At 42.4% G+C, this 72089-nt stretch overlaps 2 protein-coding genes across 3 annotated transcripts in view; both read right to left on the reverse strand.

The window, feature by feature from the left end:
• Positions 1-9945: 9945 nt before the first annotated feature.
• Positions 9946-33686, reverse strand: PLEKHD1 (pleckstrin homology and coiled-coil domain containing D1). The gene is made up of 13 exons (XM_075283001.1): positions 33418-33686; positions 33204-33297; positions 31319-31408; positions 28527-28603; positions 24970-25061; positions 22602-22654; positions 21008-21102; positions 20002-20095; positions 16905-17077; positions 14221-14353; positions 13358-13502; positions 12385-12528; positions 9946-10262 (listed from the first exon to the last, which is right to left on the reverse strand). Exons 1-13 carry the CDS (start codon positions 33564-33566, stop codon positions 10105-10107), a joined length of 1497 nt encoding a protein of 498 aa, XP_075139102.1. The 5' UTR covers positions 33567-33686; the 3' UTR covers positions 9946-10104.
• Positions 33687-61438: 27752 nt separating this feature from the next.
• SLC39A9 (solute carrier family 39 member 9) overlaps positions 61439-72089 on the reverse strand; it is a 15948-nt gene continuing 5297 nt past the window's right edge. For both annotated transcript variants that reach the window (XM_075282937.1, XM_075282938.1), the window contains exons 3-8: positions 71032-71140; positions 68132-68314; positions 65130-65198; positions 64951-65036; positions 64110-64244; positions 61439-63561 (exon numbers count right to left, since the gene is read on the reverse strand). In XM_075282937.1, coding sequence (XP_075139038.1) covers positions 63331-63561; positions 64110-64244; positions 64951-65036; positions 65130-65198; positions 68132-68314; positions 71032-71140 — 813 coding nt within the window. In that variant the 3' untranslated portion in view covers positions 61439-63330. The remainder of the gene's footprint in view (positions 63562-64109; positions 64245-64950; positions 65037-65129; positions 65199-68131; positions 68315-71031; positions 71141-72089) is intronic.

Below are 72089 nucleotides of genomic sequence, written 5' to 3' on the forward strand. Positions count from 1 at the left end.
ACCTGTTTATCTGCTCATGTAAAAGGGCTTCAACCCGAAGAAACCTCTACACTGAATATCTACATAAACGATACCTCTTAGGGGTTCTGTACATTTCCATGTAGGTTACAGTCTGGGACAATAAGATGAGATATGGAAAGGCACACACATTTCTTTTCTTTTCTCATTTTCTTCTCTAAAATACAAGCCAATATGAAAAAAAAGATAAAAGGATTGAAACTCTCATTGAAACACAATCTAATTCAAGGATTGTCTTCTCAAGATAGTCTTTTGGGGATGTTTCATTGTATAGTATTTCATTGCATAGCTGACCTTGAAACTGGGAATATCCTTTTCAGGTTGGTGGAAATAGATACCACAGTCTCCAGGCCAATATTCATCCAAGACATCACTAGCCTTCCCCTTACATATCACCCACACTGTGAATAATCTTAAAACAGGACTTATATTGCGCTTTGCAAATAAAGCAACCATAATAAATAAGGATGCAATGGACAGCAGTAACACTGGCCTGGATCCTTAGTTTAGATCTTCAAAGGTGGATATTTTCTATTAATCCTATCATTGCCATGAGCTAAGCGTCTTAGCAAAATCCTAAATGTCAAATAAATGATTGGGAATATCTAATAAGATGCTCCAACTTGCCAAGTTATCTTTTTGCATGCCCATCAATTGGAAATTGCTCTATGGATGCACCATGATTAGGGTTGAGCAATCGGGATCGGAAAAGATCAGATTCCGATCGGCGATCGAATAAATTTCACGATCGTGATTGAATTCCGATCCCGATCTTTTCCAGCGGGATCGAGGTTGGAGTTATCTCAAGATCAGCTCAACCCTAAAAGTGACTTTTCCCATAGAAAAGCATTGATTAGGGTTGAGGATTGGGATCGGAAAAGATGGAATTCCGATTAGCAATCGAGTAAATTTCACGATCGCAATCGGCTGGAAAATGATTGGAAATCGGATTTTAAAATCAATCTTGAAATCTGAAGATTGGCTGAACCCTAACCATAATTCTTTGTTATCGGACCTTCCCCCTGTTCTCTGTTAAGTATACCCCATTGTGTATTTTGTACAGTCACTTTGCACCATTTGATTGTTATTGGTTTGTGAAATGTATTTTTGTACAATAAATTGACAACATTTTGGATTGTGCTGTCATCAGCTTCTGTACAATATTTCTGATCCAAATTGATTCATTCACTAGATTAAAGTTTTCTTATAATGGGGTTATGTCACAAAAAGTATTTATCTGATCAGTGACAGTCGCAACAGTCAGAAACGTAGAACATGTGGTGTGTCCCCATTGTGTGGTGGTGGGTGGTGCTGTCATTCAGGGGAAAACACTGTGTGGGGTTCACAGCGGATACAGGATATGTACAGGGTGGCCATAATATAACCTCAGGTGTTTGGAGTCGTGTGCAGTCTGACCCAATGGACGGAATTGCCTGAAAATTTGTATGTGTACTAATCAAGGCATGGGGAAACGGACGGCATGCAAAAAAAAATAATAATTAATACGAAAACTCCCCACCAAGGGAAAATGTGGCGCTGTACAGTGAACACGCAGCGCAAAACCCATCTGTCAATACTTGGGGATGTCCCATTTGTACCACCGACTAGCATGACTGTTCAATGTGGCTGCCATCATGCATGGTGAGCATGGTCATCCTATGCAGAACGTGCTCGACACTTGCGTGTAACGTCTCTGGTGAGATGCTGCGCACTTCCAACGTGATGCGGTCTTTGAGGTCAGGCAGGGTTTCGACATTCCCCCAATAAACACGCTCCTTCAAGTGTCCCCACAACCAGAAATCACAAGGAGTGAGATCCGGAGAGCGCGGTGGCCATGCTGTAGGGAATGAGCGGCTCAAAATCCTGTCATCGAGAAAATGTGCACGAAGAGCGTTCTTCACAGGATTTGCGATGTGAGGAGGGGCTCCATCCTGCATGAAGGTGATCGTCTGCAGACACTGCCGCTGTTGGAGTTGGGGAACGACCACTGTTTCCAGCATTGACCGGTACCTCGCTGCTGTGACGGAACAGGTGGCAACCCCAGTTGGGCCCAAATCTTTGAAAAAGAACGGTCCGATCATGAACGATGAGGTGAACCCACACCAAACGGTTACCTTGGGCGAATGCAGCAGAACCCCCTCGAGCGCACGCGGGTTTTCGGTGGCCCATATGGGACAGTTCTGTGTGTTGACCGTTCCATTCAGGTAAAAATGCGCTTCGTGGCTCCACAGGATACTCCATGGCCAATTGGTATCCACTTCCACTCTGGCCAGAAACATTCATGCAAATGTCATGTGGGTGTCATTGTTACGAGGAAGCAGTTGGTGATGATTTTTAGGTTTGTTTGTTTTTTTCATGCCGTCCGTTTCCCCATGCCTTGAATAGCACACACACAAATTTTCAGGCAATTCCGTCCATTGGGTCAGCCTGCACACAACTCCAAACACCTGAGGTTATATTATGGCCACCCTTGTACTTTTCATAGCATAACCCTTTTACAGGGAGTCTATCACCTTACCTCAACCTCTGTAAACTACTGCTATTGTGCTGTATAGGCTCTTAACAGAAGTCAAAACGTATCTTCAAAATATAGATAGGCCCCAAGAATGCATGCAAAAAGTGGTTTTAGCTAAGGAGCACAGGGGGCATTGTCTTCAACTCCTGAGCACAGTCTTGTCATCAGTAACCACTTACATCCTGGCTTATTGTTTGGCCCACTGGGAAGTGGAAGATCAACATCATTAAACCCATACAGTGTACTGTGCATGCGCTAAGATTTCAGCACAATGCTTAGTGGTGTAAGGGCTATATGACAGTGATCTTCCACTGTCCAGGAGGCTGAATAAGAAATCACGTTGGGAGTCCTTAATGATGGCACGGATGTGCTCAGAGAACTGCCACAGAAAGCTGTCCCAACAGTTGGACCCCTGAGATTAGACACATCCTCTATTCTGAAGATAGATTATTATTGTCCAGTACTGGGAAAACTTCGTTCAAGGGACATTTCCAGAATTATGATATTGACGATCCTCCACGATCCTGCCAGGCCTCCGTCCTACTTTGTCTGACATCTCTGACGTCACATGAACCCGGCATGCTTCCCGGGTCATGTGACGTCCGACGTCATTAAAGAAGAACGTGAGCGGCGGTCGACAGCCTAGGAGCCGGGTACAGGTAAGCAACAGTGGTTTTTTTTAAAATGTTTTTATTCCCCGGGTCTCTAATTATTATACTCTGGGGTCTGAAAAGACCCCAGAGTATAATAATTGTTTATGGGTGTCCACAGTGGGACATAATAGTGTGTGCAGGGGCCACTATGGGGGTTAATACTGTGTGCAGGGGCCACTATTGGGGTTAATACTGTGTGCAGGGGCCACTATTGGGGTTAATACTGTGTGCAGGGGCCACTATTGGGGTTAATACTGTGTGCAGGGGCCACTATTGGGGTTAATAGTGTGTGCAGGGGACACTATTGGGGTTAATACTGTGTGCAGGGGACACTATTGGGGTTAATACTGTGTGCAGGGGACACTATTGGGGATAATACTGTGTGCAGGGGCCACTATTGGGGTTAATACTGTGTGCAGGGGCCACTATTGGGGTTAATACTGTGTGCAGGGGCCACAATTGGGGTTAATACTGTGTGCAGGGGACACTATTTGGGTTAATACTGTGTGCAGGGGCCAGTAAGGGACATAATACTGTGTGCAGGGGCCAGTACGGGACATAATACTGCGTGCAGGGGACACTATTGGGGATAATACTGTGTGCAGGGGACACTATTGGGGTTAATACTGTGTGCAGGGGCCAGTAAGGGACATAATACTGTGTGCAGGGGCCACTATGGGGGATAATACTGTGTGCAGGGGCCACTATGGGGGATAATGCTGTGTGCAGGGTTCACTATGGGGGATAATACTGTGTGCAGGGGCCAGTAAGGGACATAATACTGTGTGCAGGGGCCAGTAAGGGACATAATACTGTGTGCAGGGGCCACTAAGGGACATAATACTGTGTGCAGGGCTTACTAAGGGACATAATAGAGTGCGGAGGAGGGGGTCAGTTGAGGTCTTCGGCGTCAGTTGGGATGGGGGGGGCCCCATGTCAAAAGTTCGCCACAGGACCCTGCCATTCTTAGTTACTCCCTCTATATAAAAGAGGGAGAGAAGCTGATCTCTGATTTATGTGACGGGGAGAAAAGCTGAACTCTGTGATATATGGTTTTATATGATAGCAGGGGAAAAGCTAAGCTCTGTGATATATAGATTTATATAATAGAGGAGAGAAGCTGAGCTCTGTGACATATAGGTTTATATTATAGTAGGAGAGAAGCTGAGCTCTGTGATATATAGGTTTACATAATAGAGGGAGAGAAGCTGAGCTCTGTTATATATAAATATATGGCAGGGGCCACATGGTGGCTCAGTGGTTAGCACTGCAGCCTTGCAGCATTGGAGCCCTGGTGCTCAAATCCCACCAAGGGCAAAAAACCATCTGCAAGGAGTTTGTGTGTTCTTCCCATGTTTGCATGGATTTCCATCCCATATTCCAAAGACAATACTGATAGGGAAAAAAATGTACATTGTGAGCCCTATGTGGGGCTCACAATCTATATTTTAAAAAAATTATATATATATATATATATATATATATATATATATATATATACATATATATATATACTAGCCTTTACCCGCGACCTCGTCTGCGGTGATTTGAGAATTGGGCGGACACAGACGTCTGAAACTGTAAAAGTGCTTTAAAAAGTTTGGTGGGCTAGCAAATGTGATGTGATGTGTTATATTGTGTATGTCGTGATACAGACAATGTGATGTGTTGTATTGTGTATGTCGTGATACAGACAATGTGATGTGTTGTATTGTGTGTGTCGTGATACAGACAATGTGATGTGTTGTATTGTGTCAGACAATGTGATGTGTTGTATTGTGTATGTAGTGATACAGACAATGTGATGTGTTGTATTGTGTATGTCGTGATACAGACAATGTGATGTGTTGTATTGTGTATGTCCTGATACAGACAATGTGATGTGTTATATAGTGGAAAGCTATATGTAAAATGTGAGTAAGTAGAGTGAGGGCTACTCCTGAGGTGACAGTAAGGAGTGTGCAGGCAGGTTGAGGCAGGAAATGCCAGGCAGTGTGTGTGAGTCTATAGCTGGGGCTAGGAGTCCTGCTTTTGTGAGTCTCCTGCTAGGAAGCCATGTTGTTTAGTGGCACCAAAAGTAGCCTGTGACTCAATCCTGAGGGAAAACTATGTTTGTGGAAAATTGCACGCAAATCCGTCCAGGCGTTTTAGCGTGATTGAGGAACAAACATCCAAACTCACAAACATCCAAACACACAAACTTTCACACTTATAATATTAGTAGGATATATATATATATATATATATATATATATATATATATATATATATGTGACAGAGGGAGAGAAGCTGAACTTTGTGATATGTAGGTTTATAGGATGGAAAGAAGCTGAGCTCTGTGATATATAGGGTTATAGGATGTAAAGGAGCTGAGCTCTGTGATATATAGGGTTGCATGATAGAAGGGAGAAGCTGAGCTCTGTGATATACAGCGTTATATGATAGAATGAGAGAAGCTGAGCTCTGTGATATATAGGGTTATATGATAGATGAGAGAAGCTGAGCTCTGTGATATATAGGGTTATATGATAGAGGAGAGAAGCTGAGCTCTGTGATATATAGGGTTATAGGATGGAAAGAAGCTGAGCTCTGTGATATATAGGGTTGCATGATAAAAGAGAGAAGCTGAGCTCTGTGATATACAGCGTTATATGATAGAATGAGAGAAGCTGAGCTCTGTAATATATAGGGTTATATGATAGAGGAGAGAAGCTGAGCTCTGTGATATATAGGGTTATAGGCTGGAGAGAAGCTGAGCTCTGTGATATATAGGGTTGCATGATAGAAGAGAGAAGCTGAGCTCTGTGATATATAGGGTTATATGATAGATGAGAGAAGCTGAGCTCTGTGATATATAGGGTTATATGATAGATGAGAGAAGCTGAGCTCTGTGATATATAGGGTTATATGATAGAGGAGAGAAGCTGAGCTCTGTAATATATAAGTTTATATGATAGAGGGAGAGAAGCTGAGCTCTGTGATATATAGGTTTGTATGACAGAGAGAAGCTGAGCTCTGTGATATAAAGGGTTATATGATGGAAAGAAATTGAGCTGTGTGATATATAAGGTTATATGATATAGGAGAGAAGCTGAGCTCTGTGATATATAGGGTTATATGACAGAGGAGAGAAGCTGAGCTGTGTGATATATAAGGTTATATGATAGAGGAGAGAAGCTGAGCTCTGTGATATATAGGGTTATATGACAGAGGAGAGAAGCTGAGCTGTGTGATATATAAGGTTATATGATAGAGGAGAGAAGCTGAGCTCTGTAATATATAAGTTTATATGATAGAGGGAGAGAAGCTGAGCTCTGTGATATATAGGTTTGTATGACAGAGAGAAGCTGAGCTCTGTGATATAAAGGGTTATATGATGGAAAGAAATTGAGCTGTGTGATATATAAGGTTATATGATATAGGAGAGAAGCTGAGCTCTGTGATATATAGGGTTATATGACAGAGGAGAGAAGCTGAGCTGTGTGATATATAAGGTTATATGATAGAGGAGAGAAGCTGAGCTCTGTGATATATAGGGTTATATGACAGAGGAGAGAAGCTGAGCTGTGTGATATATAAGGTTATATGATAGATGAGAGAAGCTGAGCTCTGTGATATATAGGGTTATATGATAGATGAGAGAAGCTGAGCTCTGTGATATATAGGGTTATATGATAGAGGAGAGAAGCTGAGCTCTGTAATATATAAGTTTATATGATAGAGGGAGAGAAGCTGAGCTCTGTGATATATAGGTTTGTATGACAGAGAGAAGCTGAGCTCTGTGATATAAAGGGTTATATGATGGAAAGAAATTGAGCTGTGTGATATATAAGGTTATATGATATAGGAGAGAAGCTGAGCTCTGTGATATATAGGGTTATATGACAGAGGAGAGAAGCTGAGCTGTGTGATATATAAGGTTATATGATAGAGGAGAGAAGCTGAGCTCTGTGATATATAGGGTTATATGACAGAGGAGAGAAGCTGAGCTGTGTGATATATAAGGTTATATGATAGAGGAGAGAAGCTGAGCTGTGTGATATATAAGGTTATATGATAGAGGAGAGAAGCTGAGCTCTGTGATATATAGGGTTATATGACAGAGGAGAGAAGCTGAGCTGTGTGATATATAAGGTTATATGATAGAGGAGAGAAGTTGAGCTGTGTGATATACACTCACCGGCCACTTTATTAGGTACACCATGCTAGTAACGGGTTGGAGCCCCTTTTGCCTTCAGAACTGCCTCAATTCTTCGTGGCATAGATTCAACAAGGTGCTGGAAGCATTCCTCAGAGATTTTGGTCCATATTGACATGATGGCATCACACAGTTGCCGCAGATTTGTCGGCTGCACATCCATGATGCGAATCTCCCGTTCCACCACATCCCAAAGATGCTCTATTGGATTGAGATCTGGTGACTGTGGAGGCCATTGGAGTACAGTGAACTCATTGTCATGTTCAAGAAACCAGTCTGAGATGATTCCAGCTTTATGACATGGCGCGTTATCCTGCTGAAAGTAGCCATCAGATGTTGGGTACATTGTGGTCATAAAGGGATGGACATGGTCAGCAACAATACTCAGGTAGGCTTTGGCGTTGCAACGATGCTCAATTGGTACCAAGGGGCCCAAAGAGTGCCAAGAAAATATTCCCCACACCATGACACCACCACCACCAGCCTGAACCGTTGATACAAGGCAGGATGGATCCATGCTTTCATGTTGTTGACGCCAAATTCTGACCCTACCATCCGAATGTCGCAGCAGAAATCGAGACTCATCAGACCAGGCAACGTTTTTCCAATCTTCAATTGTCCAATTTCGATGAGCTTGTGCAAATTGTAGCCTCAGTTTCCTGTTCTTAGCTCAAAGGAGTGGCACCCGGTGTGGTCTTCTGCTGCTGTAGCCCATCTGCCTCAAAGTTCGACGTACTGTGCGTTCAGAGATGCTCTTCTGGCTACCTTGGTTGTAACGGGTGGCTATTTGAGTCACTGTTGCCTTTCTATCAGCTCGAACCAGTCTGGCCATTCTCCTCTGACCTCTGGCATCAACAACGCATTTCCGCCCACAGAACTGCCGCTCACTGGATGTTTTTTCTTTTTCGGACCATTCTCTGTAAACCCTAGAGATGGTTGTGCGTGAAAATCCCAGTAGATCAGCAGTTTCTGAAATACTCAGACCAGCCCTTCTGGCACCAACAACCATGCCACGTTCAAAGGCACTCAAATCACCTTTCTTCCCCATACTGATGCTCGGTTTGAACTGCAGGAGATTGTCTTGACCATGTCTACATGCCTAAATGCACTGAGTTACCGCCATGTGATTGGCTGATTATAAATTAAGTGTTAACGAGCAGTTGGACAGGTGTACCTAATAAAGTGGCCGGTGAGTGTATATATAGGATTATATGATGGAAAGAAGATAAGCAAATAGATATTTAATACTATAAAGGACAGGGACAGATATAACCAGCCCCTATGGGTAGTGATGTCAAGAAATGCCCATCAGTAAAAGCAGTTACAAGGAATCTTCTTTCTTCTCTTTTATGTAGCAATGGGTATATTTCTTGACCTCGCAGCTATAAACACGTTGCTTTAATATATGTAAAACATCAAACGTTCTCTGACCCAGAAAATGTTCCATTTTTATTATACATGCAGCTATTAAAACAAGTCTACGGAAATTTCTGGTATGTATTGTACATTGTACAGTACAAAGCAAAATATGACAAAATAATGACAATATTTGGACACCATTTCATTGCTGGCAAGATTTTGCAGATATATTTATTTAGATGGATGTGGATGGGTCTGATGTGGACAGCCAAATATGACCGCCATTCCAGTCAATATCCTCATTACTGCAGTAATGTGGGGAAGAGGAATAGAAGACTTGGCAACCCTATACTAGAAGGAAACACACAAGAACATTGTCAGCTCATCGCATAGGTAAATGGATTGAAAGCAGATGCTCCTACATTCCAAGGAGACCCGCAGTAATAAGGAGGATCCAGAAACCAAAGAACCATCCAGTTTATTGAGAATAATGGAACATAGAGTGCAATAAAAACAGTATGGCAAATGGCACCAAGTGTCCAACCTTCTGACACATCTCTGCTTACACAAGTCTGTTTACACAGTGTGTTTTATAGTGCACGCTTACTGTACGTGCAGGGAAAGTTCCCTGTGCATATATTACTCATATCCATAGGCCCCCAATTTACCTGTCAGGCAGGTATACATTGGCATATGTTTTCTTTGGAAAAACACCTTTCCATATGAAGTAGCATACAGTGTTGCACTGCCCCATACAGAGGCATCTAGTTGCTAAAACTATATAATGTAGTATACGTTTCTTTACAATATGAGTCTATGGGCCATGGATGTTGCTGTAAACCTATATAGTGACCACTGTTGGAGGTATAGCTTAGGACACCGTCCTTGAATACACTTTGGACACACACTGCTGAAGTCTATGTTTTTTACAGTAGCCTAAAGCAACATTTTAGATTGCTGTTCAGTTGACAGCTATGTCACCCAACTTCCTCATGCACATGCATGCTTGGCTTGAATGAACAGTGTATGCCAGCTGAACAGGGATCCGGGAAGAAGTTGGTGACAGGCTCACCTGGAAACAGCTTATCTCCCTGAGAACAAAAGGATCTACCAGTTGCAACCTTATGTCCCCCCCTCATGTCCCTCTGGGTAGAGCTGTACATTGGCCTGTGTGCAGACACAGACGTACTACTGTACATGACAGCTCTGCAACAAAATCCTAAGTAGTGGCATAAAAACTGTACATTGTATATTTGTAGGGACATGCCATGGGCTTTATGTAGGGACAGAAGCGCTCCACCAACATACTCCATTATGTGACAAAAAAAACATGAAAATTGTTCATTAATCCTAAATGGATGTCACTTGTCATGTCCTGGTGAGGGCTCCTTCTGAGTGATGATCTGGTAGAGAGTTTCCCGGAAATGTTTGTCTCTGGTCAGGTTTCTGGCAGCTTCTTTGAGGCTCTGAATGTCGGCAGTCTCAGCCGGAGACATCAAGAAAGAGTGCGAGTGTCTTACTGCCAAAAGAGGAGGTGTGAGAGTAAAGTACAGTAAAAAGCAGTATAAAACACAAGTGGAAGAGATGCCTACAGTAGTCATAGAGGTTACTGCAGCCACAGTAATAATACCATTGCTTTATATTATGCTCAATGGACCAACTTCTTCTGTATAGATATGCAGCAAGTGCAGGTCAAGGGATTTTTCCACTATAAACACTTTCACTATCCACAGATCAGTGGATAAATGTCTATTTGCTAGTGGTCTATTTAACCACTGGAACCACTAGAGATCACAAGAAGGGGTCCCAAGTATCCCATGGGAGAGGAGCACTATTGTGCACAGATATGGCTGCTCCATTCACACGCTCAGGGGCCCTTATTCTCAGACACGTATCCCTTATCCTGTGAATAGGGGGTAAGTGTTGGTAGTAGGAAAACCTCTTTAAATGTACTTTATACCTGTTTTCTTTGGGACTTACTTTAATAACCTGTCTAGGTGAGACCAAGTCATCTCAGATACATTGGAGAAAGTTAAATAATTCACTTCCTAGAGAAGAGGGAGATGTTATACTTGGCATCAGGTATTTAGAAAAGTATATACTTTTTGTCTTAGATCTCACAATTACCTCGATCTGGGCCGTTCAGAACATGAATGCTGATCTGCGGATTCTACAGAGAAGTCTATCAGGTTTATCTCAGCAAGAGTGACTCCAATATGCCTCCAATGAATAGTATCAGCTGAAATCCCTCTATGACAGTCAGATTCTCCGTTGTAAAACAGCCAGCCAACATGTTAACATAAAAAGACACCCTCTCCTCCTCTCTCTGCCACGAAATCCAATTTGAGGACCCACATGTGGGTACCCCTCGCCTAGAATTATCCCCTACTATCCCTGACTACGCATTGATTTGGGAAAATGAACAAGAATAAGAAGTAACCTCACTGTTTGTATACATGGCCCCATTCAGTTCCTAGGGTCCATGTGCAAGTTGCCATTTGGGGGCACTATGGACATTGCTAGTCTGAACAAGCCCTTTTTTGGGATGGGAGGAACATGTAGTTACTTTTAGTTACTTATCAAAAGAAAGATAACTTAAAAATTGCCCAAATGCAGGAATTGTGATAAATTATGAAAATAAGCTGTTGTTACTTATTTTATCCCTGCCAATTCCATCAATACAAACACAGGTACATGGGCACATCATGGCTACAGCCAAGTATACAGAATCTTGCGGGAAGGACCAGAAAGGCGGCTGGAATAGCAGGGATAAAATGGATATGTATAATTTCTTATTTTATTACAACTCCTTGTCTCTGGGACACTGAAATCTGCTGATCTGTATGATGAAATACTGGAGGCAATGCTATACGTATAAACTCAGTATGGCAAGTCCAGGGAAACAGATAATAAAGTGATACAGACACTTTTACTATTCTAGGAGGTCATTTTGGATATTATATGAAATGCAATGTCGCAAATGCCCATATACAGAGTTTGCTTTTTCATGTTAAATCTGCTGGATGAAAATGGAGCGGATGAGTGAGCAGATTCAAGTCTTGGCACAAAAAGGGTTACAGAGGGCTAATCTGTTGGCCCTTTTCTGCCAAAGCCTGCTGTGCACCCACCTGTCGGGGCCGCTGCCTGCTGCTGTCAAATAAGAGAGAGAGTGGTCACAGAACGGACTACATACTGAAATCCTAAATCCAAATCCTCAATCTAAATCCTTCTAGAGGCCATGAGCTGATAAAAGTGAAAAAAGATATACCAGTAGGCCTCCCCATAAGCATGCCATACAGTATATTATTCTCTTATAGTGAATAACTTATTACTCGGGTCAGTATATAAAGGCTTCCTGTCTCATAGACAATGGAGTTATTACTGGTTGCAGAGATTGTAGAAATTCTAAGTAATAAATACAGAATATATATTGGAAAGTTCAATAAAAACTTAATTTGCTGTTGGCAGACAATCCTTGTAATAGTTTAAAAGAGAAATGCATGAATTGTGCCTTAAAGGGGGTATTACCATCAGTTAAAGGGATAGCATATTGCCGGGATACGCCATCACTGTATGATCAATGACATTCCTATTAAAATCCTTATATTCATTCACATAAATAATGCTAGTCATTGACTCACAGCGAGAGAAGGTTGGCCTCTGTTGGTGAAAGCGGCAGCTTTTAATGCGCCTGGTGGCCGCTCTTGGCACGTATACAGAATTCTTCATTATTGCAGGCTTCATTGCTTCAATCTCCGCATTCCTGATGCATTCTTCAAAAAACTCTGCAGGGAATTCAGATAGGGCAAGGGTTACTGATAACTTGGCTGAGCGTTCTCATCTATTCATCATAAATGTCTTTCCTTTTGTACTTGACTATAATTTACATACTATATTATATGCAATATCTGTATTTTAACCTACATATTAGGCTATTATATGGAATCTCCCTATAGCCTGATCTCTAAATCTTGCCGGTTGAAACTCCTGGTGTATGTGAGGCATCGGTCGGGTGCGGTTTCTCTGGCCAGCACTCGTCGGTCTTTATCTCCCAGTTTCGGGGGTCTGCTGACTCGGGGCACATTCTGACAATCACCGTTCGCCTTCCACTTTGTAATCACATAGGCTACTGTTGGTTTTGGGTAATTCAGTTCGCTTCCTATGTCTCTTAAGGATTGACCATTTCTGTGGTACCCCACAATTACCCCTTTCTCAAAATCGGACAACTCTGCACTTTGTGGCATCTTGCAAGCGACTAATGCCAATGCAGTAATGCCAATGCTGTTTCCTATTTAACGGCAGAAGGTGTGACGTACATCACGACTGCAGATATTATTGGTAGACAGTGTATAAAATATATTATATATTTTAATAGTTTTGATGCTTTGTAATATTTTTCTACCCACCCTGACCTACAGTTCTGATGAAAATGAAATGTCTGCTTGGGGTTAATGGCCTTTGTTCGAAACCTACAGCTGTGCCCTATCCAGCCCTCTATCCACCCTCCAATAACTTCACCTGACACCAGATTTAATGAGGATTGATGTAAAATCTTGAAATCGATTTTATATTTTTGACTTAAGGTTTACAAGGCGTTGTCTACCTTACACTTACTCTTCAGATGACTGACATCTGCCCTCATCTTTTCCTCTTTGTCTTGGTTTAAGATGGTGGAATTCAGGCCTGCTTCAAGCCTCCTTAAAGCCTCCTCGGCTTCATGAAGCTTCCGTTCAAGGTCCAGCTGAACCTTCAACTGCAACTGAATGCAAAACATTATGTTAGTCTCTATCGTCTATATTACTGTACTGAATAGTCTCAGATATTGGTGGAAAGATGCTGTTAACAGTAATGCTGTGGGAAACTAGCAGATTGTTATATGTGGAAGACTTCACATGACATCAATAAATGACACTTACATTGGCAAACTACCATAGTATGTCCTAATCCGATACCAAACCTACAAAAAGCTAATACAGAAATTATTAAGAGAGGTATTCCCATCCCAGCCATTTATTGCATATTCGCTAGATATGCCATAAGTATGTGATAGATGTGGGTTCCATCTCTTTGGCCACCACCTATCTCCACAATGGGGTCCTCCAATCTCTATATGGCCCAGTTTGGTGGCCACCAGTTTCTTCATGCAGGCGGAGATTGAATCGAGACTTGGCCGTCTATGGCTCTCTCTCTTCGCAGTACTATGGAAATTGCTGCTGATTCCCCTTAAAATGAATGTGAGAGGTGGGAGATGACTCCATGTGAACATACCCTAAACTAGCTATGCCCATGGTACTGCTGATTCGACTTATGTGTCTTCCTTACAGTCTATAAGTTCACTTTATCCCCTTACTTTAGCAAAATTCACAGTTTATGCAAGGTTATGTGTTCAGAGATAGCACGGTTAATACATTCAAGGTTTCCAATGTTATAGCTGAAACGGCCTCCAGAAAATTGTATTTATTATCCGTATATTTCACCTTTAACTCTTTCTCTGTTTGTTCTTTCTCCACAGTGAGTTCAGCTAAAGAGTTCTGTAGGGCCTGAGACTCTGAGACATAGAAAGACCTCTCCTCCTCCAGTAATCTGAATCGCTCTTCATTTTCCTTCATCCTGAGGAGAAGATAATGTTATGACACGCAACGTCACATTCCCATACATAGGCAGTGATAGGCTATTATTCAGAAACTGAAACAACCTGAAAAGGAATTTCTCATAGAGGGAAATCACCAATTTTTTTGCAAGGCTGTCACAGTTGATGGTCACCTAACCAACCAGATGAAGGACTTAAAGACTCCTGTTCTCCACATAGATTCTCTGGGACATGTCAAGAAAGGTAGAGATAAGGACATTTGCTTTCAACATCTAAGATCCTTTTGTGCTGAAGGGGAATAAACTGATGGTAGAGGGGTTTGGCAGCAGCTTTCTCCCTTCTCAACAAACGCACGCCCGGCCACGTATGGAGGGGTCAGGTCATAGCTATGTACTATGTATAGCCAGTCTCAATTTTTATATCTATACAGTAAGCATCATTTACATGTACATTACAAATGAAACACTATAGCTGCATTTTCTATGACGCACAAAGTATATTGACATTTAAAGGCAGGCGTATGTGCTTGTGTTGGTAGTGAACTGTGACCAGAGCGTCTTCAGAGGAGGGAGGAAAAAACACATCTCATCTTATCGATAGCAGAAGATCATTCAGTTTTTCCCTGACCACGTTTTTGCTGCGGCAGCTAGATCTTGAGTGAAATGCTAACACAAAGACATGTCCTCTCATCCATCATTCATACTGCAGAACACGTATCTTCACAATGTTACTGCTGATTCCTTATACAGGACTGCGGCTCCTTTTTCTGCCATACACCGGCCATTGTATTTCGATTTATAAGTCACTAGCTGGTACCCGCGACTTCGTCTGCGGTGATTGTAGCAGTGGGTATATACAGGCGTGGGTAAGGTTTTCGTACTGTGTATAAGGTATGGGATATGAAATGTAATTTTGTATCTTGTTTTTTCTGTAATTCAGAGAATACGTGAGACTTTTGTGTTGAAGTTAGTTTGTATTTGAGCCGCTATATATACGGTGTTGTGAGAAACTTTACATAGTGACTTTGGGACAGAAGTATTTGAAGTTAACCCTTTCCTGCCGATGGCATTTTTTGTTTTTGTTTTTTCGTTTTTGACTCCCCTCCTTCTAAACCCCATAACTTTTTTTATTTCTCCGCTCCCAGAGTCATATGAGGTCTTAATTTTTCCTGAGACAAATTTTTCTTCATGATGCCACCATTATTTATTCTATATAATGTACTGGGAAGCAGGGAAAAAATTCAGAATGGGGTGGATTTGAAGAAAAAATGCATTTCTGTGACTTTCTTATGGGCTTTGGTTTTACAGCGTTCACTGTGCAACCAAAATGACATGTCCCCTGTATTGTGTGTTTCGTTACGATGCCGGGGATACCAAATTTATATGGTTTTATTTACATTTTGACCCCTTAAAAAAATCCAAAACTGTGTTAAAAAAATCTTTTTTTGAAAAGTCGTCATATTCCGACAGCCGTAACTTTTTTATACGTGCGTGTACGGGGATGTATAGGGCGTCTTTTTTTGCGGGACCGGGTGCATTTTTTAGTTCTACCATTTTCAGGAAATGTTATTGCTTTGATCACTTTGTATTTAAATTTGTATCAGAATCAAAACAGTGAAAAAACGGCGGTTTGGCACTTTTGACCATTTTCCCCGCTACGGCGTTTACCGAACAGGAAAAATATTTGTATAGCTTTGTAGAGCGGGCGATTTCGGACGCGGGGATACCTAACATGTATGTGTTTCACAGTTTTTAACTACTTTTATATGTGTTCTAGGGAAAGGGGGGTGATTTGAATTTTTAATCCTTTTTATTTGTTTTTATTTTTTTTTTCACTTTTTGTGAAACTTTTTTTTTGCATTTATTAGACCACCTAGGGGTATTGACATGGGTGGGCGGTGTCGCGGATTGTCAGAGCGGTGGGGGTCGGCAAACATGGCTGCTCCGGAGCGTTATAGAGCGCCTCCTGGAGTATCTTTAAGGTGAGGGGCAAAGTGGTAAAGTATATGTATATGTGATTGTGTGGGGTTAGGGGCGAGACTGTAGAGGGCAATATGAATTTTGTGTCTTGCTATGGTCCAAAGTGTGTGAGATTGCAGAGATGGTGGTGTGAGTTTGGGTTTTGTGGGGGTCCTGGCACAAACGTATGTGCGCTATTGTGACGAAAAGTAGCCTATTGCGCAATCGGGTGTAGTGACTATGTTTGTGGAAACTTTCAGCCAAATCGGTAGAGCGGGTTTTGCGTGATTGAGGAACAAACATCCGAACATCCAAACTCATAAACCCACAAACTTTCACATTTATAATATTAATTAATTAATAGGATAGCAGTATAAAGCACTGTTCACTACTTATGGTATCCTAAATGTCTGCCAATGCAGTGTTGTACTATTGTTGTCCCTAGGCTGCAAGGTTAATGGTGCCCCCTACATAACAGGATGGTAAGGCACCTTGTGCAGATGCATACCCTCCTTTATGTCCAGCCATGTGCACAACTTTCATCAGGTTTATTTGTTTTGGGGATATCACACCACAAATTTGTTACTTTTATATATGTTTTATAAAAACGTACCTGCTTTCAGCCAAAAGTTTCTCCTCTAGCAATTTCTGCATCTTGTTCTCAATCTCCTGAAGGCTGCCATGCACACTTGGCTTAGGAGTCTCCTTGCAAGTGCCTGCTGCCTGCGTTTGATGTTGACTGGCTTCCAATATAGCTATGGCCTTCTGTTTCTCTACAGACAGTTCCTATCAGTATACAGAGTAATAAACATATATACACTGCATTATAAAGGACTAACATTTATGTATTATTTACTATGAGGGTCTGAATGTGGGCACCAAATAGATCTAATTTGTCCCCAGAGGTCAGACTTATACCCCTCACCAGTCCTTTATGGCATATTCATTAGTTACTGTATGTCAGTAGCAATGGCCCCGGCAGTCACCTGTTCACAAACCTCGGTGAGAGGTCACCTCTGAAGCCTGTGATTGGCTGCAACAATCACCTCCCACAAATCACTGATGACATCACTGCTGATGTCAGCAGGAGGACCTGTAAGAAACACCCACCGCTGGAAATGGGGATCAGGAAGAGGTGAGCGCATATTTTAAAAATATGTTGGCCCCATTTGCAGCACCTATAGACATTAGAAAAATTACTCTGACAAACTCTTTAATAATGTGTAACCCATTGTTACCTACAACTTGCATACTGTATATTGCAATTCAGGGCTCGTTCACATCTGCGCCCGTTCTCCGTTCTGCAGGTTTCCGTTTCCTGCACAAAACAGAGGCAGGAGACAGAAACCTGCAGGACGCTTTCAAACCCATTCATTTGAATGGGTTTGAAAGATGTCCGGCCGTGAGCGGTGGTGAGCGTTTTATGCTCTCCGCCGCAAAACCGTTTTTTAAAAATCGGACACAGAGTTGAACATGCAGTACTCTGTGTCCGGTTTTAAAAAAACGGTTTCGTGGCGGAGAGCATAAAACGCTCACCAGCGCTCACGGCCGGACCCGGTCTGACAGCTTTTCTGCATGAATGATCTAAAATTAAAATGATCTAGCACCTATAAATAAGAGTCCTTTAGCCTCCATCAGACTAGTATAAATTCATATACGCCTTTTTTTCCACTGTTTAGAAAAGCGCAGTAGACAGTGGTTCACCCGCTCTGTGTATTTTGTCCAAAATATAAACTATGTCATTGTACGTCTGTACTATGGACGTTGCAGATATACAGTCCTATGAAAAAGTTTGGGCACCCCTATTAATCTTAATCATTTTTAGTTCTAAATATTTTGTTGTTTGCAACAGCCATTTCAGTTTGATATATCTAATAACTGATGGACACAGTAATATTTCAGGATTGAAATGAGGTTTATTGTACTAACAGAAAATGCGCAATATGCATTAAACCAAAATTTGACTGGTGCAAAAATATGGGCACCTCAACAGAAAAGTGACATTAATATTTAGTAGATCCTCCTTTTGCAAAGATAACAGCCTCTAGTTGCTTCCTGTAGCTTTTAATCAGTTCCCGGATCCTGGATGAAGGTATTTTGGACCATTTCTTTCTACAAAACAATTCAAGTTCAGTTAAGTTTGATGGTCGCCGAACATGGACAGCCCGCTCTCAAATGATCTGAAAACAAAGATTGTTCAACATAGTTGTTCAGGGGAAGGATACAAAACGTTGTCTCAGAGATTTAACCTGTCAGTTTCCACTGTGAGGAACATAGTAAGGAAATGGAAGACCACAGGGACAGTTCTTGTTAAGCCCAGAAGTGGCAGGCCAAGAAAAATATCAGAAAGGCAGAGAAGAAGAATGGTGAGAACAGTCAAGGACAATCCACAGACCACCTCCAAAGAGCTGCAGCATCATCTTGCTGCAGATGGTGTCACTGTGCATCGGTCAACTATACAGCGCACTTTGCACAAGGAGAAGCTGTATGGGAGAGTGATGAGAAAGAAGCCGTTTCTGCACGTACGCCACAAATAGAGTTGCCTGAGGTATGCAAAAGCACATTTGGAGAAGCCAACTTCATTTTGGAAACAAAGATTGAGTTGTTTGGTTATAAAAAAAAGGCGTTATGCATGGCGTCCAAAAAGAAACAGCATTCCAAGAAAAACACTTGCTACCCACTGTAAAATTTGGTGGAGGTTCCATCATGCTTTGGGGCTGTGTGGCCAATGCCGGCACCGGGAATCTTGTTAAAGTTGAGGGTCGCATGGATTCCACTCAGTATCAGCAGATTCTTGAGAATAATGTTCAAGAATCAGTGACGAAGTTGAAGTTACGCCGGGGATGGATATTTCAGCAAGACAATGATCCAAAACACCGCTCCAAATCCTCAGGCATTCATGCAGAGGAACAATTACAATGTTCTGGAATGGCCATCCCAGTCCCCATACCTGAATATCATTGAACATCTGTGGGATGATTTGAAGCGGGCTGTCCATGCTGGGCGACCATCTAACAACTGAACTTGAATTGTTTGTCCAAAATACCTTTATCCAGGATCCAGGAACTGATTAAAAGCTACAGGAAGCGACTAGAGGCTGTTAACTTTGCAAAAGGAGGATCTACTAAATATTAATGTCACTTTTCTGTTGAGGTGCCCATACTTTTGCACCGGTCAAATTTTGGTTTAATGCATATTGCACATTTTCTGTTAGTACAATAAACCTCATTTCAATCCTGAAATATTACTGTGTCCATCAGTTATTAGATATATCAAACTGAAATGGCTGTTGCAAATACCAAAATATTTAGAACTAAAAATGATTAAGATTAATAGGGGTGCCCAAACTTTTTCATAGGACTGTATGTTGGGAAATCTTACTCTTATATCTGATGGAAAAAAACATGTGTGCACAGAGCCGTATTTATCAAACTTCAGTGTTTTTTGCTTTAACAAACTTGATCTTTAGGATTTTGTGTAGATTTTATGGCGGTGCCCAATGACATCAAAAAGTTTGTGTTTTTATACAGTGATATATATTGCACAATATAAGGTTATTTTAGGTACCAATCTAGACTATGTGACATCCTGAGCCTACACCTTTATATTCTCTGTACTAAGACTATTATTATGTGGCGCTGGTAACATAATAATGGAACTGGAAGGAAGTGACAATGAGATGTGATTTTTTTTTTTTAGAATGGACCTACCTCCATAGTCTTCTCCAGGTTCTGTGTCAGGCTGCACAGTTCCTGCTTCTCTTCTCCCACTCCTTTCAGACAATGTACAGTCACCTCCAGCTCCCTAAGATCATAGAATTGTTCAGATAACAGGAAATGTGGGGCGTATAAGATGTAAGAGGCACAAGGAAACTGAATGAGAACATGAGGGAATACATGGTGATCTGAGCAGTATATAGTTCAAAGAGGTCTCGGTGATCAAAAGAGCGCCATATTCCCTTCATTTAGAGAACCAGCGCAGATCGCAGCTCACACAGGAGGACTGAAGGCATCTTTCTAAAATGTCACTTCAATGCATTTACAGGGCAATTCTTATTAACCACTTCTGCACCGGGTCAGTTTCCCTGGTTCAGGACCAGATAGATTTCTTCGTACGTGCGGTTTTCAGAGCTATCGCTTTTTTCATTCAGGTTATTCAAATAATTCTTGCGTCTTTCAGTGACGCATAGGGCTTTATTTTTATATTAGTTTTATTTTTACTTATTTTTCTTTTTTTTTATGGGAAGGTAGGGACAGTAATAATCCATCCTTGCTTTCTCTAGAAGAGCTCCAGCTGTAGTTACAGTCGGCTCCCCAGTTCTGCAGCTGCACAATTCTGTACAGCTGCTCAACACCGCAAGGACCTACAGGTAAGAGCTTGCGGGGCTAAGAGTGGGCTATCCAGTTAACGGACAATCCGGAATTGGTTGAAGGGGGATTTGCATTTCAGATATTTATGGCATATCCATGGTGTATGCCATATATGTCTTACATGTAGGCTGCAGCTTTGGGAACCACACCTATCCTGAGAATGGAAGTCAGGGACCCTTGAGCCAAGGTCACTGTAAACGGAGAGGTAGCTGAACATGTGCTGTTTGGCTATGTATGGAACTGCCATAGAAATGAATTGATAGCGTAGCATATGCACAAATCACAGAGGTTTGTGATTCCGGTTCAAAAGAAAGCTGCAATGTTTAGCAATAATCAGAAACGTCACCGCTTGATCTTCTGTTGCTCCAGTCTTAGTTCTTGTACAAGATCCTCAAAGCGACTCTTTTCAGTCTCTAGGACCTGATTTAATTTTTCCAGCTCCTATGGAGAGATATTTGCCAACAGAGAGGTTAGAAATGGAAGGCTGAAATGAGAACAGTTTAGCTAAAAAAAAAATGCCATTAAATCCTGGTGTATAATAAGCTAGCCATTTGCTAAACCTTACTTAGTGGGTGCCAGTGAGGGGATTCCTCAGCCCCTATATATGTGGCTGTTTATGTGAAAAGGGCCCACACTGTCGATACGGAGTTCTTGGTATCATTGTAACGAAATCTGCACCAAAAGTGTACAAATTCTTAAAAGTCTCAACAAATTTGTAAACTTGACATATTTTTAAATAAAATTTTTGCATAAAACAAAATTGTGATTTTTTTTACCCAAATATGTTTTGGACTATTTTCTCTATAATTAGTATCGACGATCTGGGCCCTTTTCACGTAAACAGCCACATATGTAAAGGTAAGATTCCCGACACTCCAAATAGATATGATGATTAAATCTTTTTATTACATTAGTTGTATCCAGCATGAAGATTAAAACATATTTTTTCGCCAGACTATTTAATACCAACATTTTGGCTATATGCCTTTGTCAAGGTATATCTGGTATAGGCACAATAAGATACATCCTCCTTACCCATGTGGACCCCCTGAATGGACTACTGAACGCACTGGTAGGCGATGTGCAGTGAAAGCACACAGACCCCTTAGAATATAAAGGGGTCCGTGTGCTTTCCGTTTCTGCCCGCTGAATCATGCGGACATGAAAGTAGATCAAAAGTACTTGCATGTCCAACTGATTCATGTGGGCAGCGCACGGAGAGTACATGGACCCCATTATAGTCCATTATAGTATATATGCTTTTACTGCACACCGCTTGCCAATGCGTTTGGTATTTCGTTCGGGGGGGTCCACATGCAGACTCTCCTGAACGGGTTACCAACGCAGATATGAACGAGGCCTTAGGCCGCTGTTTGATGCCATGCAGTGAATGGGAGTCACCGCTGATTCCTGTGATTGGGGCCCTCAGCAGTGACCCCGGGGCTCTTATCGTCAGGCGCAGGAGAGGTGTGAACAGGACAATGAGGGTCTGCTGGATGCCCAGGAGAGGTGAGTGTAACTGTTTGTTGTTTTTATTCGCCTTCCCAGGTGCCACACAAGTTTGGTCGCTACCTATTTGATTATTCCAATAGGTAGCAGACAATATTTTATTTATCAAGTCCCCAAACCTGTCACATCTGCCCTCCGCTTCTTCGTCTAGCAAGCAGATGCTGAGGAGGAAGAAGCAATGGCCCAAGTACCGGAGTGGACATGACAGGGTTTGGTGAGCAAAATATCGTCCACTAGCTGTTGGAATAAACCAATAGGTAGCAGCCGATTAAAAGAGTGCCACCCCGCAGTTTGTGCTAGGAGTCGGAGGACACTGAGACACATGGCAGCTCTTTTTCATCCAGAGATTTTTAGCAGTCACTGACAGGGAGTCACCAAATGCAGACATTGGCACAGATGTAAACCTAGCCTTATTTTACACAGTTTCACACCTCTTTCTGTTCTCGCTGTGAACACAGTTCCTCTGTTTCTTCCATTAGTTTATCTGCAAGGAAAACAAATAAGAAATAAGTCCCTGATGTGGCCCGGTCAGTAACAGTGTGACGGTCTGAGAGCCGGTAATGAATGCTATATTGTTTTATGGTTCCTCATGTGCAATAATACACTTCCGGCCTGAAAGCTATTTAAAAACTGACAATATCATTCTGGATATGTTTTTGTTTTGCTGCAGTTTAACCACAATGCTTGGATACAAGAAGAAGAGTGCAACAATCGCAGAAATGAATGATTTTCATTCTGTTTTCTTTCCAATTTTTATTTTATTTTTTGCAGTTTGTCCATTTTGTATAGTCCTTTCCCAGAATTCTTAGCTAATAAGTCCTTATACAATGGAAGGCGACGTAGACACGGTAACCCTTCTGACCAATATGGATGTCCAATCGCAGTGAGTTTTTTCGCTGACCCTTGGATTTGAATGGGGCAGACTTGTCGAAAAAAAAAGTAAAGCATACTGTGATTTCTTTCCGTACGGACCGAGAATCCGTACACAAAATTGCACATATGAAAAGCCTCATTTATTTACATTGGTCAGTGTTCAATGCGAGTTCTCTCAAACTAAACACAGAACTTGTGCGTAAACATCGCCCACGTGAGAAACCTAAGGGTCTATGCACATGGATATAGTTACTTAGTGTGTTTTAGGTGTGTATATTGTTTGCCAAAAACAGGAGCTTTGGGGTAAAGGTCTCACGTAGTGAGCCACAGCCGAAAAATGCTGCGGAAAAGACTGTGGCGGAAACACATTGTGTTTTTTTCCGCAGTATTTTTAACAGAAAGTACGCAGAGTTTTCCTCTACAGACTTTCTGCCCCTATTATAATTATACCGAAACCGCCAGCGTATCCATAGGTATAATTGACGTGCTGTGATTTACAAAAACGCAATGTTTTTGCAATGTGGGGCCACGGCCTGAAAAGGTTTTTTTTAATTCCCACTGGCATGGTCCATTCCTATCTTTCTATCTTATCTATGATTTAATTGTATCCAGAGTGGACCATAAATACAGAGGATGCAGGGTATATAAATAACATGATGTCTGTAATGGGTAAAGCATTTTTTTCAGCACTTAGATATTGATGAGCTATCCTTAAAATAGGTCATCAATATCAGATCAATGGGGGTCTGTCTCTGCCACCTCCTTTGTTCAGCTATTTGAAGAGGATGTGGCGCTCAGACAAGTACTGCACCATCTTTACTGAATACAAATACCTTGTGTAGTGGCTGTGCGTGGTATAGACGTTCAATCCCTTTCACTTGAATGTATGTTTGACCCCAGTCAATCTGATAATGACCTTAGGACAGGTCCTCAATATCAAACACTGAGCTTAGGCCTCGTTCACATCTGCTTTGGTATTCCGTCCGGTAGAAGCTGCATGAAGACCACCCCAAACGTAATACCGAATGCAACTGCAAGTGTTGTGCAGTGAAAGCACACAGATCCCATAGACTATAATGGGGTCCGTGTGCTTGCCGCCAGATCTCCGCAGGGAACATGTGGAGAGGAAAGTAGTTCACAATCTACTTTCCTGTCCGCCTGATCCGTGCAGGCAGCGCGCAGCAAGCACATGGACCCCATTATAGTCTATAGGGTCTGTGTGCTTTTACTGCACAGCGCTTGCAATTGTGTTTGGTATTCCGTTTGGGGGGTTCCCAAACGGACACCCCCGGATGGAATACCAATGCAGATGTGAACCAAGCATAAGGCTCAATGTAGTGAACCTCAACAATAAAAAAAACCACAGCAAAAACACAAGTTTTTCATTACATTTTTGCTCTGTTTTTCTCTGTGTTTTTTCCTCCCATATTAAATCTATAGGGAAAATGTTTATGTTTCAGCAAGTAAAATTGCATTTTTGCAAAATACAACTTTTCCGCAGCGGTTTTTCTGCACTGTGCGGATGGGATTAGCCAGAATCTCATTGACTTTGCTAAAATAACAAAGCAAGGCCAGGGCCCCATGTGGCGTAAAAGTTTTACAGTCCCTTCTAGAGAATCCCATCCACACCTTACAGAAAAATACCCGCAGCGGAAATGCTGCGATTTCCAAAACTGCTGCATTTTTGGAAATCGTATCATATCAATTATATCTACAGAATCGCCAGTATAATCTGTAAAAAGTGCTGTGGCAGAAACCATGATGTCTTTCTGCCACAGTGCTCTTTCACCATGGCCTGCTACATGGGGCCTTAGCCTAAAAACTTGTTTATAAAGTGCACTAGGTGTAAGAATTTGTCATAGCAGTCATTTGTAAACATGGTGTAGTAAATTCATTATAAAACTTCTATTAGAGATGCACACTAACCAAAATACTCCTGTCTCTCCTTGGCTAGCTGCAGGCCCTGAGCCTCAAGGCTCTCAATCATTGCCTCGCCAAGCTGGGCGTTCTGCCAGGTCCTATGAGGAATAGGAAAATGCATTAGTACAATTAGAACTTTCTGTCTGCCATTGCCCACTCATGGAAGCTGCTATCAGACAAATCATATGGTGTGACAGACACTAAGCAGGGATATGACACAAGATTGGGCCTGGCCACAGCATGCAAAGGGTTGAGGAACTGCAAAGAGCTAACAATCTAGGACTGAATTAATTTTCCTAACCTGCAAAATTTTTTTTTTAAAAATGCTGTTTTCCCATAAATGCAACTTATCCCATATCCATAGGAGAGTAGATAAGTCTCAGATCAGTGCAGCTCTGACTTCTATTAACCTCGAGGACCCCCAGTGATGACCAGGACACCCTTGTACTTCTTTCTGAATAAGATGATAATTGCTCATTCACACTCACGCTCCATTCAGTTCAGTAGGACGGATGGAGATAGCTGATAGCGCTAAGCTATGCCACAGAAATGAATGGAGTAGGAGAGTGCACGTGTGACGGTCACCTACACGTACTACAAGGACCCTCATTTTGATCAGTGGGGGTCCAAGTGGTTGAACGTCCACTGATCTGTAACTTATCCTCTGGACAACGGACTCGGGCAAACTCACCCCCACTATATCTTTATTTATCCGATTTTCTAATTCATCCTTACTTAGGCTAAGACCCCCACAAAGCGAAACATTGCCAAAAATCGCTGCAGAAAAAAATGTTACGCTTTTTTTTTCTGCAACAATTTATATATAGTTTGTGCTGCGTTTTCTTAGGGTATAAAAATTGTGGTGTTTTACAGTCCCTGCATAGTGAATGGGATTCGCTAGAATTACTTTCTAGAGCTTTCTAAAACCATGTTTCACCGCTTTTATGACCTCTGCTTACTGTCAGTGAATGGATATACTGTTTACATTGAGAACCTTAAAGAGCCTTTACTATGTCCAGCTGATATTCTCATATTCCCATGAATATTATATACTATATACACATATTTATATGGGGTGTTTACTGATACATCACAAAAATTCTATTTTTTTTTTACAGCAGTATTTACATGTGGCACTGCATGCAAAAGCAGTTATATGGTAATTTTTCTACAATGATTGGAATCCTGAAACTACAATATCCATCATTGTAAAAGCCACAACACAAAGTGGCATGTATTTCTATACAGTTTGTCGCACTATTGTTGACTCACATATTTCCATTCACTAATGGCAAACACAAATCTGAAGAACAATGAGGAATTGCAATGCAAACACATCAGATGAATAGTCACCATTCAGATCAATAGTGATTGTAGATCCTTTCCTATTGTTACTAGTTTATCCTATAGTAACAAGAGCCCTGTATTGTAAGTACCAGACGGATAAGGACAGTCTACTTATTAGAAGGTTGTCAGATTTCCAGTAACATAAATCTCTGAGCAGTACCAAAGGGGTTTATACTCTCTATAGAGCCCTTCATTCTGGAAATGACAAATGTTTCCATTTTACTTTAATCAATATCTTTAGAGGGTCAAACCAGGAGACGCATAAAGTCTACGGTGATATACAGTGATTCTATTGTCTACGGTGATATACAGTGATTCTATTGACTACGGTGATATACAGTGATTCTATTACCTACGGTGATATACAGTGATTCTATTGTCTACGGTGATATACTGTACAGTGATTGTATTGTCTACGGTGATATACAGTGATTGTATTGTCTACGGTGATATACAGTGATTCTATTGACTACGGTGATATACAGTGATTCTATTGTCTACGGTGATATACTGTACAGTGATTGTATTGTCTACGGTGATATACAGTGATTCTATTACCTACGGTGATTTACAGTGATTCTATTGTCTAAGGTGATATACAGTGATTCTATTACCCACGGTGATATACAGTGATTCTATTGTCTACGGTGATATACAGGGATTCTATTGACTATGGTAATATACAGTGATTCTATTGTCTACGGTGATATACAGTGATTCTATTGTCTACGGTGATATACAGTGATTCTATTGACTACGGTGATATACAGTGATTCTATTACCTACAGTGATATACAGTGATACTATTGCCTACGGTGATATACAGTGATTCTATTTCCTACGGTGTTATAGAGTGATACTATTACCTATGGTGATATACAGTGATTCTATTACCCACGGTGATATACAGTGATTCTATTGTCTACGGTGATATACAGGGATTCTATTGCCTATGGTGATATACAGTGATTCTATTGTCTACGGTGATATACAGGGATTCTATTGCCTATGGTGATATACAGTGATTCTATTGTCTACGGTGATATACAGTGATTCTATTGTCTACGGTGATATACAGTGATTCTATTGACTACGGTGATATACAGTGATTCTATTACCTACAGTGATATACAGTGATACTATTGCCTACGGTGATATACAGTGATTCTATTTCCTACGGTGTTATAGAGTGATACTATTACCTATGGTGATATACAGTGATTCTATTACCCACGGTGATATACAGTGATTCTATTGTCTACGGTGATATACAGGGATTCTATTGCCTATGGTGATATACAGTGATTCTATTGTCTACGGTGATATACAGGGATTCTATTGCCTATGGTGATATACAGTGATTCTATTGTCTACGGTGATATACAGTGATTCTATTGACTACGGTGATATACAGTGATTCTATTACCTACAGTGATATACAGTGATACTATTGCCTACGGTGATATACAGTGATTCTATTTCCTACGGTGTTATAGAGTGATACTATTACCTATGGTGATATACAGTGATTCTATTACCCACGGTGATATACAGTGATTCTATTGTCTACGGTGATATACAGGGATTCTATTGCCTATGGTGATATACAGGGATTCTATTGTCTACGGTGATATACAGGGATTCTATTGCCTATGGTGATATACAGTGATTCTATTGTCTACGGTGATATACAGTGATTCTATTGACTACGGTGATATACAGTGATTCTATTACCTACAGTGATATACAGTGATACTATTGCCTACGGTGATATACAGTGATTCTATTTCCTACGGTGTTATAGAGTGATACTATTACCTATGGTGATATACAGTGATTCTATTACCTATGGGCATGAGTTTTTCTTTTTCTGAAAACAGGTACTATAGCAGCAAACCATTTTCTGAATTATGGGGTGGGGGTTACATGACCACAATAGTCTGGATTTACTCACTCGCTGTAGCTGACCATACCTTTCTTATGACAACAATGGTCCCTATGTAAACAGTACAGAAAAAAGAAACAAATGCACTGGATCCAAAATGATCTGATCTGATAAGAAAATTCTGATGTGTGTTATGTTCATAACTGATGGGATTGCAAACTCTCTTGTGGGGAATAAAATAGTTAGATTTTTTTTTATTATTTTATATAACTTGCTCAGTTTTTTTTCTTTTTTTTTGGCAGGAGGAAAGCAGAAATATTGTAAGACTTACACTTTGCCAGATTCATGCAGCATTTCCAGCCACTGACTTTGCTCAATCTCAGACTCTGCTGCCAGCAGTATGTTCCCCTGCAGAGTAGAATGAGAGAGCTGCAGTGCTTGGAGGCAGAACAGGGAACCAGATATTCTAGTATAAGCTGTGAACATTATCCTCATGAGGGCTGAAAGTTCCAAATATAAAGCATGACCCAGATGAGCGAACACTGTTCGGATCAGCCGATCCGAACAGCACGCTCCCATAGAAATGAATGGAAGCACCTGTGACGCCGGCCGGACGCCAGAAAAGTCAGCGTCACGGGTGCTTCCATTCATTTCTATGGGAGTGTGCTGTTCGGATCGGCTGATCCGAACAGTGTTCGCTCATCTCTATGACCCACTGTTGTTACCAAAAATATATGGTGGCCATACATTGTACAAATTGGCCGCCGTCTGATGTATTAGCCTCTATGCATACGAACAAGGGGCAAAATGTTCATGAAAAAGGGACATTTTTGCATCCATGGGACACAAATTTTAACAGATCCCTCATAGATTTAAGTCTATTGAGGGACCTATGAAACTGGGACCAAGAAAAGGTCCTATTTTTGATGGTCCTTTAAAACAGACAATTAAAAAAATCAGTCATATGAATAGCCCCATTCACATGAACTGATTTTATTGCATCTGTGTGACGGCCATTAAAAAAAAAAAAAAGCCTTCACATGGCCATAAACATCATTCATATGAATAGAGGCTAAGAGGGGTTCCTGACTCCACCATGACAGTAGATGTCAAAGGAAATAAGTGATGGGTACATTGGAATTTAATGTATCTGATCATTTTATTTGTCAAGGAAGATAAGTCATTATCCGGAGTGTCGACTAGTGACTTATTGCCTCTTTTAATTGAGAATACTTGCATGCTCAGCCGAGCCAAGTTTGCAAGTGTATGGAAGGATCAAGAGGGTTGAATGAGCAGCAGGTATCTAAAGTATACAGCCAGCTTTTATGACTACAGCAGGTCATTCTGAGAGGGGCGTCCTACAAAGAGAAGGGTACATATGTAAACCTGCACAATTGGTCCCCATTTTTTATATCTCTGTCTCCATCATGTACATCTGATTCTGCTACTTGTCTTCTTTGTGGACTTACAGTAATAAATCTTTAGTGAAGAAGTACAAGAGGCAAACCTGGCAGTAATATAAGTGAATGGTTTCAACTAGCTCCTATCAACGTGCGCATAAAGATGTAATGTAGACACTACTGGGCTGGCAAATAGACTAACTGCACAAACAACAAGATAAAGCTAATGGATCAAGTGCATCAAGACTGAAGTTACATAGACCAGTCCTCATACACTCCCCTGGAGTCATTATTTGGTATATTCCTCTTAATACATTAGACACATCTGGCGTATCTTATGCTGGAAAGTCAAATTTACACCAGCTTGGAGCTGGGAAAAAGATCATACATTTTTGCACAAAAACTTTTACCCTAATGTTTTAAGGAGGTTTAACACTCCAGTACCTTTGTTACTGATTCAGTTCTCATACCTATTATAACCTGCATCAGTACTACATTGCTCCGCACCACCATAGATGCAATGCACAGGATACATCTGCTTACATTATCCTTATTTATAGCATGCTATGAATAAGAGTACTTGTCATCTGAAACCTTTACGCAGATGTATCCTGCATGATGAGGTTGTTTTTATCCCTGTGTCTTGCTACTAACATGAAGGAATAAAGGACAACTACTTACGGATGATCTAAGTGCTGGTAAGACTCAGACTGATATCAAAAGTACAGATCAGGAAAGCTTCCTGACTAGAGATGAGAAAACAGTGAAATATTCGAGATTCGATATTCGTTTCGAGTAGAGCCTCAATATTCGACTACTCGATCGAATATCAAATCCCATTATAGTCTATGGGAAAAAAATTTTGTTTCAGGGGAAACCACTATTCAACTAAAGGAGAGTGACCAAGTCCACGAGTAGCAGGAGAAGAGTGTTTAGGAGGAGCGCTGTGCAGTTAAAGCGCACGGACCCCATTATAGTCTATGGGGTCCGTGCGCTTTAACTGCACAGCGCTTGCAGTTGCGCTGATAAAAAGTCAGTTCCCTCGTAACCGCAAGCTGCCAGCTCTCCCGACTAGCAAAGACGAGCCTGCGGCAAATCAACGCAGGTTCTGCAGAAGGCTCGTCCTTGCTAGTCGGGAGAGCTGGCAGCTTGCGGTTACAAGGGAACTGACTTTTTCTCATAGGAATGCATTGACCAGCGTTGATTGGCCAGTGTACAGCATTTGGCCAATCAACGCTGGTTCTGAATCGAATATTTACTGCGAATAGCTAGTAGTATTCGATCAAAAACGAATATTTTGAATATCGTAGTATTCGATCGAATACCTACTCGATTGAATACTACTCGCTCATCCCTATTCCTGATGTACACCTTCCATGGAAGTCTCTGCCGCTGGCTCTGGTAGGCCACTATATAGCATGGGTCGCTCATAGGCTTACACGATGCTTCTACATAAAAATATGCATACGCTTTTCTATTCAGTGACTAAAGGCATAGTAATGTATACAAGTCCAATGGGAAGGATGGCTCTCTTTTTGCCTCTGTTGTAGGTGAAGTGGGCTTGTGGATAAATTCAGCACATGTGCTGGGATTTTTCCCACCATATATACCAAATGTGTATGAAAACCATGACGTGAACAGAGCCTTACTGAGATAGCACTACTGACCCTAGAACAATAGCAGATACGACTATTCCACAGTTATAATAATAGGCTGTACATACATGGAAATCTTCATGTGAGATCTTGATGGCATAGGGCATCCCGGGTTCTTCTTTAGCATCCACCCTGCAGCCACTTAGCGGTATCACTCCCTAAGGAAAGACCACACGCTACACATGTAAAAAGAACTAGAATCATATGTTATACTAATGAAAACATCCACATTTATTCTGATCATAACGTTCTGCCAATAATATGTATATAGGACACTTATACTTATTATATTAAGAAACTTTAGCATTTATTTACCTGTAAACAGACTTTGCATAAGCTGATAGTACATAGTATATACATAAGATGTAACTCAGTTTCCGGCCATTATATAACTTGTATTCTGCATTATTTAGAAGTTTTCCCTTCTACTTGTAGTTTGCAGTTCTCCCTGAGGAGGTGAGTGAAGACCAGCTACTAAAGATGAGAGAACCCCAGAAGATTTGTTGCATCCTGTGTTCAGACAAAGTGAACCCCCGGTTTGGTCTGAACATTTATACTCTCCATCTGTTACCTCTTCTGGGCATCCTTGTGTTTTCCTCCTCACAGCGTCAGGCGCTCTTCTGTGACATCAGGAGCCCGCAGTCATGGCATGGACATGGCGAATGTCATGACACGAGAGTATAATATTTATCAGCAGCCATTTTAGTTTGTCTGAGATGAATTCCAAATTGTTTGGAAAAACTGAACAATTTGGAATATTCTGGTTGAATCTGATTTGTTGTGAACTGATTTACCCATCTCTACTAGCTACCATACACTGTACATAGTAAGCAGAGGAGAATCACTTCCAAAGCCTTCTCTCACTCAATCAAAAACAACTCCATGCAGGACATATATTGAGAAGTACTGACTTGATATATACCGTATAGAAGTACTGACATGATATACTGTATATAAAGAAGTGCTGATGTGATTAAAGTACTTTGGTTCTGACAGAAAGCCCTATATAGCTTCAGCATCACACTAAACTTGTGTCTCTGCAGCTCTCCCCCCCCCCCTCCCATAGATGGGTATAGGCAAGTGGACTGGTGAGACAGATTTAGCAGAGATTTGGAATGAGAGACAGTTTCACAAGGATCAGGATAAGAGGGAAAGAGCATTCTAAGAGCAGAAATAAGCAGATATTATCAAATTTCTTCTAATCAACCTGCACTATTATGGTAATTACTATTTATTTAGGTAAAGTTTGTTCAAAAGTCAGTGACAATTACATTTTTTTTTACTATAATGTAAAAATCACAGCAATCTTTAAGGGCATACCTAAGATGCGGACCAACACAAGCTTATATTAAACAGCTCTTTTAGACCCCAGGCTAACAGACATCCCAACTCTTCAATGTAGGTGACACAACAAAGGGACCCTCCTCCTTTTGTTAGCACCACAATGTGCATTTATCACACTACTGAAAGGGTTAACAGCCTGCATAGAGAGTTTTCTCCAATCCCTATTGTTAGTGCTGGAGGATGGCCGTAAATCACAATAGTTGATCACCTGGGCACAGCTTATGTGCCCCATCATATACATGTACACCACAATGAGGTAAAGGGATTCTTCCTGCAATGTAGGAAGGGGTTAAATAGCTTTTACATAAAAATTCTGAATCAAGAATAGGAAAACAATATATCCCCAAGCCCCGCATCCTCCACCTTCCTAGGCACAAGTAACAGATAGGAAACACAGTTGCATCTTCCATTACTATTCTATCTTATTATGTTGTGCCATTCACCAATATATAGAGATTTACAAGTGAGAGCGTGAGACTTTAATATACTTTTGTATATGGAAGTTGTCAATCCAAAGTGTCAGACCTTCACTATGTCAATCATGCAATGACATGAAGGACTATTATTTCTGATGATAAACCAAGGAGGTTTCTATCTGGCAACCCTTACCTTTGGGTGTATATTAAAATATCTGTTGCTTTCAAAGTTCCGTCGTTCATTCTCTGCATAATATAACAGAAAGCTGTCCTTTATTATAAAAAACCTGTAACGAGTAGAAAAGAGGCGTCTAACTGTACTGATCCGGTGCCAAAACTTCATTAAAATAAGACTATATAGAAATGTTCTATCTTAGCAGCAGCCTTTGTCTTAGAACTTCTCTTACCTCCGGGACCATTTCGCTGACTGTCTCCCAAAAGGTCTTTTCCACAAGACACCCTGAAGCTGCACCTTGGTTCTGATATCCAGATTATCCGTATCCGTCTGTTCCATGGATGGAGATGGAGAAACGGAGCTTGATTTAGAGGTGAACATCTTCTTCCAGGCGTGGTCCTAACTAAGGCTGCCAAAGGACAATCGGATGTTATGGACTGGCTGTGGGGAAGGGGGGGAGAGAGGAGAAAGAAAGGGAGGGAGGGCAAAGTAAAGGGAGGGAGAATGAGAATTGACAGAATGAAAGGAAGGATGAAATGGAGTTAAAAACGAAGGCTAGAGGCGAGGGCGCTGTGGGTGTTATTATATAATAGAAGAATAATTGGGATGGTGAACTGGAGGGAGGGGACGGGACAGAGGAGGGTGATGGGAAGGTTCCACTTTCAATCAATAGCTGCTCTGCTGAGTCAATACATGCCTCAGTAAATGAAAGTTCATGGTCATCTCCGATCATCTGTCTAATGACACAAAAAGCCAGGAGCCAGCAACCAGTCCGAAGGGGGAGAGTCAGTCCCTGTCTTCACATACACACGGTCACCATCCCAGTTATTGCAATCTCTTCTGTGTTCCTCATTTACTCCACTTGTCAGTAAGATTAACCCATAAAGCAGCAGTGTGTTAGAAAGGTATTACATATTTAAGAAATCCCCTCAGCGAGGGGTAAGGCTTGGATTAGATGAAAACCTGAAATAATTTCTGTAATCTGACCTAGCAGCCTAGCACAAGGCGCGTACTGTATGTTTATACACCCTCATGTCTTGCACAATAATAGGCTTTGTATTAAGAAGTTTGCAGAAGTATTCTAAGGCTTTGCCAATAAAAATCAGACTGCGCATTCAATGGCGTACAAAGCCAAGATGTGCCCCATAGCGTGAACTTTCTATTCTCTGTAATCCAGATTGTATCACCATAGCATGCAATAAAAACTCCCAGTTTGTAGTGAATAAAAACTGAGATATAGATGTAGTATATAGGGAAACAAAAGGAGGCTGCACCACTGCTGGGACACCACCCTATGTGTCTGTGCTGCCAGTGTGACTGATGGAGGCAGATGTCACCACAATGCTGCCGGCACGTCTGTACCAAGCCCCTTGTTATTTTACTGCCAGTCCAATGGGCCAGGTTTGCAGTGACTCTACCTCAGCCTGATGTTCTGGCAGCACGTCATTAATCTTTAAAGATGCGCTGTCATTGTCCCTTGGGGATGCAAAGAAAGTCACTGCAGGCCACGTGTCCACAATACTGCATCCTGTGTACTAGACACAAACACCACCAACATGGACATGATGTTCAGAGTCCTAATATCATGTTTTTACTCCTGACAACCCCCATAAACTGTGCATCCTATACCCATCAATTCACAAAGACATCCCCATTACTATATTGTGGTAACCCCATTAATCCAATGTAGGGCACAACAATACAGTCTGCAGGTTTGCCCAACTTTGAGCTAAGTGTATGGCCATTTTTAGATTGATTGTAATTTGTTCCTATATTTGGGAATATTTGTTCCAGATTATCACAAAGAATTATTAATGAATTAGCTGCACTGACTTTATTAGATAAAACGGTCACATGGAGCTGTTCACATGAAGTGGAATTTATGGTGTACATCCACTTCATATTCCTCCTCATTTTCTGCCCCCTGCCCCCCATGTCAGAGCTTCGGCTTTGTCTTGCCGATTAGGTTCAGTGATACCTATTTTTTCACTAACAACCTCATTGAAAACAATGGGAGGCAGAATCTGCTGCTGATTTGGGGGCGAAATCTCCCTCAAAATCAGCACCAGATTCCACCGTGTGAATGTATCCTAAGGGTCCTATTACATTGGCCAATAAACTGTACGTACAAGGGGGAGGGACAATTGCATTATAATTCCTCCCCCATGGTGTTTCATTGAATTTTGGCAGCACATCCATGTTAACACAGGGCAATGTGCTGCCGAAAACCCATGTAAACATAGGGAGAACATGCAAACTCCTTGCAGCTGTTTTCCTTTGCAGGATTTGAACCCAGGACTCCATCACTGAGAGGCAACTGCTAACCACTGAGCCACCGTGCTGTTGATGATCTTTTATCTTCATACTGTCTTTGCTTGTTCGCCAGCTGATTTAGACGCAATTTACACCATTTTTAGGAAGGAGTGGCCCAATAGCTGCCCATAAAATAGGTCCTTAAAACTGGATATACTCTTTAGATCAGACCATGATGATTGTTCAGCCGACAGCTGTTCCTCCTAAAGTCCTCCAGTGTATTTTGAGTGGGAATAGTGGTTTGGTTTCAAAAACTGCATTAAAAAACTCGAATGTGTGTCCTTACTAGAGTTGAGCGAGTAGTATTCGATCAAGTAGGTATTCAATCGAATAATCGAATATTGCGGTCTACTCGAATCAAATTTCGAATTTTCGAAGACTTCACTACTCTCTCATCTCTACTGCATGCGTTTTTTTTTTTTTAATGCCTACATTGTCCTAGTTCCTGTCCCACCTCCCCTGCATAGTTTTTGGTGTAAAAAAAGCGCGAGGAAAGTGGGAGGGGACTCGAATTTTTACTGCATTTACCGCGTGGTATTGGACGTATGAGTATTTTGAATACCGTAATATTTGATCGAATACTACTCGCTCATCTCTAGTCCTTACTCTTAAGACCACCCTAACTGCACCTGACACTAGACAGGAGATTCTGGTTAACTCTCAACAAAACTGGTGACAGAAAGTAATTGATAGATAAAAGTTACTGCTGAATATTCACTTCTATTACTGCTGTCAATAGTCTGTATCCTCGAGCACTTAGCTTCAAAATTTCTGGAAAAATAAATTAAAACAATTAGTTTGCTATTAAAAAGTAAGTAAGTTTAATGTAATGGAGACATCGGTGATGAAGTAGAGGGATCAGAATTACAGAAAAGTATAATGTTATGTATATGATTCCACTGAGAAGAAAATAATGAAGTGATAAAATATAAGACATTTTGTAATGTCTAACGATATGAATCTCTTGGGTTCGAAATAATCCCCGAAAAATGGGCGGAAAAAGAGTTCTCTATCGCTTTCCGTTTCAAAATGGCAGACACCTAACGGACACTGTTATAATCAATGGGGTCCGCCCATCTCCATGTGTAACCACTTTTTCTAGCGGACAGGCTCTCTGTCGTTCAGGTCTCCTGACGGACCCCAACAACGGACAGCCCGATGCTAGTGTGAACCTAGTGTTTGAACCAGGACCTGCACTTCTGTATGAGAGAGCGCCTAGGCTGTTGGCTATTACTAGGCTCTGCCTGATTTAATTATATATATACACAGTTCTTATTTAACAGATCACAGATGCCCTCTGCTAATCTGAACAGAAGGAACACTGCAAAATTAGACCCCAGAAAAGAGGGTTTAAGTCTCCAAATAAAAATTATTCACAATTTTTCTAGAGTCTGAAGTACCGGAATCTGCTGCAAAGTTATTGTCATACAATGGGGAGGATTTCTCTCTTATCTACATCAGTTTTCGTGATTGGATGTTATGACCTGGTCTTTGCGGTTTCAGCCTGTTAAGTTCAGGCACGGAGGAATGCTATTTCTGCAGTAGCACTCATGCATGGATCACGTGATGGGTTGCTTTGTGGGTCAGTGCCTAAGGGCCCCTTCACACGGAGTTTACGCTCCGTGTATTCTGTATACGCTCCGCTCATTTTGTTTTGTTCATTTTACACATGTAAAAATACACGTGTAAAATGCAGTTAGCCATTGAGTTCAATGGCATGTTCATATAACGTGTGTCTCATTAGAGGTATGGCCCTGATCAGGACTCTTATTAAGACTGGTGTTCGAAACTCCATTGTTAATAAATCTTCCCCAGTGTTTGATGAATATGGCATGTCTCTAAATGGTCACTCTTTAAGCTCTTCAGACAATGTAGTCTACGCACTTTATTTAGAAATATTGCTGTTTTCTGCCTGAAAACCTCTCTAAAGTTGCTGCCCCCATGTGTCTCTCTTCTAGCTATTTTGCTGTTCACTCCTTGTTACTTGGGAAGTTCCATCCTTAGTTAGATTTAAAATCAAGACAAGATCCCAGTGAATTTTTGCTTAAGAAATCCAGAGTCAAACTTTATTTTGCAACTTGTTGATCAGAATTCCAGGGCACAGGGCTTGATACATTCCCTCCAATGCATTATCTGATTTTGATCTAACTATTATCATTCATAATATGCTGATCTTTCAGCAAGGAATAGCTATAGGAGTGCAGAAGTAGCAAACACTACCAGGCCTTGGAGCCTCAGGGGACCCAAAGACCTATCTAAAACATAAGAAGCCACCAGTATTATAGCTTGTACATGGTAAGTGTTACATATTTTGCCCAAGAGCTTCATGTTGCACCTCTGTCAATAGTAAGAGCATGACTAACATTAAGATAAAAATAGTAATCTACTATATGGGAAGAATATGCAAATCTGTCTCCCAAGATGTAAACAGGGAGACAGTGCCTCTGTTATGCTGCCCTCTATAGCAAGCACCCTGAACAACATGCGCGACTTCTCAGAAGCCTTTAATTGCATGATGCGAGGTTATACCCAAATGAGAAGGTGGTCTCTCCCTAAGGAAAGACATTATCCCCACAATAATCCACTATATTGATAGATAAACTGTACTGGGCCACAGCATGCAGATCAGCTAAATTGCTTGAACTAGACTTCTATGCAGGTCACATACCTTGTAGCATAGTTGTATGATTTATGCTCAGTGTCAGTCACTGGTATAAAAAGTACTGCTCCGGTGAGCATAGACTAATGCAGATACTGGAGTCCTTGCTACTTCTCCTTGATGCTCTTAAGCAGATGTCAGACAGCAGGGAACATTCTGTATCCCTGTGTAAATATCTATAAGCACTCTACCCTACTCCCGCCTTCAGTTCATCCATTAATATGAATAATTCAATTAACCCTCGCTACTTTAGACTTTTATTTCTGTGAGCGGCAATAGTAATGTTATTTCCGAAGGAGGAAGAGTTAAAGAAGTTGTCCCATAAAGGGAAGATGGCTGGAGCTCTCTCCTGCTCCACATTCAACCTGAGCGCCAGAGATAACTGAATTACAGCGCTCAGATATCCCGTCACTTCATGTGACTGTACAGAATCAGCTGTTGCGTGTATACACAGGGAACAGCATTGTCTCTGGCCGTTATACAACTTGTATACAGTCATATCCTGCATTTACTACTTTCCACTCGAAAGGACCATTTACATTTTTCCTGAACTGCACCCCAGAATGGATAGAGACTAGCTGCTATTATGTCTCCCATACACTGCACTAGAGAAAAGATCCCCTATCTGTAATACACACTGAGAATATAAGATAAGATAAGATAATCCTATAATAGTCCGACAGTGGGGAAATTTCAGTATGTTACAGCAGCATAGTAATACAGATACAGGATATACACAGTAATATATTACGGAAGCAGACACACATATGCTGAGAAAAGAAGATATACTAGGAGTCCGTAGCAGCTAAGAAAAAAATGGAAGAGAAAGAGGAAGACCTCATGGTCATCGTCATAATCATTAGTTCTCACTGCGGAGTGATCTTCGCTTGGTCTGATGTAGATTATACAGCCTGGTCGTGGTTGGAAGGAAGGACCTCCGATAGCGCTCCTTCTCACACTTGGGGTGGAGCAGACGGTCACTTACAGTGCTGCTAAGTGCCATCAAGGTCTCATACATGGGGTGGGATTTCTTCTCCCGCATGGAGGTCACCACAGACAGTATCCTTCTGTCACCCACCACCTGTACTGGTCCATGGGGCTCCTCAGGACAGAGCTGGCCCTTCTCATCAGCCTGTCAAGTCTATTTCTGTCCTTGGTTGATATACTGCTCCCCCAGCAGGCCACACCAAAAAAGATGGCTGAGGCAACCACAGAGTTGAAGAAGGCCCTAAGAAGTGTCCCCTGGACTCCGAAGGCCCTCAGCCTCCTGAGCAGGTAGAGCCTGCTGTGGCCCTTTCTATGCAGTGCCTCCAGGTGATCAGCAGCATAAGGGATATTATACAGTACTGAGAAGTATAATTGTGAATCCAGCACTAGGTTTGAACTATAAAACACTTACTTTTATCATCAGCGTGTATATCTGTGCCTTTCTGCCTCTTCATAGACTGTTCTTCATAAACCTTTACCTGATCTCGCTTCAGATCTCCCTCTCATCGATTTTACTAGTGCAGAATATCGAATGAATATAGTGGCAGTGCGCAACATTAAAAGTGAATATTAAGGACCCCATTTTTGATGGAGCCCCCACCGACCTGGCATGTATCACCTATCCTGTGGAAAGACGTCAACTGTTGATTCTGATACAATCAATGACCAAAAAAGATACATGCTAAAGGAAATGGTGTTATTGGGCCGACCAAGGCATGACCAGGACTTCTAGTGGCATCATGTACCCCATGCATGTTATTGTTACATATAGTTACTAGAGATGAGCGAACAGTGTTCTATCGAACTCATGTTCGATCGGATATTAGGCTGTTCGGCATGTTCGAATCGAATCGAACACCACGTGGTAAAGTGCGCCATTACTCGATTCCCCTCCCACCTTCCCTGGCGCCTTTTTTGCTCCAATAACAGCACAGGGTAGGTGGGACAGGAACTACGACACCGGTGACGTTGAAAAAAGTAGGCAAAACCCATTGGCTGCCGAAAACATGTGACCTCTAATTTAAAAGAACAGCGCCGCCCAGCTTCGCGTCATTCTGAGCTTGCAATTCACCGAGGACGGAGGTTTCCGTCCAGCTAGCTAGGGGTTAGATTCTGGGTAGGCAGGGACAGGCTAGGATAGGAAGGAGAAGACAACCAACAGCTCTTATAAGAGCTAAATTCCAGGGAGAAGCTTGTCAGTGTAACGTGGCACTGACGGGCTCAATCGCCGCAACCCAGCTTTCCCAGGATCCTGAATGGAATACACTGTCAGTGTATTCCCGTATACCCGATATATACCCCCGATACCCGTTCCAACGGTGTGCCCCCCCACCTTCACCCCAGAAATACCCTGCAAGTCCCCTAGCAATAGGATTGGGGCTATATACACCCACTATTTTTGCTACTGCCATATAGTGCCATTGTCTCACTGGGAATTCAAAGAATATATTGGGCTTACATATAACTTCAATTCCAGGGAGAAGCTTGTCAGTGTAACGTGGCACTGACGGGCTCAATCGCCGCAACCCAGCTTTCCCAGGATCCTGAATGGAACACACTGACAGTGTATTCCCGTATACCCCATATATACACCCCAAATCCCCGTTCCAACAGTGTGCCCCCCCACCTTCACCTCAGAAATACCCTGCAAGTCCCCTAGCAATAGAATTGGGGCTATATACACCCACAATTTTTGCTACTGGTATATAGTGCCATTGTCTGACTGGGAATTCAAAGAATATATTGGGGTGACGTGCACCCACAATTTTTGCTACTGCTATACAGTGCCATTGTCTCACTGGGAATTCAAAGAATATATGGGGGTTATGTGCACCCACAATTTTTAATACTGGTATACAGTGCCATTGTCTGACTGGGAATTCAAAGAATATATGGGGGTTACGTGCACCCACAATTTTTAATACTGCTATACAGTGCCATTGTCTGACTGGGAATTCAAAGAATATATGGGGGTTACGTGCACCCACAATTTTTAATACTGCTATACAGTTCCTTTGTCTCACTGGGAATTCAAAGAATATATGGGGGTTATGTGCACCCACAATTTTTAATACTGGTATACAGTGCCATTGTCTGACTGGGAATTCAAAGAATATATGGGGGTTATGTGCACCCACAATTTTTAATACTGGTATACAGTGCCATTGTCTGACTGGGAATTCAAAGAATATATTGGGGTTATGTGCACCCACAATTTTTACTACTGGTATATAGTGCCATTGTCTGACTGGGAATTCAAAGAATATATGGGGGTTATGTGCACCCACAATTTTTAATACTGGTATACAGTGCCATTGTCTGACTGGGAATTCAAAGAATATATGGGGGTTATGTGCACCCACAATTTTTACTACTGGTATACAGTGCCATTGTCTGACTGGGAATTCAAAGAATATATTGGGGTGACGTGCACCCACAATTTTTGCTACTGCTATACAGTTCCATTGTCTCACTGGGAATTCAAAGAATATATGGGGGTTATGTGCACCCACAATTTTTAATACTGGTATACAGTGCCATTGTCTGACTGGGAATTCAAAGAATATATGGGGGTTATGTGCACCCACAATTTTTAATACTGGTATATAGTGCCATTGTCTGACTGGGAATTCAAAGAATATATGGGGGTTACGTGCACCCACAATTTTTAATACTGCTATACAGTTCCTTTGTCTCACTGGGAATTCAAAGAATATATGGGGGTTATGTGCACCCACAATTTTTAATACTGGTATACAGTGCCATTGTCTGACTGGGAATTCAAAGAATATATGGGGGTTACGTGCACCCACAATTTTTAATACTGCTATACAGTTCCTTTGTCTCACTGGGAATTCAAAGAATATATGGGGGTTATGTGCACCCACAATTTTTAATACTGGTATACAGTGCCATTGTCTGACTGGGAATTCAAAGAATATATGGGGGTTACGTGCACCCACAATTTTTAATACTGCTATACAGTTCCTTTGTCTCACTGGGAATTCAAAGAATATATGGGGGTTATGTGCACCCACAATTTTTAATACTGGTATACAGTGCCATTGTCTGACTGGGAATTCAAAGAATATATGGGGGTTATGTGCACCCACAATTTTTAATACTGCTATACAGTTCCTTTGTCTCACTGGGAATTCAAAGAATATATGGGGGTTATGTGCACCCACAATTTTTAATACTGGTATACAGTGCCATTGTCTGACTGGGAATTCAAAGAATATATGGGGGTTACGTGCACCCACAATTTTTAATACTGCTATACAGTGCCATTGTCTGACTGGGAATTCAAAGAATATATGGGGGTTATGTGCACCCACAATTTTTAATACTGGTATACAGTGCCATTGTCTGACTGGGAATTCAAAGAATATATGGGGGTTACGTGCACCCACAATTTTTAATACTGCTATACAGTTCCTTTGTCTCACTGGGAATTCAAAGAATATATGGGGGTTATGTGCACCCACAATTTTTAATACTGGTATACAGTGCCATTGTCTGACTGGGAATTCAAAGAATATATGGGGGTTACGTGCACCCACAATTTTTAATACTGCTATACAGTTCCTTTGTCTCACTGGGAATTCAAAGAATATATGGGGGTTATGTGCACCCACAATTTTTAATACTGGTATACAGTGCCATTGTCTGACTGGGAATTCAAAGAATATATGGGGGTTATGTGCACCCACAATTTTTAATACTGGTATACAGTGCCATTGTCTGACTGGGAATTCAAAGAATATATTGGGGTTATGTGCACCCACAATTTTTACTACTGGTATATAGTGCCATTGTCTGACTGGGAATTCAAAGAATATATGGGGGTTATGTGCACCCACAATTTTTAATACTGGTATACAGTGCCATTGTCTGACTGGGAATTCAAAGAATATATGGGGGTTATGTGCACCCACAATTTTTAATACTGGTATACAGTGCCATTGTCTGACTGGGAATTCAAAGAATATATGGGGGTTATGTGCACCCACAATTTTTACTACTGGTATACAGTGCCATTGTCTGACTGGGAATTCAAAGAATATATTGGGGTGACGTGCACCCACAATTTTTGCTACTGCTATACAGTTCCATTGTCTCACTGGGAATTCAAAGAATATATGGGGGTTATGTGCACCCACAATTTTTAATACTGGTATACAGTGCCATTGTCTGACTGGGAATTCAAAGAATATATGGGGGTTATGTGCACCCACAATTTTTAATACTGGTATATAGTGCCATTGTCTGACTGGGAATTCAAAGAATATATGGGGGTTACGTGCACCCACAATTTTTAATACTGCTATACAGTTCCTTTGTCTCACTGGGAATTCAAAGAATATATGGGGGTTATGTGCACCCACAATTTTTAATACTGGTATACAGTGCCATTGTCTGACTGGGAATTCAAAGAATATATGGGGGTTACGTGCACCCACAATTTTTAATACTGCTATACAGTGCCATTGTCTGACTGGGAATTCAAAGAATATATGGGGGTTACGTGCACCCACAATTTTTAATACTGCTATACAGTTCCTTTGTCTCACTGGGAATTCAAAGAATATATGGGGGTTATGTGCACCCACAATTTTTAATACTGGTATACAGTGCCATTGTCTGACTGGGAATTCAAAGAATATATGGGGGTTACGTGCACCCACAATTTTTAATACTGCTATACAGTTCCTTTGTCTCACTGGGAATTCAAAGAATATATGGGGGTTATGTGCACCCACAATTTTTAATACTGGTATACAGTGCCATTGTCTGACTGGGAATTCAAAGAATATATGGGGGTTATGTGCACCCACAATTTTTAATACTGCTATACAGTTCCTTTGTCTCACTGGGAATTCAAAGAATATATGGGGGTTATGTGCACCCACAATTTTTAATACTGGTATACAGTGCCATTGTCTGACTGGGAATTCAAAGAATATATGGGGGTTACGTGCACCCACAATTTTTAATACTGCTATACAGTGCCATTGTCTGACTGGGAATTCAAAGAATATATGGGGGTTATGTGCACCCACAATTTTTAATACTGGTATACAGTGCCATTGTCTGACTGGGAATTCAAAGAATATATGGGGGTTACGTGCACCCACAATTTTTAATACTGCTATACAGTTCCTTTGTCTCACTGGGAATTCAAAGAATATATGGGGGTTATGTGCACCCACAATTTTTAATACTGGTATACAGTGCCATTGTCTGACTGGGAATTCAAAGAATATATGGGGGTTACGTGCACCCACAATTTTTAATACTGCTATACAGTTCCTTTGTCTCACTGGGAATTCAAAGAATATATGGGGGTTATGTGCACCCACAATTTTTAATACTGGTATACAGTGCCATTGTCTGACTGGGAATTCAAAGAATATATGGGGGTTATGTGCACCCACAATTTTTAATACTGGTATACAGTGCCATTGTCTGACTGGGAATTCAAAGAATATATTGGGGTTATGTGCACCCACAATTTTTACTACTGGTATATAGTGCCATTGTCTGACTGGGAATTCAAAGAATATATGGGGGTTATGTGCACCCACAATTTTTAATACTGGTATACAGTGCCATTGTCTGACTGGGAATTCAAAGAATATATGGGGGTTATGTGCACCCACAATTTTTAATACTGGTATACAGTGCCATTGTCTGACTGGGAATTCAAAGAATATATGGGGGTTATGTGCACCCACAATTTTTACTACTGGTATACAGTGCCATTGTCTGACTGGGAATTCAAAGAATATATTGGGGTGACGTGCACCCACAATTTTTGCTACTGCTATACAGTTCCATTGTCTCACTGGGAATTCAAAGAATATATGGGGGTTATGTGCACCCACAATTTTTAATACTGGTATACAGTGCCATTGTCTGACTGGGAATTCAAAGAATATATGGGGGTTATGTGCACCCACAATTTTTAATACTGGTATATAGTGCCATTGTCTGACTGGGAATTCAAAGAATATATGGGGGTTACGTGCACCCACAATTTTTAATACTGGTATACAGTGCCATTGTCTGACTGGGAATTCAAAGAATATATGGGGGTTATGTGCACCCACAATTTTTAATACTGTTATACAGTTCCTTTGTCTCACTGGGAATTCAAAGAATATATGGGGGTTATGTGCACCCACAATTTTTAATACTGGTATACAGTGCCATTGTCTGACTGGGAATTCAAAGAATATATGGGGGTTACGTGCACCCACAATTTTTAATACTGCTATACAGTGCCATTGTCTGACTGGGAATTCAAAGAATATATGGGGGTTATGTGCACCCACAATTTTTAATACTGGTATACAGTGCCATTGTCTGACTGGGAATTCAAAGAATATATGGGGGTTATGTGCACCCACAATTTTTAATACTGGTATATAGTGCCATTGTCTGACTGGGAATTCAAAGAATATATGGGGGTTACGTGCACCCACAATTTTTAATACTGCTATACAGTTCCTTTGTCTCACTGGGAATTCAAAGAATATATGGGGGTTATGTGCACCCACAATTTTTAATACTGGTATACAGTGCCATTGTCTGACTGGGAATTCAAAGAATATATGGGGGTTACGTGCACCCACAATTTTTAATACTGCTATACAGTGCCATTGTCTGACTGGGAATTCAAAGAATATATGGGGGTTATGTGCACCCACAATTTTTAATACTGGTATACAGTGCCATTGTCTGACTGGGAATTCAAAGAATATATGGGGGTTACGTGCACCCACAATTTTTAATACTGCTATACAGTGCCATTGTCTGACTGGGAATTCAAAGAATATATGGGGGTTACGTGCACCCACAATTTTTAATACTGCTATACAGTTCCTTTGTCTCACTGGGAATTCAAAGAATATATGGGGGTTATGTGCACCCACAATTTTTAATACTGGTATACAGTGCCATTGTCTGACTGGGAATTCAAAGAATATATGGGGGTTACGTGCACCCACAATTTTTAATACTGCTATACAGTTCCTTTGTCTCACTGGGAATTCAAAGAATATATGGGGGTTATGTGCACCCACAATTTTTAATACTGGTATACAGTGCCATTGTCTGACTGGGAATTCAAAGAATATATGGGGGTTATGTGCACCCACAATTTTTAATACTGCTATACAGTGCCATTGTCTGACTGGGAATTCAAAGAATATATGGGGGTTATGTGCACCCACAATTTTTAATACTGCTATACAGTGCCATTGTCTGACTGGGAATTCAAAGAATATATGGGGGTTACGTGCACCCACAATTTTTAATACTGCTATACAGTTCCTTTGTCTCACTGGGAATTCAAAGAATATATGGGGGTTATGTGCACCCACAATTTTTAATACTGGTATACAGTGCCATTGTCTGACTGGGAATTCAAAGAATATATGGGGGTTACGTGCACCCACAATTTTTACTACTGGTATATAGTGCCATTGTCTGACTGGGAATTCAAAGAATATATGGGGGTTATGTGCACCCACAATTTTTAATACTGGTATACAGTGCCATTGTCTGACTGGGAATTCAAAGAATATATGGGGGTTATGTGCACCCACAATTTTTAATACTGGTATACAGTGCCATTGTCTGACTGGGAATTCAAAGAATATATGGGGGTTATGTGCACCCACAATTTTTACTACTGGTATACAGTGCCATTGTCTGACTGGGAATTCAAAGAATATATTGGGGTGACGTGCACCCACAATTTTTGCTACTGCTATACAGTTCCATTGTCTCACTGGGAATTCAAAGAATATATGGGGGTTATGTGCACCCACAATTTTTAATACTGGTATACAGTGCCATTGTCTGACTGGGAATTCAAAGAATATATGGGGGTTATGTGCACCCACAATTTTTAATACTGGTATATAGTGCCATTGTCTGACTGGGAATTCAAAGAATATATGGGGGTTACGTGCACCCACAATTTTTAATACTGCTATACAGTTCCTTTGTCTCACTGGGAATTCAAAGAATATATGGGGGTTATGTGCACCCACAATTTTTAATACTGGTATACAGTGCCATTGTCTGACTGGGAATTCAAAGAATATATGGGGGTTACGTGCACCCACAATTTTTAATACTGCTATACAGTGCCATTGTCTGACTGGGAATTCAAAGAATATATGGGGGTTACGTGCACCCACAATTTTTAATACTGCTATACAGTTCCTTTGTCTCACTGGGAATTCAAAGAATATATGGGGGTTATGTGCACCCACAATTTTTAATACTGGTATACAGTGCCATTGTCTGACTGGGAATTCAAAGAATATATGGGGGTTACGTGCACCCACAATTTTTAATACTGCTATACAGTTCCTTTGTCTCACTGGGAATTCAAAGAATATATGGGGGTTATGTGCACCCACAATTTTTAATACTGGTATACAGTGCCATTGTCTGACTGGGAATTCAAAGAATATATGGGGGTTATGTGCACCCACAATTTTTAATACTGCTATACAGTTCCTTTGTCTCACTGGGAATTGAAAGAATATATGGGGGTTATGTGCACCCACAATTTTTAATACTGGTATACAGTGCCATTGTCTGACTGGGAATTCAAAGAATATATGGGGGTTACGTGCACCCACAATTTTTAATACTGCTATACAGTGCCATTGTCTGACTGGGAATTCAAAGAATATATGGGGGTTATGTGCACCCACAATTTTTAATACTGGTATACAGTGCCATTGTCTGACTGGGAATTCAAAGAATATATGGGGGTTACGTGCACCCACAATTTTTAATACTGCTATACAGTTCCTTTGTCTCACTGGGAATTCAAAGAATATATGGGGGTTATGTGCACCCACAATTTTTAATACTGGTATACAGTGCCATTGTCTGACTGGGAATTCAAAGAATATATGGGGGTTACGTGCACCCACAATTTTTAATACTGCTATACAGTTCCTTTGTCTCACTGGGAATTCAAAGAATATATGGGGGTTATGTGCACCCACAATTTTTAATACTGGTATACAGTGCCATTGTCTGACTGGGAATTCAAAGAATATATGGGGGTTATGTGCACCCACAATTTTTAATACTGGTATACAGTGCCATTGTCTGACTGGGAATTCAAAGAATATATTGGGGTTATGTGCACCCACAATTTTTACTACTGGTATATAGTGCCATTGTCTGACTGGGAATTCAAAGAATATATGGGGGTTATGTGCACCCACAATTTTTAATACTGGTATACAGTGCCATTGTCTGACTGGGAATTCAAAGAATATATGGGGGTTATGTGCACCCACAATTTTTAATACTGGTATACAGTGCCATTGTCTGACTGGGAATTCAAAGAATATATGGGGGTTATGTGCACCCACAATTTTTACTACTGGTATACAGTGCCATTGTCTGACTGGGAATTCAAAGAATATATTGGGGTGACGTGCACCCACAATTTTTGCTACTGCTATACAGTTCCATTGTCTCACTGGGAATTCAAAGAATATATGGGGGTTATGTGCACCCACAATTTTTAATACTGGTATACAGTGCCATTGTCTGACTGGGAATTCAAAGAATATATGGGGGTTATGTGCACCCACAATTTTTAATACTGGTATATAGTGCCATTGTCTGACTGGGAATTCAAAGAATATATGGGGGTTACGTGCACCCACAATTTTTAATACTGGTATACAGTGCCATTGTCTGACTGGGAATTCAAAGAATATATGGGGGTTATGTGCACCCACAATTTTTAATACTGCTATACAGTTCCTTTGTCTCACTGGGAATTCAAAGAATATATGGGGGTTATGTGCACCCACAATTTTTAATACTGGTATACAGTGCCATTGTCTGACTGGGAATTCAAAGAATATATGGGGGTTACGTGCACCCACAATTTTTAATACTGCTATACAGTGCCATTGTCTGACTGGGAATTCAAAGAATATATGGGGGTTATGTGCACCCACAATTTTTAATACTGGTATACAGTGCCATTGTCTGACTGGGAATTCAAAGAATATATGGGGGTTATGTGCACCCACAATTTTTAATACTGGTATATAGTGCCATTGTCTGACTGGGAATTCAAAGAATATATGGGGGTTACGTGCACCCACAATTTTTAATACTGCTATACAGTTCCTTTGTCTCACTGGGAATTCAAAGAATATATGGGGGTTATGTGCACCCACAATTTTTAATACTGGTATACAGTGCCATTGTCTGACTGGGAATTCAAAGAATATATGGGGGTTACGTGCACCCACAATTTTTAATACTGCTATACAGTGCCATTGTCTGACTGGGAATTCAAAGAATATATGGGGGTTATGTGCACCCACAATTTTTAATACTGGTATACAGTGCCATTGTCTGACTGGGAATTCAAAGAATATATGGGGGTTACGTGCACCCACAATTTTTAATACTGCTATACAGTGCCATTGTCTGACTGGGAATTCAAAGAATATATGGGGGTTACGTGCACCCACAATTTTTAATACTGCTATACAGTTCCTTTGTCTCACTGGGAATTCAAAGAATATATGGGGGTTATGTGCACCCACAATTTTTAATACTGGTATACAGTGCCATTGTCTGACTGGGAATTCAAAGAATATATGGGGGTTACGTGCACCCACAATTTTTAATACTGCTATACAGTTCCTTTGTCTCACTGGGAATTCAAAGAATATATGGGGGTTATGTGCACCCACAATTTTTAATACTGGTATACAGTGCCATTGTCTGACTGGGAATTCAAAGAATATATGGGGGTTATGTGCACCCACAATTTTTAATACTGCTATACAGTGCCATTGTCTGACTGGGAATTCAAAGAATATATGGGGGTTATGTGCACCCACAATTTTTAATACTGCTATACAGTGCCATTGTCTGACTGGGAATTCAAAGAATATATGGGGGTTATGTGCACCCACAATTTTTAATACTGCTATACAGTGCCATTGTCTGACTGGGAATTCAAAGAATATATGGGGGTTACGTGCACCCACAATTTTTAATACTGCTATACAGTTCCTTTGTCTCACTGGGAATTCAAAGAATATATGGGGGTTATGTGCACCCACAATTTTTAATACTGGTATACAGTGCCATTGTCTGACTGGGAATTCAAAGAATATATGGGGGTTATGTGCACCCACAATTTTTAATACTGGTATACAGTGCCATTGTCTGACTGGGAATTCAAAGAATATATGGGGGTTATGTGCACCCACAATTTTTAATACTGGTATACAGTGCCATTGTCTGACTGGGAATTCAAAGAATATATTGGGGTTATGTGCACCCACAATTTTTACTACTGGTATATAGTGCCATTGTCTGACTGGGAATTCAAAGAATATATGGGGGTTATGTGCACCCACAATTTTTAATACTGGTATACAGTGCCATTGTCTGACTGGGAATTCAAAGAATATATGGGGGTTATGTGCACCCACAATTTTTAATACTGGTATACAGTGCCATTGTCTGACTGGGAATTCAAAGAATATATTGGGGTTATGTGCACCCACAATTTTTAATACTGGTATACAGTGCCATTGTCTCACTGGGAATTCCACAAATAATTTGGGGATTCATTCACCCTACATCTCAGGCTCTTGCCATATTCACCCAGGTTGTCAGTGCTGCACCAGCTCGTTCCCAGACAGCTCGGCCCGAAAAACGCGTTACCTATATAGAGGATTTGGACAATGAAGACAACATGTTCTAAATCTAATGTCTGCACCTTCTCCAGAATTAAAATAAAGGTAGCGTTTAACTTTCAAATAGCACTGCACAAAGGAAGAGCTTATCAGCTTGTCTCATGACATGCTACTGAAAAGTTTCATTTGTGTATCTTAATGTAAATATAGTTGTATAAGCTTTTTGGGTTTTAGGCACTGCCAAGTTATTTATTACCACCCGCTCCCTTATAATGATGATGACGCCAAAGTCACTGTGGGTGTTCAGAGCTCACAGCTTTGGGTGACATTTGTCTTGCTCTCTGTCGGTACCAGCTGTCTTTTTGGATACCGTAAAGTTATGTTGACTTTATTAACAGCTATAGAAGCTTTAGCCAGGTTGTGACGGTGTGTAACCCTAACAACACTAAGTGGGATACACATTAATAGTCAGTCTATGTACGCTAAACGTATCACTGAAGTAATTTTTTTTCCCTCTTCCCTAATATAAGAAAGGAACAGACATTAGACCTAGACCGGGGTTCGAGGCTTGAAAAAATCCAGTATTATTTGTTCTTCATGATGTGAAATATGTGTTGAAAAGCAACCCAAGATGAAGTCAGCCATGTGTGCCAGTGTGTTACTTGGCATGCCTTTGCTGGCCCCAACTGTAAGGGTCACTCTCCATTTCCTCCATTTTCCACTCCCCTTCACACCATTTGTGGTGAAGCAATGGGATGCACTGAAGTGCACCCTCTAGCCTCGTGTGGGATAGGGACATCAGATGCCACTCCAACCCCCTCGTCTTCCTCCGCCAGCCAACGGTGCGAAGATGAGAGGAGTGTGCTCTGAATGTTTTCTGCCTAGCAGAGGCTAGTTCTCACTTACGAAAATGGCCCCACTTTGACCTGTATATCAGGCACAATGGTGTAGGTTTCAAAGAAACATGGCACCAACAAGTTGGAAAACGTGGGCCATGCGTGGACCGTGTTTGAGTCTGGCAAGCTCCAGATCTGCTACCAGGTTCCAGCCATTATCACAGGCGCAAAAATGCCAGGCCCCAGGTGTAGCAGGGAAAAAAAAATGCCATCTCAGCCAGGATGGCATCCCTGACCTCGGAGGCACTGTGCTGTCTGTCCCCCAAGCTGATCAGTTTCAGCACGGCCTGCTGACATCTCCCCATGCCAGTGTTACAGTGTTTTCTGCTAGTAGCTGGGGTGGAGGTTGCAGCTTCGTAGGGTTTCAGTCTACTCCTGCCATGAATTTTGGCCTGGGAGAGGAGATAGGCCACCCCAGTTTGCACCCGGGGAACAGACTCCACCACATTCACCCTGCCTGTCATTAAAGATAAGCACTGCAGCATCCCTGACCACAGGCGCTTGTCCATGTGTCGGTGGTCAAGTGGACCTTGCAGCAAAGCGCAGAGCTCTGGGCCCGACTGATGTTATGGGACACATGCAGGCGCAAGGCAGAGACAGCACACCAAGAGAAGTAGTAACGGCTAGGCCCAGCATAGGGAGGTGCCCCAGCTGCCATCTGCTGACGGAAGGCCTGGGTCTCCAGAAGCATAAACAAACACCAACATCTCCAGGGCCAGCAGTTTATCGATGAGGCTGTTACAGGCTTGGGCATGGGGGTGGGTTGTATTGTACTTCTGCCTGCAATGAAAAGCTTGGGAAATGTGGAGTGGCTGGGAAGAGGCGCATGATGGTGCAGGCCAAAAGGGCGCATGAGGGTGAACTCCCCAATGTGTCAGAGATAGGTGTGTAGGTGTCCTTGCATCATATACTTGCACCATATTTGGCTTTGGAAGTTAATTTTGTGCCAAAAAGTGGTTAAGACAGCGATCCCTCAGCTACTCCCGTTACACTGTCTATTGAAGTTACCATCTGTGGAAGTGGACCACCATTTCTAAGATCCCAAAGGAAGCAGGCAAGAGATGTGCAGTTCAGAAAAAAAGATGAGAAAATAAGTTTAGGCTGTAGAGCACAGAGGGATCGGAGAGGACAGAGCTGGTGTCGGCCAGGTATTCCCACAACATGCGCCTATACTTGTCCCTCCTGGTGACACTAGGCCCCTGAGTGGCAGTAATTTGTCCAGGGGGGCCATTAACGTGTTCCAGACCTAGGAATAAGTCTTCCAACAGGGTAGAGTTTTGCATGCCTTTGCTTCTACCCACTGTTTTTGCTGCTTAGCTTCCCTCCACATCTACTCTGCTTTCACCCCTAAACATCACCCCAGTTTATGCCTTTGCTTCTACCCAGGTTTTTTGTTGATTTAGCTTCCCTCTACATCTACACTGCTTTAGCCCCTAGACATCACCCCTGTCCATGTGGGGTCGGTGGCCTCGTCATCCACCAACTCCTCTTCCAATTGCGCACTGCCCCCTTACTGCAAACCGCACATGACCACAGCTTGCCTTGATGGCAACTGTGTCTCATGATCCCCACTTAGGTCCAGACAAGTCGGTGGCGGGTCCAAAACCCCAAAATTGGAAGGAAATGGCAGATGCTGCAGTATTTCTAACACCTGTTCCTGGTGCTCGGGCCTGGTCTGTGTTGTACCCTGCACCCTGCTTAACGCATCTGCCATATCCGAAGTTGTGCTGAGCACATGCTAATGTTTCGTGTCCAGTGCAATGGATGGGATGGGATTTCACATAAGTCTGCCACCCATGGCCACTCATGGTTGAGCAACTGAGGGAGTTGACTTTGACGAACCCGAGGGTTTTGGAGTTGGAACTACATCAAAGGTCTGTGCTGCTCACACACTCTGCTCAACACATGATATGTTTAGTGCCAGCAGTGTGGAGACGTCGCACAACAGCCGTTGTTCCAGCAGGTACAGGCGTTGTAGGAGTGCATAGAGGCTAGCAGCGGCAACTATACACTTTAAAAACTATCCGCACAAGCGCCACACTTTCACCAGTAGCTCAGGAACATTGGGGTACCTTTTTCAAAAGATTAGCAGCAATGAGTTAAAAACGTGGCCCAGGCATGGAATATGTTGCAGGCTGCCAAGCTACAGAGCCAATCCCAGGTTACGGCCATTATCACACATGACAACATGCCTGGGCCCAGGTGCAGTGGCAAAAACCACATTGCCGTCTCATCGAGGATGGCATGACTCACTTTGTAGGCAGTGTGCTGTCTGGCCCCCAAGCTGATGAGCTTCAGCACGGCCCGCTGACGTCTCCCCACACCAGTGTTGCAGCGTTTCCAGCTCGTAGCTGGGGTCAATTTAACAGCGGAGGAGGGTGGTGTTTCAGCCCTCCTCCCAGGAATGTTGTGTGGGGAGACAAGTCAGGCCACCACATTTTGCGACCTGGTCCACGCCTCAACTACATTCAACCACTGTGCCCAAATTGAAAGGTAGCGTCCCTGTCCGCATGCACTTGTCCATTCGTAACTGGTCACATGGAACTTTAGGGCTAAGCGCTGAATTTAGGGACCGCCTCATGTTTGGGGGAAAGTGCTGGTGTGGACGGCACAGTGCGGTGGCGCAGTAGACACTCTGCCCAAAAAGGGCAGAGTGTCCCCCAGCCGGGATTCCAACATCTCCTGGGCCAGATTTCTTGAGATGAGGCCGTTGAAGCCTTGGGCATGTGGGTGGGTTGCGCTGTACTTTAGCATGAAATGAAAGGCTTGGGAGATGGGGAGTTGCTGGGAAGAGGCGCATGATGGCGCGGGCAAAAGGAGAAATGGCAGGAAAAGGTGAGGATAAGGGTGAACTCCCCAAAGTGTCAGAGGCAGATGTGGAGGTGTCCTGGCTCCTGGTCTGGACTGCAGCGCCAGCCCTGTCAACAGTGGAAGAGGCAGTGGCCGCCAGGCCAAACGACGATTATCCTGCGCTTGCTCTCACCCACTGAGCCCAGGGCTTGCCTTCCAAATGATGGCACCCGCAAGAGGTGGTGAGATTCCTCTCCGCAGATCTCCAAACCATCTTGGACTTGCAAATTGCACTAAATTTGTCATGTAACTGACATGTATATGATGAGTCTATCCATTGTCTGTTCATTTTGGTGAAAGTCAGCCTGTCAGCTGACAGACAGCTGTGCTTGTCAGTGATGATGTCACCGGCTGCTTGTACCCCCAGTTTTTGCTGCTTAGCTTGCCTCCACATCCACACTGCTTTTGCCCCTACACATCACCCCTATCCATGCCTGTGCCTCTAGCCATAAGTCTGCCACCCATGGAAACTCATGGTGCAGAAAGTGAGGGAGCTGACTCTGAGGAACCCTTGGGTTTTGTAGCTGGTACTCCATCAAAGGTCTCTGCTGCTCACACACCCTGCTGAACATACGGTATCTAGGGTTAGAGCGTGTGGTGACCTCGCACAACAGTAGGTGCTTCAGGCAGATGTAGGCCTTGCTGGAGTGTATTGCGGCTAGCTCCAGGTACTGTAGACTTGGGAAAGTGGGTGTCCAAGTGCCGCACTTTCACCCTTAGCTCAGCTAATTTGGGGTATGTTTTTAAAAATCATTGCACCACTACATTGAACATGTGGGCCAGGCATGGAACGTGTTGGAGGCTGGCAAGCTCCAGAGCCCTCCAACAAGCTAAAAAACCTGGCCCCAGGGGCAGCGGGGATAAACAAATTGCCATCTCATCCAGGATGGCATCCCTGACCTCAGAGGCAGTGTGCTGTCCGTCTCCCAAGCTGATGAGCTTCAGCCCAGCCTGCTGACGTCTCCCCACACCAGTGTTGCAGCGTTTTCAGCTCGTAGCTGGGGTAAATCTAACAGCGGAGGAGGAGGAGGGTGGTGTTTCAGCCCTCCTCCCAGGAATGTTTTGTGGGGAAACAAGTCAGGAAAATTCTTGAAACGGGAGAGTTTTGCATCTTTGCCCTTGCTGCCTATGGACATCCCTTTGCCTCTAGCCACCATTTTCCCTGCTTTGCTTGCCTCCACATCCACACTGCTTTTGCCCCTAGACATCACCCCAGTCCATGCCTTAGCTTGTACCCCCAGTTTTTCCTGCTTAGCTTGCCTCCACATCCACACTGCTTTTGCCCCTAGACATCACCCCAGTCCATGCCTTAGCTTGTACCCCCAGTTTTTCCTGCTTAGCTTGCCTCCACATCCACACTGCTTTTGCCCCTAGACATCACCCCAGTCCATGCCTTAGCTTGTACCCCCAGTTTTTCCTGCTTAGCTTGCCTCCACATCCACACTGCTTTTGCCCCTAGACATCACCCCAGTCCATGCCTTAGCTTGTATCCCCAGTTTTTCCTGCTTAGCTTGCCTCCACATCCACACTGCTTTTGCCCCTAGACATCACCCCAGTCCATGCCTTAGCTTGTACCCCCAGTTTTTCCTGCTTAGCTTGCCTCCACATCCACACTGCTTTTGCCCCTAGACATCATCCCTATCCATGCCTCTTCCCCTAGCCATAACTCTGCCACCCCTGGAAACTCATGGTGCAGAAACTTTGGTTGCTGACTTTGAGGAACCCTTGGGTTTTGTAGATGGAACTCCATCAAAGGTCTGTGCAGCTCACACACCCTGCTCAAGATATGGTATTGTAGGGTTTCAGCGTGTGTGAATGACGGACAACAGCCTGTGTTTGGACAGATGTAGGCCTTGCTAGAGTGTTTTTAGGCTAGCAGTGACTCCTGTGCACTTGCAAAAGTGGGCGCACAAGCGCCGCATTTTCAACAGTAGCTTCGGTACATTTGGGTATGTTTTTAAAAAACTTTGCACCACTAGGTTAGACGTGGGCCAAACATGGAACGTGTTGGAGGCTGGCAAGCTCCAGAGCCGCTACCAGGTTCCAGCCATTATCACAGGCGTAAAAATGCCAGGCCCCAGGTGTAGCAGGGAAAAAAAAATGCCATCTCAGCCAGGATGGCATCCCTGACCTCGGAGGCACTGTGCTGTCTGTCCCCCAAGCTGATGAGCTTCAGCACCGCCTGCTGACGTCTCCCCACACCAGTGTTTTAGCGTTTGCCGCTAGTAGCTGTGGTGGAGGTTGCAGCGTCGTAGGGTTTCAGTCTACTCCTGCCATGAATTTTGGCCTGGGAGAGGAGATAGGCCACCCCAGTTTGCACCCGGGGAACAGACTCCACCACATTCACCCTGCCTGTCATTAAAGATAAGCACTGCAGCATCCCTGACCACAGGCGCTTGTCCAAGTGTCGGTGGTCAAGTGGACCTTGCAGCAAAGCGCGGAACTAAGGGCCCACCTGATGTTGAGTGACACGTGCTGGTGCAAGGCGGGGACGCCACACCGGGAGAAGTTGAGACGGCTAGGGACGGCATAGTGAGGTGCCACAGTTGCCATCAGGTCCGGGAAGGCGGGAGTTTCAACAAGCCGGAACGCCAACCTCTCCTGGGCCAGCAGTTTAGCGATGTTGGCGTTCTAGGCTTGCGTGGGTGGGTGGTTAGCGGTGTATTTCTGCCGGCGCTCCAATGTCTGAGAGATGGTGGGTTGTTGTAAAGAAGCGCCTGATGGTGCCTTTGATGGTGCAGGAGAAGGAGATAAGACAGAAACAGGGGAGGATGAGGGAGAAGTCAACAAAGTGGCGGAGGCAGATGAAGTGATGTCCTGGCTCGTCCTCTGGAGTGCATCGCCAGCACTGTGAGCAGAGGCAGTGGCATGAACGGCGGGCGACGTTTGTCCTGCCGTTGCTGCCTGCCACTGATTCCATTGCTTGGATTCCAAATGACGGTGCATTGAAGTGGTGGACAGGTTGCTCTTCTCAGGGCCCCTACTCGATTTCGAGAGGCAAATTGTGTAGACGACACTATATCTGTCCTCGGCGCATTCCTTGAAAAAACTCTACACCTTCAAGAAACGTGCCCTCGATGGGGGAGTTTTTCTGGGCTGGGTACAAAAGGGAACATCTTCGGACATTCCGGGTCTGGCCTGGCTTCGGCAAAGCAGCTGACCTCTGCCTCTGGACATGTCTCTGCCTCTAGCTACCCTTTTTGGTGCTGCACCTGCCTCAACATCCACACTACTTTCCCAGCTTGACATCTGCCTTGTCCAGGTGGGGTCGGTGTCCTCGTCGTCCACCACCTCCTCTTCCAACTCCTGTCTCGCCTCCTCCTCCTGCACAATGCGCATGTCAACTGGCTGCCCTGACAGCAACTGCGTCTCATCGTCGTCGATGAGGGTGGGTTGCTGGTCATCCGCCACCAAATCGACCGGAGATGGAATGGAGGAGACTCTAGTGTTTGAGCATCTGGACACAGATACTCGTCTGTTAGGTCCGTGGAATCGCGAAATGGAGGGGCAGGTTGCGGTACAGTCAAAGGAAGGGAGAACAGCTCTGGGGAGCAGGGACAGTTGGGGTTATTGTTCTGAGAAGATTGGGAATTTTGGGTGGAAGGAGGACAAGACTGTTGGGTAAGAGGAGGTAGAGGCTGACTGGCTGGTGGACAATGTGCTTTAAGCGTTATCCGACAGCCATTGCAAGACCTGTTCCTGGTTCTCGGGCCTACTAATCTTTGTACCATTCAGCCTAGTTAATGTGGAACTTTTGTGCAAAGCGCAGAACTTAGGGCCCGCCTGATGTTAAGGGACACACGCTGGTACAAGGCTCAACTCACCCTAAGTGCCAAAAACACTGCTGGTGCAAGGCTCTACTCATGCCAAGGGCCTCAATCTCTGCTGGTAGCTCAGCTTAAGGTCATGTAACTTTGTTTGGAAGGGCTCATGTTAAGGGCTAGAAAAGTGAATTTTGGAAGGTCTTACCACATCACACACACACACACACACACTCAAAATGACAGTTAAGGGTGAGGGCTTTTGGAATTCCCATTGCCTATTCCATTTGTGGTTGTCATGGGGAACGTGATTTAAAGGGGTGGTTGTTACTGTTTGTTGAGCTTAAATTGGGGTTTGTGTCCATCCATTTGGGGAGTAAAGAAGGTTTCCAGGTATTTTCCCACTTTGATAGAGGTTTTTTTGAATGTGGAAAGTGTGTAGTTGTTAGGCAGTGATGTTGGGGTAATAGAGGGTCTTTGGTGTGTTAGATGCCCCCAGGCATGCTTCCCCTGCTGTCCCAGTGTCATTCCAGAGGTGTTGGCATCATTTCCTGGGGTGTCATAGTGGACTTGGTGACCCTCCAGACACGGATTTGGGTTTCCCCCTTAACGAGTATCTGTTCCCCATAGACTATAATGGGGTTCGAAACCCGTTCGAACACACGAACATTGAGCGGCTGTTCGAATCGAATTTCGAACCTCGAACATTTTAGTGTTCGCTCATCTCTAATAGTTACATAGTAGATGAGGTTGGATGAAGACATCAGTCCACCAAGTCCAACCTATAACCCTACAATTTTGATCCAGGGGAAGGCAAAAAAAACAAAACCCCATAAGGCTCATGCCAATTGCCCCATTTCAGGGGAAAAAAATTCCTTCCCCACTCCAATCTGGCAGTCAGTATAAAAACCTTGTATCAACGTGTCCTTAAAATCTAGAGTCCATAACTTGTAATATTGTTCTCTTCAATAGAGTCTGCAGCAATCTAGCCAACGATCTTGAGAGGCTGAATGGTAATTTTTTTTCCCCGTTAGCCAAGATATAGCGTTATACTGGTGGAAAGAACCGTAAGCAGCTGACAATGAATAATCAAAACCTTTTGCACTGCAGTAAATTCCTACCTATAAAATCCAGTTTCTGAATACAACAGTGAAAGCAAACAAAAATCATACATGAACAAGGAAATAAAATGGAAACCTGGTAAACCGGTACTAAGAACAAAGCAGTCTCACGAAGAAGAATGTTATAAATACCTTAGGCAGGAATACCCCTTTACAGAAATATCTACTTCCCTGTCTGTAATGTGTGGTCTGTCTCTGAAGGAGAGAATGTAGTGTAACCCAAATAGATACAGAGCAGCTAATACGTAATAGTATATAGTATAAGAGCGCATTTCAGTCCTATACACATCTGTCTCCTAGATGAACGCAGATTTGCATAGTCCTGAACATGTGTAATAGAAAAGTGTAAGTTAAACCAATGACAAGTTATGGTAATGTAATAATAATAGGATTAAAATGTAGATTTGTAAAGGTTGTTGCAGTCACAGCACAGTAAGGGCATGTTCACACCTAGTTTTGTGCAGGCTGATTTTACTGCAGAATCCACCTCAAAAAAGGCCTCCCATTCATTTCAATGGATTTTTGAATCCACCAAAAGTTAAAGAATGACAACAGAGATCTAGAAAATCGCGAGGTACTGATACAGAAAGTATACTCAATGTAATTGTATTGAAAACGTCTAGCAATCTAACATGACCTTCTGAGAAAAAGCGTAGCCAAATACAGCCATAACTTTTTATTTAAGGCTCCGTTCCCACGGGGTAACGCGTAAACACGTGTCAGAGTGAGGCGCTTCAAAACAAATCCCATTGACTTCAATGGGTGCCGGTTTACGCACGCTACACATTGAAATCAATGGGTTATAAAGCCTCGCATTGATTTCAATGTGTAGCGCGCGTAAGCCGGCACCCATTGAAGTCAATGGGATCTGTTTTGAAGCGCCGCGCTCTGACACGTGTTTACATGTGTAAATGAGCGGTGCGTTACTCCGTGGTAACAAGGCCTAACATAGTGGGTCTGTACACAGATGGATTTTTAAACATGGCTGCACATTCAGGCTATAAATAACTTTCTTTACATGCACCAAGTAAGTGGATTATGCACTTATCACACAAGTCATCTCATCTATTGTAGAACTGTAACATACTGAAAAGTCAGTTCCTGATATTTTTTTTTTCTACCTTGTATGTATGTGAAATTTGCAGAAACCACAAGCCTAAGGGTAAGTTCACATAGGGTTTTTTGGGCCTGATTTTGACACAGAATCCACGTCAGAATCCGGCTCCAAAAAACGCCTCCCATTCACTTCAATGGGAGCCGTTCACTTTTTTTCTGCTAGCATTTTTTTCCGGAAAAAAGAAGTGAGCTGCCCTTTCTTCCCAAGGAATCCACCGCAGCGTCCGCGTTGCGACACTCCCCTCCCGACTAGGCCCATTCATTTGAGCCTAATCTGAAGCGCAATGTCGCGACTGCATGCTCAGCTTATCTCCACTAAGAGGAAAAAAATAAAAAAATTGGGGCATTGAAATATCCCATTCCTGATGGGAAGCCCTATATACATACTAGCTGATCCTACCAAAATGGGCAGGTTTGACTGTCCGTGCTCTAAAGTGTATGGCGGCCTAAAAACATATCCGTCATCTCTTTATTAGCAAATCTCAGAGACTATTATTTTTACTCTCATGTATGATGAGAATGGCAATGATGTAATTGGGTTAGCAAAATGACTGCTATCAAATTGTGGCTTTGTGCCGTACATTAGGTTCACACTAGCAATCGAGTTTCCATCCCAAGCAGACCAGAAAGACGGAAACCCTATCCAGTGGTTACCCAAGGGCCATAATGGAGTCTGTCGGGTTTCCGCTGAAAACAGCGACTTTTCTCTCCGCCTATTGTAAGCAGAATTGGCAAAATATGTTAACGCCCAAACTAGGCTGTATCCTTAAAGGGTTAAAAGGTGAGTCTTCCCTTTCAAGGAAAATAAGAGACATTGGTTTATTTCGATGATTTAACATTTAATCAAGTAAAATAACATTATACATAAAATGTAAAGTTAAAAATCAATTTACTATTCACAATTACATTGAAAAAAAAAAAAAGAAATAAGGCAGATAATGTCGGAATGATTTCATGGACATAAAAAATTGAGTTTCTGACCAGAAATTGCCAGGGACTCCAAACCAAAGGGAGATTTTTCAAGCTTTCGAAGCGCATTTGTCCTTCTGGGTTACAGCTCACAACAAGAGTTCACTTCCTTCCTCAGGGCTCGAGTGGCAAGCACTGGATACAACCAGTCGATATTGCACATTAGTAATGTCAATAGAATCCAGGGCTATAATAAATGCAGGCAGAAAGCATTCAAGGATTTTTGGAGGAATTCACACTCTTCTGTTCCGAATGTCAGTCCGCACCCTACTTCAGATGAGGCGAGACATATGCTAGATACGACACATCACAGGACATAGCATCTACTTATGAACAGTATTACGTTGCTATATTGAAAACAATCATGTCATGGAAAATGGAGAAGGAAAAACAATGTACCTGGTACCTTCTTGAACGGATTAACACACACAAGTGTCAACAAATGGCCGCCACACGTAGTAAAAGCTGAAATCACTGAGCCATAAAATACAAACTGATGCCAGCAGTGACAACTGGTGTCCATGGCCTGTATGATGGGTATGCTCTGGAATAGCCGGTTTAGTCTTTGGCTAGGCATACAGCATAAAAGCTGGAATCCTGTAGTGATGCCGCGGAAAGACGTGGGAGCAAGAATATTTGGAGAACAACATATTGGAAACAGCAGCCATTACATGGCAAGTAGGAGGAGCTCATAACTGCAACAGTAAAGAAAAAAAAGGAGATAAATTGCCCCCCAAAAGGCTATCCCCTACAAATGACTGGATACCAAATTTGTGCAGGACAGACGCCTCTCCCCCATAAACACTGATAAATCATTATCAAATACTTCACGTACAACACTGCTGTCAGGGGCAATGAGAGGGGCAGCTTTTCCTAACTAAATAACCCTCCGTGTACCAGTCATTGCTTATGCGCATTGTCATCCGATTTTTAGTACAATTGAAATAATCCCATTTAGAGAGGAACCTGTACCCCTGTAAAAAGATCGATTTTAGAGCATCTTTAATTAAAGGGGTATTCACAAAATGACAATGAGTTACAGAGGAACAGCACATAGCAGAATTCTAAGTAAAAGAGCAGCAGTATGGGTATTTCACGGGCAATGCCATTATTACTGGGACCCTACTGATGGATGACACGTATCTGCTGCGTTTGTTGCATGTAAACAGTATCAGGCTGGTGCAGTAAAATATAATGAAATCATAGGAATACAACGTTTATGGCAGAAGGGAAGGTGTGTCGCAGCCTTTCAGTCTTGACCGATCTTCTAGATGTCAGCACGACATAGCCTGGAGGAAGCTCTGGCAAATGGCGTATGCTGGTTAATCCGTGCCACAGGCAGCTGCTGCATAAAGCTCATAGTCCCCCTGTCAAAAAACCCATTCTGACAACACTCAGGAAACCTCAAATCAGACAAAAAGGAGTAAGATGTGTAGCTGAGAGTAAAATTTGAAAATGTAGAAAAAAAATAGAAGAGAATCTATAGTTTATCCATCTCCTTGATGTCATCACCCTAAATGTTCCTGAATGCATGGACAGATCAATTACCGTAAAAATAAAAAACACATGTATCTACGGGGTGAATGTCTGGCCGTCACTGAACTGTAAGACAAGAAAAAGCACCCCAGCAAGATACTCCATTTCCATTAAAGTCATTTCCATCTACACAATAATTCTTTCTAACAGACATCGGTCTTAGAGTGTCCTCGTATCTGTCCAGTGTAATTGGTTTGGGAATACACAGACTCGGACTTCAGTGTTGGTGTCCTATAGATAAGATCAGAGGTATCAGACATCCCAAAACTAAGGCAAGTACTTCTGTACGGCTCAGTCCTTTAGCAGCGCCTGACTCTGGCTTGTGACTGTGTCCCATTCCACCAACTTCTGGCAGTACATGAACTGTGGCTACATAGAGGAATGTCCCGGCAGAGAAAAGCATCGCAACTCCTGTGGCATTAACCTCCGAGAGCGCTTCTTTACTGCTCTGTGAAGAGAACGCAAAAGAATATTATTGTATGAACTTAAAGGGGCTCTATCAGCAAAATTATGCTGATAGAACTGCCATTGATAAAAAATGGCGCAGGTGCATGCACAGTAGCATGCTACTACTACTATTGCTGCTACTGCACATGCACCCGCGCCAATTTTATCAATGGCAGTTTGCGAGCACCGGAGGAAGACGGGACCCAAGGACATAGCTGGAAGAGGAGGTGTGGCTGAAGATGACATTGGATCCTGAATGCCCGCCCACCATGTACGATAGATAAGATTAACATATTCTTTCTTAGGTTTTTATTTTAAAACGGGGGGGGTAGTTTAATATAACTTTAGCGGCGCCTGAATAGCCTATTCACGCATATGTGAGGTTCATACATCATAATTTTGCTGATAGAGCCCCTTTAAGTGAGACATAACTGAGATTGTGTGTACATCTACATTGTGTCAATAAAATATAGTAGTACTGAACCCGTACATACAGCAATGGCGCCCGACAGATCCCCAATGATAAATATAGAAACTTATACAGCTTACCTTACTTAATCCCAAATATGTCAACATCGATAGTACAGGAGCTGCCAGTGCAAATACAAGCAAATGCTTCCTGATGCGGTTCCGCTCCAATCCTGCGTGCATAAGGAATGAAACCAAGCCAAAAGCGGCTGGAGCCTGTAAGAAAGTCACGAGAAAACATTAATTGACCTCTATGCACAGTGGCATGTTTCTGTGATGTAGCAGGTGCTATTGTGCAAGTGACGGAAGTTGCCTAAAATTTTTTAGGCTCTCTCTAACAGATACACAGTATATCTTATAGGTATATTCTGTTACCAAATGGCAGACTAAGCCACTATAGACTTCCGTTATATGGGTCTTGGGTTTGTGGTGCTTTGACAGTCAAGACAAAGATAAGAAAAAAAGGCAAGGCGTGAATTACATTTGTTTTGTATTGTAATATTGCTGAGTATAAGTTTGTATGTTTTTATTGTATTTCTGTTTGTACGTGCTGTATGTTTTGCTTGTATATGTATTTTTGTTTGGATTGTATTTTTATGGCACTGTTGTATCTTCTACAACTTATTGAAAAAAAAAAATACAATAAAAAAAAAAAAAAAAAAAAATCTATCCATCTTTCTGGTTTTAGGTCAAAGGGTTTATTCCCAAAATCAACATACTATATTTCACCTGCCTACAGTGTACATGACAGATTTTTGATCAATGGGACTTCACCAATCACTAAGAGCGAGTAGGTACTTTAATGGACCAGTGCTTTAGCATGACACTCCATTTAAACTCTATGAACCCGAAAAACTGCTGTAAAGATAAAAGTCCCAATAAAAGAGACAATACTTTTTCTAATTCTTTATTTCCTTATTACCTTATGCAGCATAATGGCCACAAATACAATAAGCTGTACACTGGTCTGTGATGTAGATGCTGCAGCCCCTAGAGCAACGCCATCGGCTGTGAGGGAAAAAAAGACAAATTATATCTCCACAACAGTTTCCATTTTTCTGATTGTTGTTCTATATTATGTTGCACTAGAAATCTCCTTACCTGCAGCATGCACTACAAGACCCAGGGTGGTGGTGATCTTAGAACTGGCTGCTCTAGCGGCCTCTGGGTCTAAAAAAGAAAGGGAGTTAGTCAACTCCTCAATAGAGAACGACTCCACCCATACCAACCATAGAGAACTACTCCATCCATACCAACCATAGAGAACTACTCCATCCATACCAACCATAGAGAACTACTCCATCCATACCAACCATAGAGAACGACTCCATCCATAGAGAACTACTCCACCCATACCAACCATAGAGAACTACTCCATCCATACCAACCATAGAGAACTACTCCACCCATACCAACCATAGAGAACGACTCCATCCATACCAACCATAGAGAACTACTCCATCCATACCAACCATAGAGAACTACTCCACCCATACCAACCATAGAGAACGACTCCATCCATACCAACCATAGAGAACTACTCCATCCATAGAGAACTACTTCATCCATACCAACCATAGAGAACAACTCCATCCATACCAACCATAGAGAACTACTCCATCCATACCAACCATAGAGAACTACTCCATCCATACCAACCATAGAGAACTACTCCATCCATACCAACCATAGAGAACTACTCCATCCATACCAACCATAGAGAACGACTCCATCCATAGAGAACTACTCCACCCATACCAACCATAGAGAACTACTCCATCCATACCAACCATAGAGAACTACTCCACCCATACCAACCATAGAGAACGACTCCATCCATACCAACCATAGAGAACTACTCCATCCATACCAACCATAGAGAACTACTCCACCCATACCAACCATAGAGAACGACTCCATCCATACCAACCATAGAGAACTACTCCATCCATAGAGAACTACTTCATCCATACCAACCATAGAGAACAACTCCATCCATACCAACCATAGAGAACTACTCCATCCATACCAACCATAGAGAACTACTCCATCCATACCAACCATAGAGAACTACTCCACCCATACCAACCATAGAGAACTACTCCACCCATACCAACCATAGAGAACTACTCCATCCATACCAACCATAGAGAACTACTCCATCCATACCAACCATAGAGAACTACTCCATCCATAGAGAACTACTCCATCCATTACAACCATAGAGAACTACTCCATCCATACCAACCATAGAGAACTACTCCATCCATACCAACCATAGAGAACGACTCCATCCATACCAACCATAGAGAACGACTCCATCCATACCAACCATAGAGAACGACTCCATCCATACCAACCATAGAGAACAACTCCATCCATACCAACCATAGAGAACGACTCCATCCATAGAGAACTACTCCATCCATACCAACCATAGAGAACTACTCCATCCATACCAACCATAGAGAACGACTCCATCCATAGAGAACTACTCCATCCATACCAACCATAGAGAACTACTCCATCCATACCAACCATAGAGAACTACTCCATCCATAGAGAACTACTCCATCCATACCAACCATAGAGAACTACTCCATCCATAGAGAACTACTCCATCCATACCAACCATAGAGAACTACTCCATCCATAGAGAACTACTCCATCCATACCAACCATAGAGAACTACTCCATCCATAGAGAACTACTCCATCCATTCCAACCATAAAGAACTTCTCCATCCATACCAACCATAGAGAACTACTCCATCCATACCAACCATAGAGAACTACTCCATCCAGAGAACGACTCCATCCATACCAACCATAGAGAACTACTCCATCCATACCAACCATAGAGAACTACTCCACCCATACCAACCATAGAGAACTACTCCACCCATACCAACCATAGAGAACTACTCCATCCATACCAACCATAGAGAACAACTCCATCCATACCAACCATAGAGAACAACTCCATCCATACCAACCATAGAGAACTACTCCACCCATACCAACCATAGAGAACGACTCCATCCATACCAACCATAGAGAACTACTCCATCCATAGAGAACTACTCCATCCATACCAACCATAGAGAACAACTCCATCCATACCAACCATAGAGAACTACTCCATCCATACCAACCATAGAGAACTACTCCATCCATACCAACCATAGAGAACTACTCCACCCATACCAACCATAGAGAACTACTCCATCCATACCAACCATAGAGAACTACTCCATCCATACCAACCATAGAGAACTACTCCATCCATAGAGAACTACTCCATCCATACCAACCATAGAGAACTACTCCATCCATACCAACCATAGAGAACTACTCCATCCATACCAACCATAGAGAACTACTCCATCCATACCAACCATAGAGAACTACTCCATCCATACCAACCATAGAGAACTACTCCATCCATACCAACCATAGAGAACTACTCCATCCATACCAACCATAGAGAACTTCTCCATCCATACCAACCATAGAGAACTTCTCCATCCATACCAACCATAGAGAACTACTCCATCCATACCAACCATAGAGAACTACTCCATCCATACCAACCATAGAGAACTACTCCATCCATACCAACCATAGAGAACTACTCCATCCATAGAGAACTACTCCATCCATAGAGAACTACTCCATCCATTCCAACCATAAAGAACTAATCCATCCATACCAACCATAGAGAACTACTCCATCCATACCAACCATAGAGAACTACTCCATCCATAGAGAACTACTCCATCCATTCCAACCATAAAGAACTTCTCCATCCATACCAACCATAGAGAACTACTCCATCCATACCAACCATAGAGAACTACTCCATCCATTCCAACCATAAAGAACTTCTCCATCCATACCAACCATAGAGAACTACTCCATCCATAGAGAACTACTCCATCCATTACAACCATAAAGAACTTCTCCATCCATACCAACCATAGAGACCTACTCCATCCATACCAACCATAGAGAACTACTCCATCCATACCAACCATAGAGAACTACTCCATCCATACCAACCATAGAGAACTTCTCCATCCATACCATCACATTGGTACTCACCATCTGTAGAGTGCACATGAGAGCTGCCAATCTGATCCACCAGCAACATGAAGACAAATCCCAGTACTAGGGAGACCCCGATGTAAGCGTGTAGTTTAGAGTGATCATGTTCATGGACTGATGAGACTTCAGCTCCAGTCTCTGCTTCCTTTACTTTTGGGATTTCCAGTTCATGGTGTTTTGCTGAAAAACAGTCATGCATGTTCATTTACAAGGCCTACTTCCAGAGCAGCATGCAGTGATGTGTTACCACCATTTTGTTTTGTCTAACATGTCCATTTTCTTACCCAGCTTTGTACTCGCTACTCCAGACATTGTGGAACATTTTTTCTGTCTAGCCCCCTCTGTTGATTACATATAACTCCTGTTAATTTCCTTGGCTTTATGCAAATACACAGTAAATCCTCAACAAGGCAACAATCCAGTTCTTCTCCCAGTGGTGGAGTCGCACTCACGAGATCACACTAGAGGCCATGGCCCTAGAACGGCCAGCATCAGAATTGCGAGGGAGACTCCACCCTTGAGAGAAGAGCTGGGTGACTGCCAATTGGGGAGTAATTGTGTATTTGCCTACAGCGCAAGGAAAGTAACGGGAGTTATATCTAATAACGGAGGGGCTAGAGGAAAAAAGAAAATGTTCTACAATCTCTTGAGCAGCAGGTACAAGGCTTGGTAAGATGATAGACATGTAATATATGGTGACAAATCTTCCTTAATATAATCAAGAAGTTTAGTTGTTTAACTAGCAGAAATACAGACTATTATCTATGCATCCACATCACTATTTATTATGCTACTTGTATAGCGCCATCATATTCTGAAGCGCTTAAGGATATCGTCAGTCACTGTCCCATATAGGGCTCACAATCTACATTTCACTATCAGTATCTCTTTGGAGTGTGGGAGGAAACCGGGGTGCCCTGAGAAAATCCATGCAAACACAGGGAGAACATACAAACTCCTTGCAGATATTGTCCTTGGCAGGATTCGAACTGAGGACTCCAGTGAAAGGCTGCAATGCTAAACAATAAACCACTGTGCTGACCCTAGTGGGCATTCATGTGCATTAACAGCGCAGGGCAGGGAATTGGAGATACACTGCACATCACCACTAACACCAATGTTAGTTACCTCAGCTAATAAGAATTGTTTTCATGCATTTATATTTTAAATATACTCCTTTTTTATAATTTTTGGTGTGGGATAAGCCCTTTAAGAATACATATACATTAATGACTTGTTATTCCAGAACTGTGAAGATTAAAATAACAGTAGGGAACATAGAAACCAACAAGACGTCTCATTTAGACTTTCGTGAGGCTGCTTCTGACATAGACTTTGTATCAAGTATTTGATCCTTATAAAATCTCTGTAGGAAACTTTATATTCACCAAAACACAGACAAACTTTCTCATTTTAAAATAATTACAAGGAGAAAATACGTTCCTTGAGGTCCTAAGTCAATACCAAGATTGCTCAACTATTTTAGTAAAGGTCCGCTGACCAGGCTCCATCATCATCTGAAGGTCCAAACGTGCTCAGTATTTACAGTATTTTTTGGAGACTAATATGCAACTGACGATAAAGTACTTAAAGAGGACCTTTCATGGGTTTGGGCACAGGCAGTTCTATATACTGCTGGAAAGCCAACAGTGCGCTGAATTCAACGGGGCTTTCCAAATCTGTGCCCCGGGTGAAGAGCTAGCGGTGCCGGTACCGTAGTTCTTCAGAGTCAGAAGGGCGTTCCTGACAATCTGTCAGGAACGTCCTTCTCCACAGCAGCACCAATAGCGCTGTACAGTGTGAGTGGGGAGGAACGCCCCCTCCCTCTGCTCACAGTACTCGTCCATAGACGAGTACTATCTGTAAGGGGAGGGGGCGTATAGGTGCAGCTGTGGAGAATGACGTTCCTGACAGACTGTCAAGAACGCCCTTCTGACTGCGAAGAACTACGGTACCAGTATCGATACCAAACTCATGAAAGGTTCTCTTTAACAGATTTAGATTTTAAAAAATTAGGAAAAAGTATTTTACATTAATTTATCCTTCCCTGCTGGTCAAATGGAGTAGATGGGTCAATGTGGTTAAATAGTGTGGGGGCACTAAGGAGCTTTATACCGTGTATGTGAGGGCACTAATGGGACATTATACTGTGCAGAGGGAACTAAGAAGCATTATTCTAGGAGGGCGACATTGAGGATCATTAAACTGTGAGGGCGACATTAAGGAGCATTATACTGTGTGGAGACACTTAGGCGCATTATACTTTGTAGTGGTAATAACAAGGCATTATATTGTGTGGAGAACACTAACGTAGCATTATACTGTGGGTGGGGGCACTAACTGGACATAAAATTGTATAGCATAGCTCCCACTTTAATATACTGCACATTCCTCTAGGTTTATGTAGGAAGTTCTCCCAATACCTCCCCAACAGTAAATGATGACTGTGGTGTATGTGCAAGTATTCATGACAGCCATCAGTTGGCATTAAAGGGGCCAGAGGAGGCAGAACAGACATAGGGAGGGCTACACTCATGAATACAGCAGCCTTGTAACCATGAATCTGCTGTATTCTTTATTAGGCTCCCTAAGCACAATATGTTGTAGTGCCGTTTGGACTAAAACTATAGCAGATCGGTCACTGTAATGCACTACCCATAATCCGCGAGCCAGACTGAGCTAACTGTATAAATACTGGGACTATCTGGGAATAATGTGGCTATATGGTACCACTGCATCCTGCGGCAGAGCTCTCTGTCTCTAACTTTATTTCTGTACACATTTTGCTTCTGGTTTCATTGCCATTGATAAGTTTTTTTTTTATACATCTATGCATTCAATGTACAAAATAACACATGACAATAAAACTTTGATAGGAGAACCAAATTGAGACCCACCTTCTAGCGCCTCTTCATAGAGAGCATGGACGCCTTCTGGCACAATGACCGCCAGCGCGGTTCCACAAAGGAGACCTGCACCCAGTACTGTCACCAGCTTCAAACGTTCCTAAAAATCCAAAGAAACAACACGAGATGAGTCTACAGGAGACAAAACTTCTAAATATGTATATAATATCAGTATACCAATATGAAGTGCAAATAATGGATACAGCGGACTGTTTGGCCAGGAGACCTATAATAAAATCAAAAAATAGTTGTAATACAACTTTCACCATTTTACTGTATAAAGAGTCTATTTAAGGAACAAAAAAAAATAAATGAATATACGGGACGGTCTAGATTTTTAACTGGTTTTGATAAGTCAGCACATTCAGTTTGTTCAGGGAATGCTGAATCTTAAGATCTGGACATGATTTGTACTTGTATCATGATTAAGGAGCTCCGATCCCGTCCCTCTATACAACTGGAAGTGATTTAGAGTAATGTGCAGCAGCTTATTATCCCACAAGATTGCCTTAGCAGAGCATAGTATTTCATGAACTGTGCAGGTAAGAAAATACAATGGCAGCTCGTGGCTCACTGCCCAGGATAATACGTGAAGTACAGTGTAACCTAGGGCTGGAAGGTAATATGAGCCATCATAAAGCTGGACAGAGCGCAAAGGCAGAACATCCCACTACTCTTTCTAAGTTCCCCTCCCCATAATAACAAAAGACTACTTCAGTTCTACAATAGCTTATCTACCTCTGCCTGGCAGGATTAAAGGGATTTTTTTTGCGAAAATCAAAACAAACAGTAAGGCTGGTCTTACACGACCGTATTGAATGTACGGTCTGCAAGTTGCTGATCAGCAACATAGACTCCGCAGACGTCCGTGTCCTGCTGCACTCGCCCATAGAGTTCTATGGGCGAATCCGTGCAGTGCCGCAATTCACGGCCATGTCCTATAAATTGCGGACCACGGTTGCAGCCCGGCCACACTACGGATAAAACATCCGGTGGTGTAAGAGGCTGCATTGAATATAATGTGTCCGCAATTGAAAACCCTCAATTGT

Source organism: Leptodactylus fuscus, chromosome 7 (assembly GCF_031893055.1).
Source record: "Leptodactylus fuscus isolate aLepFus1 chromosome 7, aLepFus1.hap2, whole genome shotgun sequence".
NCBI lineage: Eukaryota > Metazoa > Chordata > Amphibia > Anura > Leptodactylidae > Leptodactylus > Leptodactylus fuscus.

Excerpts from the sequence above, each read along its gene's own strand:
- PLEKHD1 (XM_075283001.1), bottom strand. The coding sequence starts at position 33,566 with ATGTTCACCTCTAAATCAAGCTCCGTTTCTCCATCTCCATCCATGGAA. Across the intron at positions 17,078-20,001 it reads ACCTGGAGAAGACTATGGAG|GAACTGTCTGTAGAGAAACA; the intron begins GTAGGTCCATTC and ends GTATACTGATAG. Across the intron at positions 12,529-13,357 it reads AGATGTCAGTCATCTGAAGA|AGTTTTTTGAAGAATGCATC; the intron begins GTAAGTGTAAGG and ends AATTCCCTGCAG.